Here is a 71,552-nt window from a genome sequence, read left to right as displayed (position 1 = left end):
AGTCACCAGGTTTCTCTTCCTAGAGCCAGATCCAATACCCACTGAAGTCCATGGAAAAAATATCAGGATCCTACACCCTGCTGTGCTATATGAGCCAAAGCATGAGTTTGAGAGTCCACTATATCTGGTTCATTAGGTGCTGAAATGAGTTTTGCCAGAAAATAATGATTCCTTCCTATGGGCAGTGCATTGCAGTTGTACGAGAGGCACAGCCAGTGAACTAACCCCAACCTCCTGTTCTGTGCACTCAGTCATTAAGGGCTGGATTCCTTGCTGATATACATCAGCACTGTTGAAAGATTTACCCTACCACAAAATGTCCTGAGATGTGTAGGGTGTGGTTTGTTCATTAAAAAAAACCCCAAAAAACCAAAAAAACTTTTATTAATGACTAAGTACAAGAAAGAATCTTATAACATGAGTCTTAGTGTAAGTAGGTAGGCACTATGGGAGGGAAGAGTATAACCTGAAGCTATGTCTCTGCAGTGAATGTGATTCTAGTATTTTAAAGTTCTGTGCAGTTTACTAAAGCCAGTAGATCTACACTATTTGTGCAGCTCATATTCACTAATTGTCTGACTGACTCAGCTGCTTATCTTTGAGCCATTGTACTTAGGATGAACAGTGGTGCCATATTATTGGTATTACACGTCAGGCATTAAAGACAATTAATGGGTTTTAACTTCCCAAATTACTTAAGAGCCTTCCGAAGAAATCTGGAGAATGGATTTCATTTATTGGAATGAAATGTCACAGTTTTGTGCTTTGGTAAATAACCTGTTCACAGAGATGTCTTACTTATCACTGTGGTATGCTTATTCATTAAGGGCTAATTGCAGAGGTCTCTAAATGAAACACTGCAAACCACATTCCACTCCAGTGCCAGTTTGTTTAAAGTCTGCAAAGCTTTATTATTAGCACAATTTAATTATGAAAATGGCAACCATGGAGAATTCTGAACACATTCTTTCCCTTGATCATTAGTTACAGGGCAAAAATGAAACACTTCCAACAATGAAGGGTTCATATTTCAAGCTTATACAGTAGCTGCTAAAAGGCTATACTCAGAAAATCAATTTTATTAAAGTCCTTCAAGCACTAAAGGGACTTCCATGCAACTAAGCAATTTTAAAAACATGTCCACAAGCAGTGACTTTTTGATTCATGTTTTTAACAGGGTTATATTTTCACTGTTTTCAATATTGTCCCCCAAAGCAGGGTCAGAAATGGTTTGAGGGGGGGAGAAGAGGCGAGCAGAGCATGTTCTGACATAGCTGTGACTTGCATCCTTTACCTTAAGGTACTTAAAAGAGGACTATGAGCTGGATCTGAGAAGCCTGTTGTGCTCTTGGCAAAACAGATCAAAAGTCAATGGTTTTTTCACCTTTTTCCGCTTTCTTTTGCAGCCCAGGAAATTAAGTTTGGGGGACTACTAAGAAACTGTAGATTTTATTTTTTTTTTTTTAATGAGGCTGTGATTTGAGCTAAAAATAACAGGAAACTATTTTCCTAGAAAGACAAGGGAATGACATGTGTGGTGAAAGCATAAAAAGAGTTCATGCATTGCTCTGCTCCTAAAGAATAGAAAGAGAGTTGAGAGCTAGGTCTGTATTTCAGGGTCTAAAATCACTGGACCAACAGAAAATTGAGTGCAAATCCACCAAAGTCACTGAGTTGTACAGAATATTATTGTCCTGATCCAAAATCCTTTGATTTCAGTTAATCATAACTTCCCAAAGAAGTGGATAACCCTACACAAGGGTAAGAGTGTGAAAGTCTTACAGAATATCCCGAAATTTTAGAGGATAAAAAATCTAAGTCTATATATGCATGTCTATATGTATATCTGGATTAAAGCTTTCAAGAAAATATAGCCATTCACATGATAATGCACAATGTTTGGGCTAATGATTTTCCCATTTCATACAGTTATGAGCCTTGCATCAATTTAGTGGAGACTGAAGCAGACTTGCAACAAGTTAGAAAAGTTAACAAGTGCATGCTTGTGTATACATCCAGTATTCCAAATATTCCACAGTGCAGCCACTGAGGTCAGTCCAACACATTTTATCAATTGTAATGTGTGAATTAGTCTGAATTCTCCATGTACTTCAGATTTAGCAGCAACGGATCAGTGAAGTCATTACATTCATTTTTTAAACTTATTTTTATAAGATGGGATTTTTCGACCTTAAGTCTCTGATGACAGCAATAAATATCCATCATTAGGTATGAGTGATTATGCCAGGATGTTCCAGTTCTACCTATGAAAGATTGTTTCTTTCTGGGAGCCGTAAGGAACTGAATTGATGAGGGGAAAAAACCCTCTTTTTGGTAAACTTAAAATGCATAAATCAAATTTTTGATCCTAATGTTGGTAATTTTAAATCACATGAGATCAGGCAGTGATAGTGTCTGTTTCAACAGATTTTGAAAATCCTACAGCAGCAGCAGCTCTGCTCAGGCCCCAGCTTTCCTTGGAGCTTGGCTGCAGCCCCAGGAGTGATTCCCTTCTCCAGCTCTCATCCCTTCCAGCTGCCAGGGGAAAACCCAAATAAATGCTGCAGTCAGGGACAAACCTTGAGCCCAGGAGTGTCAGGTCTCTGCACAGCCCAGCTTCTCCTTGCACCCTGAGCTGCTGGGCACAGTCTCAGTACAGAACCCCACCTCAAGGCGAAATGGAGGGAGATGATACAAATAGTAAAGAAAAAGCAGGCAGGTGTCACAGCCTATGTTGGAAAAGGGCAGCACAGTCTGAATTGTGACACACTGCTGCTGCTGGCTGGAAACAGGGTTTGTCTGGCTCAGCACAGTCTAAAGAATTGTGCAGTTCTGGTTCACAGTGAAAAACCCCTGGGTTTGAAAAAGGTGAAGTGGGTTATGGGGGGAAATTATTTTTGACCTATGAATATATCACATTAAAACAAAAGTTTCATCTCTGAAGTGTCAAGATCTGTATTCCTTTATAGAAAACACTTGTCAAGAAAAGTAAAAGAAAAATGAAATCTCTACAAAATGGTTGTTTTAGACTTGTTAGACTACAGAAGGATCATTACCAAAATAACATATATTCACGAAAGGCTTTGATGTTCCAAAGGAGCACTCCCTCCAGCCACATCTGCAAAATCAAATGGAAAAATATCTTCCAGCTACACCAAGTTCATTTTACTCAAGCAAAGAAGAGTATAGCCTACCGAGGCTATGGCAGGAGGCTAAGGAGAAAAAGCAGTGTTTGTTCCCTCCTGCTAATGCAGAACAGGACCCTGGGAGATGCCATTTGAGAGCTGAAGTGAATGCAGCATTTCAGGACACACAAATCTCTGGCCACCTCTTGACTTCCTCCCCACTCACTCCACTGTTGCCTCTATCTTCATATGTGCTTTTTTCCTCAGTTAATTTATGTAGGCTTAGCTTGGCTTTTGCTACATTCTGTTTTCTGTTGTTGACATTATTGACCATTTTGGGTGGTGACAAACAACTGAACAATATCAATAACAATTTATTAGGTACTCTAATTAATGAATTTAGCCTGTGACCCAGCTGCAATCACAGCTGTGCTCAGTGTAAACCTGCAGACTGAGGAGTAGTACTCACAAATTCAGGTGCTGTGTTCAGACTAAGCAGCCTATGAATTCTTGTATTTCAAAAGACCAAGGGACACAAAAACCTCAGAAATTATAACAGTTTTATTGATTTAATAAAAGTTGCAAATATTTAAATTTGGAACAAACCTTTCAAATAATCGAGTTTTCTAAAAATCATTAAAACCTATAAAAGCATCTTTGTCATATTTGACTACTACATACTTTTTATTTCAGTCGAGGAACAAGTAGCTGACTTGATAGGAATATTAAAATGTTGTGTTTAAAGTAAAATATTCTAGCTGAGAGACAAGTTTCATATGAAATGGGCAAAAAAAAAAAATCCTGATGAGTTGCAATAAACTTTTGCACTGGAGCAGAGGCAACTCAGAGCTGCAAGGGGCCATCCCCATCAGCCATCCCCAAGTGCCCCTGCATGCTCTTCCTGCCTTCACCTGCCCCAGGTAAGGCTTTGCAGACCTGTTAAAAATCTTAATTTCTACACAAGTCCATTCTCAGAGATGCTTATGCTTCTTTGTGCTTCTGTCATGGTGGGGATAAAGCCACCTGGGAGGGGAAAATGAGGGCAGCTCCTTTCAGGGCTGGTGTGGCAGAGCCTTTGGCTGAGCTGCTGACTGGGGGGACCTCAATGGCTGATACTAGAGATGATCATGTGCCTGTTTCCATAGGGGTTTAGTGCATTAATAAAGTTTCTTACGAGGTGCTCTGGTCCCCCTTGGAGGGCTCTCGAGTGTGGGCTCTGGTCAGGACCTCTAATCAAAGCTGCATGATTGCTGTTTGTTGTAAAAACTAAGGTAGGAATAGGTACAGCTACTTAGTTTCTTCCTTTACTTTCACCTGCCTTGCACCCTGATGCCTGTGAGGGAATCCCCAGAGTAGGGCAGAGCTGCCCTGTCCTTCACCAATGCATTGCTCCTTTTCTGGAAGGGCAGCTGTAACAGCAGAGAATTATTGGTACCATGGCAGAGAGATGGCAGAGAAGGACCCTGCTGACAGTTCTGTGTAGGTCAAAGGCATTTCACACACGTGTGTGTGACTGGACATGGAGACACATGCTCTGGTTAAGGGGGAAATGTAGAAGAGGGTCAATTTGTACTTTTTCATTCTCAGGAGCAGCACCTCCATTTCTGGGTCCTATTACATATTTCATCATATTCTCCCTGAACACATTTTTCATCTTCTGCGTTGCTATTTCATTGTCTAAGTGAAAAGGAAATTCAATAAGGTTTGATTATTTTTTTTTGTTAGATTTTGTTTTTATCTGAACTTTCAAACTCACGATACTCAAGTGGATTAGAAATTCAGTGAAATGAGTTCACCTGGTGACTGGCTGCACGCATTCTACACAGATGAAAGCCCTGACCCTGCAAACTCACTCCTGTCAGGAGTCCTTGATCTCATGGTAGTCCTTAGGACTGCCTGGATTAGGAAAGAATTGCAGGATTAAGTCTTAGCAATTCATTTGAAATATAAGACATTTGTTTCTTAATCTTGCAAAACAAGGCTCTCAAGTTTTCTTTTTCTCTGAAACAATATAAATATTCATTGAATTATGAAACTCAATGGTCTCTTTCAGGAGATTGCTTTAACCATGTGCAATGGAGGCAGCTGCAATAAAAACTTGTATTATATTGTCTCTTCCCAGCAATACAGTAAAGGAATTTATTTGCTAAGTAATGAATATATGATCCAAATCGTTTTTAAATGCCCAGAAGCTACCTCTGGAAAATGAAATAACAAATTCAGCTGTAGGGATCTGTGCTGCATTTTCAGAGATGTTTGAGGATGTGGTTTTGGGTGGTACTGCTACCTGAACACAATGAGCTGGAAACAGTGAGAGCTCTCACCTCTGGTGGCATTGCTGCAGGGAGCACAGAGAGCCAGAGCTGGGCTGGGGTTCTGTGTGTGCAGAGCTGCTGCTCTTGTGCAGGCAATTAATAAGGGATCTGACTCTAAACTCAGGGATCTCAGCCAGGCTTTCCGCCTGATCCCAGTGCAGTAATTCAATCCTAAACCCCTGATCCACTACCCCCTTCTCAGAGCAGCAGTCAGGGAAGTGTTTTCTGCAGGCAGGTTCATCAGGCTGGGTGGCAGGACCAGGGAGAGCCCTGTGTGCCTGCTGAGACCATTTGTCACTGCTGCTCATTTCAGTGTTTAAAGAGCCAGCCTTTCTCTGCCATGGTGCTTGTACACAATGGGTCTTGGTCTTCTTTTTGTGACAGCTGTTACTGTTTGGTTATACTTGTGAAATGCCCTGTGTGCTGTTGGTATTTGTTTTTCTTGCTGTACTTGCAGCCAGGTAATGCAGAACTGGAAGGGAGGACTGATCTGTCCCTGAAAGCAGCACAGTTTGGGGGTTGTCATGCACTCAGGGAAATGCCTTATGTACAGAATGCAATGAACTAATTTTTTAAATGGCTAAATTACCAAGATACTGATTTCAGAGCTGTGGGCCTCTCTCATTTGTAAATATTTAGAAAACAATGTTTCTTCCCTTTTGTTTTCTGTGTAATATGAGAAATTTGTGGGTAGTCATTGTAAGGGCTTGACTTAAATTGATAAAAACCGAGTACTTTACAGCCTGACACTTCATCCTTCATTCATGTCACTGCTCTACTTTTGTTTCCCAGATCAGTCAGAGTTAAATTCAGACTGTCAGCTATAACTTTGAACTTCCTGGCTTTTCTTACATGAGTACATGTCTCTTTTTTTCTTGTTTATATTGATCTTAGGATCTGACCTGTGAAAGAGTGACTGGGAGGTTACAGAGGCAAATTGTCACACTGCCATGATGGGATGCAGCAAGTAGAGGGAGCTGCAGAATAAAGCACCTGCTCTGCTTTAGCTCAAGCCTCCTTCGTGGGCTCTGTTACTCCTCTGAGGTCTGCACTCCTCCTTTGCTGCTGGCCCCAAGCTTAGCCCCGCTCTGCTTAATAAATAAAACTGGAGAAATCTTCATTATAAACAGCAGGCAAAGATACTCCTGAGACTGTAGAGGCTGAGCAGGCTTGAGACAAGGCTTGTAGGGCACAGAGCTGGTCAGAGTATGCAAGTCAGAAGGCACACGGCAGTAGGAATTAATGATAAAAGTGAATTAATGATAAAAGCTGCACAGTGCTAATTGATTTGAGAAAAATAATCAGCATATGCCAGGTACCCAGCAAAATGAGTAGGCAGCAATTGCTCTTGGTTGTTTAACTTTTCCAATACTGCCATCAAAGTAGTATATATACATAAGGCTGGTTTTGGCCTTCCCTACCTGAAAGCAAACCTGGGGGGTTTCAGACACTGTATGTGAGGCTTTCTTAAAACCATGGCTGCTGCCAGAGTTTGACCTGCTTGTTAGGGCTGAGCTGTTGTGAAGACAGCATTTTGGGAAATTCAAAAAAAGCTTAATACATTCACTATTAGTCTAAATGTACATTAGTAAATAAAATAGTATTCAAGAAGGAGTTAATTCTCTTTAATTTACACCAGTAAATTGTTTTCAAGCAGCAGATTGTGAATGTTTTCTCCTGCTAATTGAAGATGGTTTTAATAAACACATTAGGTTTATGCTGCAGCATTCTGCTTGATCCTAGCCTGGTCTCACTTTCCACACAGAGAGATTATTTTGAAAATTCTCAGAACTACAGGTTCAGAGTTCACTGACATCAATAAGGTTTATCCAGTGCCAGAGAAATCAAAATAACGCTCCATAAGTCTAGCAGTAAAACAAACAAAACAAGACGCTTCTGCTTATAAAACTCGAATTTTTGGTTATGAAAAGTATGTAAAATGTGCCCAGAGAGCAGAGCTGGAGTGAGGCAGGGTATTACCCAGCACAGCCAGAGGCTGAGCAACTGTAAACATGATGACAGCAGAGGCTGTTTTGCCTGCATGGTTTTAAGTCTGTGTGGGTTTCAGCACTCTTTAAAATAACTTAAACTTATTAACAAGAGAAATTAATTTAAGGTAAACCAGATAATTTTAATGTGTGTACTTGATCACCCGTTGTCAATAAAAAATTGATGAGATTAAGAAAAATGGTATATGTGTATATTGTGACAGTTGTTACTGCAGAGCAAAATTATTTTAGATTATTCTGGCTAGCAAACTGGCTGTGAATATTTCCCTGTGTATAGATAGTGGCTGCACTTAATCAAAACTAGTATCTTCAATATCTGTAGTTCTAACATCATATTGTTCTCATCACCAAGATTAGTAGATTTTTTCATAAAATCTTCAAATTTTAATTTCACAAGTTCAGAGTTCATTCTGAATGAGTGCTGTTTAATACCTACCTAAGATTTCCTTTTTCTGTGAAATGTTCTTCCCAGCACACTGATTTATTGCTGTAGTTGTAGAAAGCACATAAACACCACCAAAGTGAATTAGATATTTTCTGAAGCAAATATTAATGAAAGAATTCATCCATTTTCAGCAGCTGTGCATATATAGTGGAAAGCTTCCTAAGACTGAGTTGATTTTAGGTATACACTGGATATTAGCTGAATATTTGATTACATCTAATGAAACCCATGTAGTTGTAGCTGTTTCCTCTGCAATACCAGCTGGAATGTACTTGACAGTTCCATTCTCCAAGAGGAGACTGGTGTTTGAGCACCTCTGCACTGGGAATCAACTGGCCAGAAACTTTATATTTAAGAAGGGTCTGAGAAATGCTGCTCACAGAAGCACCACGGGTTGTAGATGTTCTGGAGGGCATCCTAGGCAGGAGATGAACTCCCTGCTCTCTCAGTGGGCTTTTCTGGCCTGAAACCCACACCCATATCTTTGCCTCAAGCTGATAAATGCTTTTTCTAGAGGCATGATGATTTTTTTTTTAAAGGCTGCTATTGATTGTATTCAAAAAAAGACATTTCAGAGTGAACCAGTGAAATAAATTTCAAAGAGACTGAAGTGCTCTTCTGATGCAGTCTTGTTCCCTAACCTGCAAGCCTGCAGAGAATACAGTGTATTACTGAGACTGTGCTGAAGTCTTGGACAGGGAGTTTTAGTGTCAGCAAACAGGAGTAGCTCCACTTGCATTTCTCCTGATTTACATTGTGTAACAGCTCAGTATCTTTTTCAGAGATTAGCTGTGCCTTGAAAGTGCTTTCTCTACCAAAGCATAGTGTGTAACATGCTGTCTTTTCCCTCTAAGTTTCTGTAGGAGATGGCACCTTCTGTGCTGCTGTAACAGCTCCACTGCCGGTGTTCGGATTTTCTTGGAATCCCTTGGCATGGAGTGCGATCATCTCCCTTTTCATCCTCTGCATGAGTAACAAGGCTGGAGAGCACAGAGGGGCTGTGTTGGAGGAGCTGAGAAGGGTTGAGCACAGCCTTGGGCTCTGCCATGCCCAGCAAACCCGGCTGCCTGCTGTGCCTGTGCCCTGCTTCAGCCCCAGAAATTGCTGCTGAAAGGACTGGTTTCCTTTCTCGGTGCCTTTGTGAGGGAATTCGGTCGGTTTGTTTTTAGACCATGACACCTCTGTTAATTGTATGGGGCTGCAAATGAGGTCTGAATTTGTAAGGCAGAGAGAGCAGGAGCAATTCTGACTTTACTTCCGTTCCTGGCATGTTTTCCCACCTCAGTTCCTGACAGCAACATGGAAGAAATTTGTGCACTAGTGACTTGCCCAGAAGCAAAAATTCTTATTTTTTCACTAATGCTTTATTTGAATGTAAGGGATTGGTTATGTTCTGCAATGGCATAAATGCCACATCAATAGTGTTCATTGAGAGAGATTATTATTGAGTGGATCAGATAAATATGGCCTACAAATGTGCTGATTTACTCCAGCTTGTAAAACAAAACAGTTTACGTATACAATTTAAACATTCTTTCTCCTTCTTTTTTTTCCCCTAACCACATCCCTTGTGTGCATAATTGAGATTTCCTTACCACCCAGAAGATAGCAAGGAAACTCCTCGGGGTTTGGGCTGTGCTGTAAGCGGGTGCAGCTGGGAGCGTGGCCGGATGCTGCACACCTCCAGCAACACTAGAGAGCAGGCTGACACTGCTTACTGCTCTACAGCCCTGCAATCGGCTGGAAATGTAATAATTGCTCTTTTATTCTTTAATAAACACACGCCACATCATACAGAGAAACAAGGTGAGAGAATGAGAGAGAGGATATTGCATTCTTCCACAAAGGGTGGCTCAGTTTTATTTTATACGCTGTTTTTTTTTTTTTTTAAACCAGCAGAACAGTTCCTGCTATTCTAAATTACTCTTCCATCTTTCCTCTTGTTCCCCTCCTTTTAGTTAAATTAATGTATTGATTAGAGCCCATTAGTGTGTAATCGATTGTTAATTTGACTCATCTTACAAATCATGTTTATCTTTATCAATAAAAAATATATATATTTCACATCTCACTCCTGCAATAAACTGATAAAAAGCTGGGAATCCAGAATTCAGGCTGGAGCTCCAGCTGCAAATGTAAAAGTACATACTAGAATAACTTACATGCTATTAAATATATATATATATTTAATTATTTTATATATATATATATATATATATATATATATATATATATATATATAATTTGTAAGAAAATTGGTAGGAAAGCAATGGCAGAAGTAGGATGAGTAGAAAAGTATGGGGGAAAATGTGTGACTTGTTCGTTTGGGGTTCTTTTACTTGTTTTTTTCCGAACAGACAGGACTGGACATTGTGACAAATGTGACTGAAATATAGTGACCAGTGTGCTTTGTATGCTGGTGTGCTGGCACTGATCACTTGAGACATGAAGCAACTCTTGTACCTCATAGTGAGTGTCCTTAGGATGCTGCCTCCTGCCCTGCAAACTCCCCAGCTGTCTGTAGGTTTCTGATGTAGCAAAACCTGAAATATTTTAAATACTGAAGGCATTTTTTAATTTTGAGGCCAGAAGGCACATGATACTTCTCAAGGCCAGGGGAGCAGATACTGCCATTCAGGCAATAATCATTGTGCTTTATACGGGCAGGATCCATGTAGATACCAACTAATCCCCTCCACTGAGGCAAGTATAGCCAGCATTATTATCCCTGTGTTATGAATAAGAAATTGAGATGAATACTTAGCAGAGGGGCATATAATTATATCAAAGTTAGGATAAAAAGTTTAAACCAGTGAACCTTTGAATGTGGGTAGTTACTATTAAAAATTAAGTCTTGTTATTCACATCTTTTTAGAAATTGTCATTTGGAGACTAGAGCTAGACCTGGTTGTGGGTTTTGGGGGGTTTTTTCCACTGGTATTTATAGTAAACAGTGTGTAAACTAACTGAAAATGCTGAAGGTGGCTGAAGGAAAAGAGAGAAATGCTTCTAGTGAAATGTATTGAACTGTTTCAAGCAAAAAATTTCCTTTTCCCAAAAGTCTGAATTATTTTCAAAACAAGAAATTTTGAAATAACATTTTCACTTCTGTATCTTTCATCATTTCATCATCAATGAAAATGTTTTAAAAGGGATATAAACCCAGAAAGAGTGAATGTGTAGGGTCAGCTTATTAGAACACAAACTCTTTTCAATTTTTTCCCTTTTAATATTTTTTACTCCAGACGGGAGAACCCCCATTCATGTACGAAAATTGAATCTTCTCAGAGTTCTACTATAGATGGCTTTATTTTTCTCCAAGTAAATTTCAGCAGTAGACTCTGTGATCATCTTGTGCTGGATAGATACAAAACATGTGTCTCCTTTTAGGAAGTATGACTCTTCTAACAGCTAAAAAGTAAAGGCCAGGACGATTTGCAGAACCATTCAGTTTATTAGTCCATAATCCATATTGGAACAGACGTTAGTACAGTGCAGATAGGCTGTGCCTGTGTGGACAGTCAGATTAGTCACTAGCAAGCCTGCAGGGCTGAAATTTCTCACCAAGAGTGATCACTGGGGAAGTTAGAACATGAAGGATCAAACACAACTGAAAAAAATGGGTTTTCACTTCAGCCCTGTAAAATTTCTCTAATGCAATCCACAAAGCAGCACACTCTTCAGACCTGGTCCTAAATGGGGATGTTGGATCACATAGAGTGTTGTCCAGGGAAATGTTGTGGGAATGCCAGAAGTTTTAAATGAGAATCATGCACAGGTTCATTAATTTTATGTAGTTCAGGCTAAGTTTTGCCCAGCATGTTTTAGTGGAAGGAACTGAGTCTAACTTTGTGCTATGAGTTTTATTGATCAGGAGGTGAGAACTGCTGAGACTGTCATCCATAAGCATCCCTGTTCTCCCTGTAGGGTGCTGCTCCAACTCCCTAAAGCACAGCCAGTGCCTGAGCTCTGCCAGAGCAGCTCTGGGGCTCTCCATCAGGAGCTGAATCTTTGTTTCAAGTGAAAAGTTCTGCAGGTGGGGCAATGCAAGAGTCCCCTCTGTGGTCTGTAGGAAGTGCTGGGATATCTGTGCAGTTTCATTTAATCTGATAGACCCAGCCTGCAGAGCTGGATCCAGCTCTGAAACGTTCTCTCAGGTTCCTTATGGCAAGGTCTTTAATTAGCACTTGCAGAGCATTAAAATACCATGACACTGTGCTGCTGCTAATGAAAATAAACCTGAACTTGTGTCCCTTGGTCTGTTGACATTTGCAGTCATCAAGTCTGAGCCAGACTGGGAGCTGCTGCTAATGTGGAGGTGAAACTGCATTGCCTCAGACAGAGCAGTGTGAGCCACCAGAGCCCAGCCTGAGCCTCTAGCCTGGGGCAGAAATCCATGGGGCAGTGTCTGTGGTGCTGCCCATCCCTGACAGACCCTGCCAGAGGGCCTTGCTGACCCTTTGTGGGTCAGTATTTGTGCTGGGGTGCTGCCCTTACTTCCTTGGAGGTTACTGCAGGACTTGCCCTGCATGATTACAAAGTTGAGGATAATTTAGCTAGAATATTATTTAGAAAACTGTGATGATGAGAAGAAAATGGCAGCAATGAAGCTGTGATCAGTCTTTGAGTTTAAACTGATTTTGGAGCACCAGGATTTTGGCCAGTGGCTTGAAATATTCAGTGTTTCTGTTGCATGGTGGGGATGGAGCCATTCTCCACATGCCCCTGCCTGAAGGTGTTTCTAGCTATCTCCTTATGTATGGGACTTGCAGAAGAGGAAAAATTGAAGTGTTGCTTCTCATCTTCTTGTATTGTAGTGATTTTTTGTAAAGACAAACAGATAAATACATAATACCAAAACGCTTAACTTGGGTGAAACGTGGGAGGAAGTGGGGGAAAAGGTTTCATGAGCCAAAAGAAGTGCAAAAATATTTGTGCTGTATTTTAGTCCTTTTTTATGTCATTTTGGCTTGTTTGTCTTGTGGTGTTAGCAGGATAGGCTCTACCAGTTTTGCTGGCGTGTATTTGTAACCCAGGAATGTTTTTTGGCAGATGTAAAATTAGAAACAAATTTCATGTGTTCTGCAGTGCCCTCCAGTGCTATAAAGGACAGGAACAGAAGATGTGGCTTTGTCAGGATGACTCCAGGAAACCACAAAGAAACAGAGATTAGAAACAAAACTGGGGAAATAAATAAATAAAAAAGGAAATAAGTCCCCCGGCAGATGTTGCACAGCTTGGGAGGGGAGAGCAGGGCAAAGCCCCTGCCGTGAATGGGAGCAAACAATGGAGCCCTTGGTGAGACGGGAAATGAGGACGCGTGATTTGGGGTTGTTTTCAAATAAGTGGTTCCAGGATTTTAAGGTCTGGTGATGCTCCAAAATTTACCTGTGTGTTTTCAGATGTGAATAAATAAATGCTGCTCCCCCTCCCCCCGGCAGGATGGGAATGCTGAATGCTCAGCCCATCAAATTAAACACAGGCAGGTTTTCATTTCCAAGCCTGTGCGTTTGGAGATGATGGATGGTGAGATATATGTCTCTATAATGAAGGTTTCATTACGAATTTTTTTAAAAGTGCAACATGGCTCTTCATTTCCAAACAAGATGTGCCATCCCCTTTCTTGTAGCTCTTCGATCGAATATGTGTGATATTGCCAAAGGAAATGATCAAATAACTACTGAATATATTGATTTAATATGAAGTTATATTTGCTTCATTTTTACTGCAAAGATTCAGAAAACCAGAATGAAATAATAAACTACATAAATAAAAATAGGAAGGGATAGTGTCAGGGTGATTAGAGGTAAATGATCAGTGGGATAATTTGGTTGCAACTATTCAAGAAAATATAACTGGCTTGTCTCTGTCTTGTTTGTGCCTTGCTGTCCACTGCCTGCAAACAGCCAGGTGATCAAATTGTCCCAACTGAGCACTTACAAAAAGTTTGAGTAACGAATGTTTAAAAGCCACTCATAATTAAGCAAGCAAAGAAACCAAAACGCACCTACAAACAGAATACCTTGAGGTGTTTATGCACTGCATAACAGTGAGTTTCCCAATTGCAGTAAAAATACTGTGGAGTGTTTGAGTTGATGGGGAGTCACAAAAACTCTATCAAGGGTCGTAAGCAAAAACGTTCAGCCAGAAGACCTGGAGCATCTGTAGAACTGGTCCTGTGTGGAAAAGTTTAATCTTTATTTGAGGGAAGCAGGGCACTGTGGAAATACCTGCAGTCCAAGAGATGGGCTATTGCCCCTGAGTGCTACCTGGCTGTGACAGGGATGCTGAGGGGGCAGTGCAGTGTTAGGTGTCATCCAGGGCAGGGGCACTGGCACAGATGTGAATGTGTGAAAACGGAGCCTCTGTAAAATCATCCAGTGATTTTCCTGCAGTTACCAACTTGATTTCATGTTAACTGCTTTTCACCTCTCCTTCCCTCAATACTTTCCCAAGGGATTTTTTTGTACTTCACTTTGTACATGTGTGTGCAGTATCAAAATGTCCTCATGCCCTTAAACCTCTCTCTCTGTCACTATAGATGTTGCCCTCTGAATGCAAGAAGTACTTTGGTGACCCTGTTTTGCATGACATCAAAATGTGAAAGTTCAAATAGCATTTTGGGATTTTTTTCTGGTAATACCATGCACAGTGCCCTTACCTTGGAGCTAGAGGAGTTCTAGGAAAGAGGAAGAGTTCTAGGAAAAACCTGGTGGCACCACTTTCCTCTGCCCCTGCAGCACTGCCCCCCATTAAAAATGCATTATGCACTAACACTGAGAGGATATATTAAAACTACCCAGACAGCTTTAGGTTCTACATTTGAGTGTCAAAGTGGAGAGCTGGGCTTTTACTGGGGCTGGGCATGCTCGTGATCATGTGTTGAGATCCCTGTCCTAGTGCCCTTAGCCACAGGCACTAATAATTTTTCCTTTTGCTCTTTAGTGGAGTCTCAGTTCTACCTATCTGAACTAGATCCTGTGCTTCAATGTGGACTTTTCCTCTCTACCCATCAGTGGATGCAGTGATGGATTTTTGTCTCAGCAAGAGTTCTCTCTGCTGTTTCCTGCAAAGGCCAGTGAAGGAACTGGCTCCTCTGAAGGAATCTGGCAGGAGCCCCTGTCTGAGCTGCACACAAACCTTCCATGGACCCAGCCCACTCCCTCCTTAAGCCCTATATTGACAGAATACCTTAAAATTAATCATCTGATTTTGCCTCCAAATTTTCTGTTTTTCTCTAGGAGATTTTCTCCACTGGACACTTTCTCACCCTAGGAGGAAAGGATCCAAGTATTTGATACTATTCTTAAAGAAATTTGATTTTTGGCTTTCTTTGGAAGTTGATTAAATGCAGCTTGTCATCCCACTCCTTTTTCAAGAAGCAATAAACTGCAGTGCTATCACTAGGACAACATATTTCAGACCTTCTTCCACTGCTCTGGCATACCCAAACTCTAATTCTACCTAAGGTGTGCAAGAACTAGTGGGGAAAAAAGTCTAAAAAGAATTAGAAGCCTATGGAATTCTAGTCTTGAGTATATGTATATGTATATGTATATGTATATGTATATGTATATGTATATGTATATGTATATGTATATGTATATGTATATGTATATGTATATGTATGATAATAATTAATCTATAATAATTAGAAGCTTGAAAAAGAGATCTGGGTTAATCAGTACTGGATCAGAGGGAATATAAAGAATTGGGGAACATAAGTAGCAGACAAGACTTTTGACTGACAATTTGCCTATCTCTTAGAGCAGTGTCCCTCACCAGGCCATTCACTCTCACTGGTAAAATTAAAAAGTTTATATGAAGAAGTTCTTTTACCATGTTGTCAATAAAGAGCTGTAAATCCTTTATGTGGATGGAGTTGGATCATAGAAATAGTATTTAAGGGAGGAAGAACAAATGAAAATATCATGAAGCTATTTTATACCTTTATTTCTGTGACTGGAGGGCAGCTTCAGAAAAGGGTTTTGAAAAAAAAACCTTACTGAAAGTTTGGAGTCCTGACAAAATAGGTAACACAATCCATAGTGGACTATTATAAAGATACCATTATGGTCATTTTAGGGAATGCATATTTTTGAGTTCTTTGAAATGTATATTCTGTACTTAGGTTCTGATAAAGCTAATTATTGACAGGTAAAGTTATAGTCTGCTTCCAAGTCAGTAGTTACTTGTTTTTCTTGTACTAATAAGCATCCAGTAAGTTTCTAAAAAGGAAAATTTATCCTCTCATGTGAAGTACCGATGGGTGGAAAACTGTACCTGAGACCACAATTCTCAGAAGTCAGTAGGAATTAGAGCTCTTTGAAAAATGAAACCTCACTTTCCCTTCCAAATGACTTGGAGATGATTACTTCTGTACCTAAATGAGTGTAATAGACCTGTTCTATTTTACTTTTTTTCAAAACATGTCTGCATGTTGAATGAAAATGCAAAATTAAATTACTGGAACTTCTTGAATTTATTCTCATGGTGCTCTGTTCCCTTCTGGTCACTGTGATGCTGGTGGTGTTGCCACTACCACCTATGGCTGTCCATTGAGCCCAAAATGTTATTTATTTTTTTAACATACTTTGAGTCTTTTTGTTCTTCCGAAGAAAGCAGCCAGGTTAGAAATGCTGTGGTGCTCCAGCAGGGAGGTATTGCATGTTTGTAACACAAAACTTGGATTAAGTCATTTTGAGGGGGTAGCATTCCCATTAAGGGTGGTTGGTAGAACTTGGCTGTGTGTCCAGCACACACCTGGAATTTGGCTGTTGCCTGAAACTCCCCGTGTGCCTCTTGGGCTGAGCTGCCAGAGACAGCAATTGAGAGCTGCAGAGCAGGCAGCTCCTTACCTGCCACCACGCAGGATTCAGGCAAGTGGCAAATGCTTTTCTTTTTGGTCCCCAATCAGTTCTGCTCGTCTGCCAGTCTGTCCTGAAAGAACTGACTGAAGAGCTGTGGTGCTTTCACCCAAAAGAGTTTTGGTTGTTTATGGACTGTCTTCTAAGAATGGCTTTACACACCAACATTCTTATTAACTTTACTATTATTATTGTTGTTGTTATTAGTATTATTACTTTCAGAAGAACTTCCCCTGGATGATCTTTTGCATTCCAGAAGAATTTTAGAAATGGGTTTGGCTACAACTGGAATCGTCTGCCTCAAATAGAAACAGCAGCACTTGGTCCTGTTAGTGAGAGTTTTGTAATCGTGTGTATGCAGAAGCTGTTGGCACTGCTTCCTATTCGGACATTCCCATTTCATGCCCCAAATTCAGTTGTTGATAACACAGATGAACAATAGTTGTGTATTTGTAGTTAGAGGGCTGTGGGCAGCGCTCTCCTGCCATGCTAGCGATTGCGATCTTTGCTGTTCAAAATATGTCTGTGCAGAAAATCCAAGGGCACTTGTAACACAGGATGGCTGCTGGGGATGAAGGGTGCCTGCTCCTGCTGCAGATGTGGCAATGTGGGGAAAAGGGAGAAAGGTTGTTAGCTCTGAAGGCTTGGAGCCATGGGCCACCGACGGGGTGGATTAGAGCCAGCATGAACGTGCCCAGCTGGGCCACAGCCTGGCAGCAGTGTCCTGTGGGGACACCTTCCAGCACAGTGAGCTCTCTGGGACAAGAGACTTCATCTTAACTAACACAGGTGCTAGGCTGAAAGTGCAGAGGGTGTTCTAGAGGAAAAAAAGGAGATTTTTAATCAACTATGAGAGTCACAGATGACATGAGTCACAAATGTCACGTCATGCACAGCCTCTGTCTGAAGTTTTAACAGAGAAGTGTCACTGTTGGCCATAGACTTGTGTGTGTTTTGAACTCACAGAGGCTTTAAAAATGTGCATATTCATCTTGTACAAGTTCTTCCAGCTCTACTGCTTATGTGATGCAATATGACCCTGTGGTGGAGCCCAGTGAAAAATGCCCTCTCTGCTGCAGGGGAGTTCGTGTGATGCTGCAGGAGCTGCAGAGAGCTGCTGGCAGGAGCTGCTCCTCCCCAGGGGACAGAGCTGGCAGGACCTGCTGAGCCTTGCCAAAAATGCAGTTTTCTTCAGCAGCTTTCCTCTGTGTGTGTTGTAGGTGAGAGCTGTTTGAGTGCAGGGAAGAGAGGCAGCTGGTCACATGCAGACCCAGCTTTGGTCACACCCAGCTCCTCTGGACAGAATTATCTTCTGCCTTGAACAGCTTAAACTGCTCTGCTCAGCTGCTACTTCTAAATAAAGTTTGTACGTGACTGTTACAGGCGCTATTGCAAACTGTTTTCCCTTGCAAGGAGATTTTTGTCTTGGAATTCTTTAAAATCTTTCAAAAGCCTTTGTTGGTGACTGAACCAATTATTGCTTTCATTTGGTTAATTTTACTGTATACCAGAATTACTGTTTTTTCAGTGTTTGCTCTCGTAAATAATGTTTTTAATCGTCCTGTGTTTTCTTTGGGAGTTTTTTTTGGTTTCAAATCATAAACGTATGTATTTATTTGACTGAAGAGGAAGTACAAATTTTATTAGCTTGTAGCAGAATATTGTCGTGTCACAGGAATTCCTTGGTCCGGAATTTTTAGCAAGACAGGAGGAGAAGGGAGAGTAGGGCAGGAAGAAGACACCTGACAATCCCCTACCTTTGGTAGGTGGAAAAAGAGCTCTGGGATGACAGTCCCTGTGGCAGCTTTTTGAGGAGGGCTTTAGCTCAACATGACATCTTTTCCACTTCAAGTAGCCCGGAGACAGCAAATTTAAGATTACCTTGTTTATTTTACAGCTCCCTGAGTTTTGATATTTCCTTCCAGTGTCTCTTTGCTTTCCTTTTTCATCTTGCTCCTCCTGGGATATGCTGGAGGTGGCAGAGCAGGGTAGAGACAGGCCAGGAGTGTTTCTGGATGGGGCCATGGATGGAGTGTGCTGGGCAGGCTGCCACTGTCTGTGTGCTCACTGCACAGCACAGGGGGGTCCGAGCTCTGCTGGTCACTGCACTGACCCCCGGGGAGCTGGGACACCTGGCCCTGCTCAGGGTGTAAATCAGGGACCCAGAGCTGCTCTGGATTAATGCCCATGGGCAGTGTCCACCCTCATCTCCCAGGGAGTGGAGAACCCTCGGGCTTTGCTCACTGCCTTGCTCCCTAATATTGTGCTTTCATTTCCTGCTCTTGCACGGCTTACAGAATCAATTAAAATTGGCTGACATCTGGAGCCTTTAAAAGAAAAAAAAAAAAAAATTAGTGGTATTCCTGAACTCCTTATTCAGAAAAACCTTGCAAGGATTTCAAAGGCATGTTCCACAAGGGCTGCTGGATTGGTCCCTATAGGACATTGGCTGGTGCCTGAGAAATAAAGAAAAGCCCTTGACTATTAGCGGGTTCTGCTGTAATTCAGAATAATACCAGATGTTTCATTATGTATCAGCCAGCAATAAAACTGCTTCTTTGAGCTATTGAACAAAGACAGTTCGACAAAAGAAAAATTAATGTTGCGTCTTTGATCTCATGTTTTAAATTTGTCTTTTATAAATAGTGATGGGTTCTGGTTAAAAACACTCTAACAATTTGTTAAATATGCAAATGTCTGAAGTTTCTTAGCAACAGAACAAATAAGTGTTTTTCTTCTAATATAATATGTATGCTAGTTTAGTAAGCACACAATAAGTTAATTAGGCTGCGGTTAGGTATTATTTGTAAATGTCATATTAGCATGCTGTTTTGTTTCTTTGTTGCAACCAAAAGCCTCAAACTCACTGATGTCACTTATTGCATGTTGTTTTTTCCTCTAGTTTTGAAATGAGTTTATTTTTTTAACATACTTGTGGGCAGAGTAATGATTTATTGAGTTGTGTGTTTATTATTGTTTTGCTTGGTTGTAATGTCTCATTGTCTTTACGTTGTTAGCAATGTTAGAGATTTTACAGGGAAATTCTAGGAAAGTACACATTACATGTGTAATAAAGCTGCTGCAGTTTACTGTGATTAATGTCATTACAATGAATACCAAATGAATTAATAATGATGGGGCCATTTAATTTTAAAATGTTGGCATTTGTCTAAGTGCTGCTCTGAGAGAGGGTGGAGGAGCTTGGCACAGTAGGAATTGGATAAAGCAGGATTTTTGCTGCCAGCATCCAAGCAGCTTTTTTCTCTCCAAGCAGTTACGGTCAACTGTTAACATATTCACTGCCAAGCACATTTATCTAAATACAGAGAACCTTTTCCTATGACTGTCAAATTTCACTTTACAGTCTAGTGTTTTCCCCCTCTTTCTTCCAATAGCTCTGCTACTTCCATGGTCTTGCTGTAGCAGGTGAGGGGACATCCCAGGCCAGAGCACTTCTGGGTCGCTGGCAAAGGTCAGGGTTGAGCAAACATATTCCTACAAACAACCGAGCAAGAAGTAGCTGTCTTGTGAACATTTTTAAAGTTTGAAGCATTCAGATCAAAGCACATTTCTAATCCAGGAATGCTTCCCTGACAATTTTGAAGCACATTTTGCAATGTCTTAATCTGCACCGCAGTGGTCCTGTAGCACTTTGTCAGTAGGGAGTAGGTTTAGATGAGGGTTTTTTCCCCGTGATAAAATACCTGGAAGAGCAGAATCATGAATTTAAGTACTTGGAGAACAATGGCTAATCATAGAGGGCAGCTTGTGCAAGTTGATGTGTCTAGCCAGATGAGGCCAGATGTCCCTGGAATGGGACAAGAGGTGCCTGAGGAGAAACAGCTTTGGCTCTGGCTGTGGTAACATTTCCATCCACATCTAGAGAGTTATTTTTGCCATGTCTGAGCATTTGGAGATGTATTTTTATGCTCTGTGCATGGACACTCATGCATGCTCATAACTTCATCAAGTGGTCAGTGGAAGCTATCCAGTAGATCCTTGCTGCTTGCCAGAGGATGAAGGGATGAAAGCAACCTCAGTTTTTAATTGCCTTCTTTATCACTGGATCATCTCATTTTGCATTAGTTTATATTGTGTTTTAGTCACCTATGCACTGGAAAATGATTTGCAAGACAGTTCTTATTATCTGCATAGACCAAGTGCTATAAAGTTGAGCAGACAGTTCCATAAAGGAAGGTGAAAGGAGAAATCCAGCAGAAGTGGGATATGAATGTCATATTGATGGGAATAGAGAAAGTGGTTGGAAATGAATTGCCTCTCTAAGGTGTTGAGGTTGCAGGAGTATTTGACAGAGGTTTTCCTAATAGTCTTCATTGTGCACACGAGAAAATGCTGCCAGGAAATGCCTGTAATGGTACAATTCTTTTAAAAAGAGGCTGGGAGAGGGGAATGGATGCACCACTACAGTTTACCAGTGCTGATTAGGTGTGATGGAGTTCTTGGGTACAGCTGTAGCAGCAGTATAAGATTTGTCACAACAGTATAACATTTGAATCCCTATCAGCTTGTTGCAATCTTCTTACTGCAACATCCCTGGGAGCTGAAGGTCATTGGATTTCTGTTCCTTACAAAAATTTCATCCCACCAGCAAACTTTATTATACTGGGAGAAAATGTTATCAGCATCTAGATTAGCCCCCTGTGTAATGCAGGACATAGATTTTGGTTTTATGTTTTCACTGTGGTACCCACAGGCTCTCAGTTGAATTAAAACATGCTGGGTGGTTCATTTCCTAGGAATCCCAGAGTACATTGAATGATGGAACCTCCTTACGAGTCATCTGTTCACTGTATTAATTATCTTAACCAGTAATTTTATCCAAAGCTTTTTATTTTGGATGAATCTGAAGCCTGTGTTGCAGGCTGGCTGATTTTCTTTCCCTAGGGATCATGGAAGGGCCCTCCACAGCAGTCTGCATGTGTTTGTGTTTGCAGATCAGATACCTGCCCTGTGAGGATGGAGGCACAGACAGCTGTGGAACCTGCCAGCTTTGAAATTGTGTTTATGACAGGAGTGCAGAGGGAAGCTCTAGAATGAAGAGTTATCGTGGGGCCTGGAAAAAGTAAATGTCCTGAAGAAGTGAGCAATGACCCCCCTGTTGTGTGGCTGTTTCCAGCTGCCTCCAGTCCCCGTAAGAGGGAGAAGGATGGGATGTGCCTCTGGCTTGTGAACAGCCCTCTGGCTCTGCATACAGATGAGCAGGACAGAATTGTACATGCACATTTAGTTAATATCCTAAAATCCAGCTTAATGAAAAATCAAAGTTCCATAATAAACCATCCTCGTTCTGATTTAATCAGAGATAACGTGGGTGTCCCCGTCTGCTTGAATCCCTTTATAGTGGTTTGGGTGGTTCTGTCATTTTGGCCAGTATAATTTTATTCCTTCCTTATTAGGGCTGATGTCTGTCCCTCTGTCAGTCTCTCGTTTTTTCATTCTTGGGCTGGAGTGCCCTTGGCTGTAGGATCATCTCTGCCCTGTGCTGAGGTGACACAGAATGTGATACAACTGTGACTCCTGGCAAGGGCTCCTAATGCTGACAAAGGGAAGATCAAATAGGTGGAGTTTTCCAAAGTTCATGGGAACAGTTTGCACAGGGAGTCTTTAAATAGAAAAGACTTTGCTTTCCTCAAGTCTGCACAAAGCAAATCTAACTTTCTACTGAAGCATGTTGGTCACAGAGGAAAGGGAGTTTTACAGCGTGCGCTCATTGAATTCCGATAAACACCCAGCAAGCGCTATATATGCTAATTAAGAGATAATGTTAATGGGCTGGAATGTTGTCACAGGATTAGGCGCTCCTGCTGCCACCAAAAAAGCCGGGGCACTTATCAAAACCACAGTTATGGATGTGGAACGGCAGCTGGTTCCCAAAGCAGGTGCCAGGGACGGCGGGATTGGAGGGAGATGCCTTTGGCTGAGCTGCACGGAGGATGGAGAGGGAGCCGGGTGCCCGATGGACGGACAGACGGACAGACGGACGGACGGACGGACGCTGGTGTGACAGACCGGGCTGTTGTTGTGCTGCCCTGTTCCCAGGAGCCTTTGTCTGCCGCAGCCAGGCGGGAGGGGGCTCGCCACAAAAGAACAGTTTGGTTAAAGCGTTCCGGTGTTTTATGAATAAATTGGATTCTACTTACAGCATTATTAACCTGCTGTATTCTGACGGGCTTAGGGGGAGATTATCGTGCGCTTGAACAAATCAGTATCTACAGATCCACACAAATACTGGGTTTTAACAAAAATATACTGTGATTAAGGCACACAGCGGATCAAATTCAGCCCCGACTTACACCAGGTGCAATCTCATTGATATCCGTGGGTTAAAAAGCAATTTTTACAACTTAAAGCAATCAGAAATCAGCTTAGTGTACAGACTTACTAGACCAAAATAAGGCCCAAGAGACAGTACGCTAAGCTGATTTCTGATTGCTTTAATTTTTTTAAACTTTTATCAAAGATTAATGGTCAATTATCTGGCAATCTGATTTTCTGGTACAGATTCCATTTGCATAATTTCATAGACACTTAAAATATGACCAAACTCTAATCAGTATGAAATGGGTTGAAGCATGGCTTGGTATGGCTGATCAAAATCAGCCACAATCCCTGTAAATATGTACTATTGCTGTAGTAAGAAGGGCGATTTTAATAGGCTGTCGTCTGAGCAGTAAACAATTGGTTTAGATTTTTTTTTTTTTTTTTTTTTTTTTTTTTTTTTTTTTTTTCTTCTCTGCATGGCTAAATATAACTCCAGGGCAAATAGGCAAAACTATGCAGTTGGAACTTGCTTTCCTTCAGGTTTTTCATTTTGTGCTTGAGCACCACTCTTTCCACAGATATTCCTGCCATTTATTTGCTTGTGCTACAATACTTGCAAAACTATCCATCAAACTGCATGCACAGGTTACAGTGGAAAATACTCTGCAATAATTGCCCCTAGAGTAGTCTTTACTGAACTCAAATGAGTGTGGGGTGATGCTTTTTTGTAATACACATGTAGGTCCTTGACTGAGACATAAACCCTACCAAAACCAGAGAAACAAAAAAAGTCCAGAAAAATCCCTAAACCCTGGAATGATGGAAAGTTAATTTCCTAAAGAGTGTGGTTTATGGACATTTCAAGGCAAGGAAGGACAGTCAGATTCTGTGCTTTTCCTCCCTGTATACATTGTGGGCTAGATGATGCTCTCACAGCTGAATAGAACTGCCGGAATGTGTACTCTAGAAAGACACACAGATTTGTTTTGGAGCTGTTGAGAAATGCAGAATTTACTATCTCTTGATCATCTGATCTAGTCCTTAATTACTCTTCTGTTCCAATATATTATTAGTCCTTATATTCCTATTTTCCTTACCTCCAGCCTGTCCAGATTTTCTCTGGTACCTGGCTGGGCTGCACTGTGCTTCCTCTGTCTCCTTTGGCTTTAGCTGAAGTGATCAAGCCCTTCAAGGAGCCGTCAGTGTGGCACTGAGTGGAGTGCAGTGCATCTGTGTTGGCTTTAATCCAGCTCACATAGCAACAAAGGCAATGGAGACAGCAAAAGGACAACTACAGGATGGAGCTGTGCACGTGGTGGGCAGGCTTATGACATCTCTCTAGGTGTTACCAAGCCAAAGTAGACACAATCCTGCCTCCCTGCTGCAGGGCAGACTGAAGTGAGACACAGCCTCCTGCTGGTTTTTTGCTCGGGTTCTTTGGAGAGGGTGGTGCTCTTTAATCTTTCAAAAATTAATTCAAAAAAAAGGAGCCAGGGATTCTCCTGGTTTCCTATGAACCCAGTCTGATGCTCTGCTGTTGAGTGGCTGCTCTTTCTCAGTTGAAGATTAATTAGGAGGGATTTTAGGCCAGAGAGACTGAGAGCTGATGGGTTGCACGTAGTTTAGTGCCTGGGACAATCTGCTGCTCTGGAGGACAGACTGTCTGACTGGCAGGTTCTGAGACCTGTGAGCCCAGAGGGCTCTGCTCCCCAGGAAAATGCAGTTAGTGAGGGTTCAGCTGTGTGTCAGCTGCCTGGTGGGGGTGAAATATATTCCATGTCAGCCAGTGGTTTCTGGGGGTTTGGCTTTTTTTAAAAGGAGAAAAGAAAAAAGTGGGTGCCAGCAATAGTCCACTGGTTCTGTTCTTTTTGGTAAATCAGTGTCTGTGGGGTTTGGTGTCTCCAAAAAGGATCAAGCAAACTGCTGGAGAATATTAAAATTATCTGGTCATCTTGCTATCCTGTCACCATCCATGAGACAGCTTCTGCTTGTACAGTGAACTGGCTGGGGAGGATGCTCAGGTCTTCCAAACCTTTTTAACCTCTTTGCAAACTTTTCAAAGATGGGAGCTAGAAACAGCCAAAACTTCCATATTGGCCCAGTCCCTTCCATTTTGGTTTATCCATAAATACTAATATTTTATAAATCTGAAAGTAAATTCTGAGGTTTCTTTTCCTTCCTGTCTTCTGCTATTTTTAAGGTTCACAATGCTCATTACTCATGTGTTCCATAAGTACGTGACACACATACACAGAAAAATGGGTCAGGAAAAAAAGTTTATTTCCTTGGAAGACATGCACAAACTTTGGGGTTTATTTTCTTTGGTGGTTTTTGTTTGTTTGTTTTTGTTTGTTTGTTTTCAAATCCTGGGTCTGATTTTGAATTTGGAACACAAGGAGTGCAGGACTAGCAATGCAGTATTGTGTCCCTGAATCCTACTCTTACAGCTGGCAAAGAGAAACAACAAGCTTGCTTCAAATGCTGGCATAAAACAAAAAGAGGATTCCTAGATGAGAGGACTCAAATTGAAAGAAACAGTAAAAGTTAGGATTTCTGGTTATTAAAAAATATAAGAGTTTTTCTATGTAAAACCCCATTTACTTCTTTCCACCAGGGACCCCCTTGCAGAATTTTCTCCTCCTGGTTGTGTTTATTTCTTTTGTTGTTTTACAGGATCTCTTTTAGGGTAGGTTTTTCTGTGCAGCACCATTTTTTTGTACTACTGATGTTTCCTTCCAAAACATAAACAAAAGGAAAAGAAATGCCTTATGGGAAAAAAAATGTATGAATTATAAAGACACTTGTAATGTCTTTTAAGACTTTGAAGCTGTCTGATAAAATTACACAGAAGTGTATATATTTAACAATCCTGTGCAGTGCAAAGAATAGGAAAATATCAGTCTCAATGATTAAGAGAATAAATTTGTATTCTTCATCCTCTATTTAATTCCATAATGCAGAGATGTGAGTGGGTACTAGGGATCTGAATCTGAAGTGGTTTAAATTCTGGAGTATTAAGGGTAATTTACCAGAATTTTATGGTGGTGACTGGGTTTCTGAGACAGACTGAAGTTTTTGCTTTGACCCTGTCAAAAAAACCCTCCTGGTATAAGTCTCACTTACATGAAGGTGATGTTAATATATTCACTGGTATTTTTCCTTGAGGGATTAAGCAACAAAAATTGGTCCTTAGCTTTGGTTTGGTTTTAACTATTATTTTATTTTAAAGTACGGTAAAGTGAAACGCAGCTGTAGAATATTGTTTTAATCTTTGCAAGAGTGAGACAAAACCCCAAGCTGCAACCCTGTGATATTTGAGTGCTTGCAGTCTTTCTGTTTTTTCTTTCAGAAAAAAACATTTTCTTGCCTCTTCTATCATAAGAAAGAATCACATTTTAGTTTATAAAAATGCCCATTTATAAGCACAGATATATATTTAGGTTTGCAGTTATATATTTATAGATCCCATACTTTTTTTAACAGTTAATTACAAAAATTATGGTTTAACGTTCTCTCACTTGTTCCTGCCCACACACTTCACGTGTTAAAGTGTCAAACCTGTGGCTGAGCAAACACTGCTGGCCTGTCAGCTCTGCCTTGGCTGAGCACGGGGCGAGGGGTCACTGAGAGGGGGCTGTGGGAGTGTGAGGACAAAAGTTGTTACTGGTTTGATACCTGGGGAGATGTGTGTCTGCAACATCCATCAGCCTTCCTCAGGGAATCCCGTGTGATTCTGTTAAAGAATAACGGTCCCTTTCTGTTTCTCATTTATGCAAATAAAAGGCGAACCAGAAAAGACATCAATAAGAGTTAAGTGGCAATATCAAGTCAGTTTTACTGCCAGGTCACTCAGTCCCCAACAAATCAAGTCGGAAAAATGTGTCATTTATCAATATAATAAACAGGTATATCACTCCTAAACCCAAGCAGCTCTCTTGAAACCATACCTCAGAGCAAACAAGCCATATCGTTTGCAATGCCCTAAGCAGGACCTCTCTGTAGTGCTTCTTTCTTTAGCTGCCAGGGTGCAATTAACCTGCTGTGAGCCACGGTGGGAGCTGGCAGCTTGGGCTAACTTCTCTTGACATCTTATGGAGGAAAATGTCTCAGTTTTCTCTAAGCTTTAATCGGGTAAAATTGTGTCCCAGGCTTTGGACTAATTGCCATCACTAGCAGAGCTTTATGGACACGTTGGTATACCTGGCTAGAAGGCTGAAAGAACACGAGTGAGCTCTAGCAGAGATTTCATTGTACCTTCTGGTTTTGGGGAACTCCGTTTCTTGTTCTCCTCTGTCTTTCTCCTACTTTCTATCTCAAATATTTCTTGTTGAAAAATCATTTTAGTCCTCTGAAATATACTTTTATCCTGGTATTAACCCACCACAAGTTTGTATAAAAATGTCTTTTGGGTTCTGTTTTCAATTGTGCACATCGCTGCTGGTTTGCATGATCACTCACAGCAATTGTTTCTAGGGGGAAAAAGAAACAAACATTTATTTCTAACCAGCTTGGGTGACCACAGAGGACAAGTACAACCTCAAGGCTGGAATAAATCCCTCTGGGCCTAAGGCATTTGAGCCTGACTTGGGAGCACAGGTGCTCTGGGTTTCTCTAGAGAGGAAGAGAGCTCTGAAACTGTTCTGGTTGTCAATGGGAGAAACTTTCTTCTCCATTTATTTGAGATGGAGGCCAGAGTGCACACATCCTTGTGCCAGGGATTGCTGGGATATACTGGTTAATTTAAGAAATTATGCAATGGCAGGCAGATGTTTGTGTTCTCCCACAGTGATTACAGGAGTTTTGTTTCCATAAGAAATCAGGCCAAAAGTTTTATTCTGAACAAAACCCAGTGTGTTCTGAAAACAAATAGCGTGCACAGAGTTTTCTCTGGGGAGAGGCTGAGGGAACTAACCATGCGACAGATGATGTTCAAGATCCCTTCACAGACTGCTGCTCTCATGACCAGGCTGTTTGGGCTGCCATAAGAAAAAAAAAAAAAAACAAAACAAAACAAAAAAAACAGACCTGAATTTAGGTCTATGCAGTGTAACTGCAGTGACATCCCTACAGCACTCAAGGAAAAGCCCACCAGATATCATCAGGGTTCTCTCAGCAGGGAAAAGCACAGCATCTGTGAAGCTTAGAAAACTATAGTGCATGAAACATTATAGTGCATTGAATTTCCATACCAGTAATTAGGGTGTGCTAATCACTCCTACAGGAGGTAAGAGGTTTGACCTGAGGGCCAAAGTAGTGAAGGGGGCAGTGAGAGGCACGCACTGCATCATGCTCCTGAGAGCCCTTGGATTCAGATTTGGGCATCTTTGTGCAAAGAGAGCATGCAGTTCTGCAGAGAAGTGGGGATCACTAGGTCAGTGATGCCTCCTGGCTCTCCTCAGCCCTTAAAATGTCACTTTGGAGCCTTTGCAAGTTAAACTGATTTCAATGGCATGTTGAGTGGAGCTAGAGGTGGTGCAGCCCACAATGAGCCTTGTGATTTGGGGTGAAAAGTGACTCAGAGAACATCTTTGTAATTAACTTTTGGAATTGTATAAATAAAATTGTCCCTGAGATTACACTCCCACACTGTAATTACATCTACTCCATTTACGAAATACCTTGAATTGTATTTGTAGCCTGATTTTTAAATGTGTATGAAGAGCAAATGAGGTTATATTATTGCTGTAATTGAGAGCAACTAGGACAAGTTTTATTAATTTCCTGCCACAGAATACTGAGTAAGCTGATATTTTATGGGAAAGTTCAGGAAGAAGAGTAATACGTGTTACATTTCTGAATTCTGGATAATACTTGAAGAGTTTTACTGGCAATTGATTTTTCTACAGGTAAATTGTAATTCTTGAAAGGCAGATGTGCTCCTGAATGTAGTGAGATGCACTCACTAAGGGTATAATGAAATAGAAGCAGAAGGTGTATGTATCAGCTCTGCTCTGACAGATGGTGAGAAGTTGGAAATCAGAATTCTTGCCTGTAGAAGCTCCGCTTCCCTCAGCTAAGGCAGCTATTGCTGCATTATCTCCATTATTTAGATTTCTCTGAATGTTGAAGGTTCACAGAAGTATTTAACATGCATTTATGTGTTCAAGAAGTCAGTAATGCGCATTTGAAGAACTTAGTTTGACATGCTGCTGAGGATGTGTGTGCTGCAGGGTGCCCCTGCACATGTGGCCATGGAGGTTATGGCATGTTGGGGTTGGGTGCAAAAACCCCTGTTTAACAGGAACCTGCTGGTGTGCCTGGCACAACCGGGTCATGTATCCCTTTTCTGCTCTTATATTGTAACACCACACAAACACTTGCTTATACTGAAGTTCCTGAAGTCAAACTAGTAATGGCAAGGTAAGAGAGCTAAGAATATATGAGTTGGTGGAACCACCTTTCCCCCTGACAGCAAGGCTACTGTACAGTGGTTTTAGCCTTCTTTGTGAGGGAACAGGCAAATAAATGGCCAAAGGATGACTGGACAGCTGCTGCCTGACGAGAGTTCTGACATGTCAATTTTTACCATTGTGGGCTGTCCAGGTTTTGGGGTTTCAGAGATTCCTTTGTTCATCTCCTCACTCCCCAGATGGCTGTGGGCCATTTTAGAGTTGTCTCTCCATACATGCAAAGGAAAGATCTTGTAAATACAAAACAGTACCCTGGAATAATGGTGCCTCGGGTGTTGGTTAGGTAATGCTCAAGCTTGGTACTCAGCCAGGACTGGAACCACATGTCTCACAGGAGCAGTTGTTTCTGCTTCTGTTCCTCTTGGTTACTTGTTATTCAAAGCAAAATCAGCTGTCCTGCCTTATCACTGCTGGGTTTGGATCGTGGGCTAGAAACTGGTTTGTTACTGATAAAATGCTGCAGCAAATGGTCCACTCTCAGCTCTCATGGCAGTAACGTCTGAGAAGAGCTTTGTTTCTCCTGTGGGTCTAATAAATGACCCATTTCTCAGTCTGGGGAGCTGCTCTGCAGCTGCTGTGTCAGGAACACTCGTGCTCCACATGCGGTGCTGATCTCCAGGAGAGGGCAGCTACTCTGAGCACTGCAAAGAGCATTGGCAGGTCTGAGTGCACCGAGTTACCCACCTGCAGAACATGCAGCACTTATTCTTGTGCCAGCTGGGCCTGGTGACCAGGCTGTCAGAGCTCCCCAGAGGAAACTGCAGATGGTGGTTTTGGAGCTGTGAAGCACGTGGTCAGATAAACAGGATTGAACTCTGTCACATGAATCCCTGGCAGGCTGCTGAGTCAGAGCTCCTTGTTGCTCATTTCCTTGTGCACCTAATCCATTTACTTTCCCTGTGCCTCGTGTGGTATGTGTAGAGAAAACCTGAGCATGGCAATATGGATGCTGGATATTTCTGTTAGTGACCAACAGTGGGATTGGTTTGGAATTCCCATTGCTGTTTGTTTCTTAGCTGTTCAATAAATCTAAGGTGTTCCACTAAGCAGATGGCTGTGGAGGCCATCTTTTAGATCTTGAACATTGATGATGTTGTGTATTTGAAATTAAGAAGTGAATCCACTTGAATCAATCATCCTAGTCAAGTGGAGGTGATATTTTTGTTTAAAAACTGCAGTTAGCTTTTGTATGTGCCATGTTTACCCTGGAGGCCAGTTCATGTGGGCCAGGTTTTCTGCAGGGCCTGTGTGGCTCAGAGTACCCTCACTGGGAGGACTGGCAGGTTCACCAACCTGCCAGAAATTCTTCAAAACATACCTCACCATGAGTGAGCTGGTGCCATAACACAAACTCAGGACTTGACTAGTAGCAAACTCAGACTTTGAGCTGTGCTGAATTAAAAAAAAAAAAAAAAAAAAAAAAAAAAGTCTGGAACAAAACAACAAAAAATGAATGGTTTTACTGGTGCCCATACTGAGTCTGATGGGATAAAGCAAATTTAAGGCCTAAATGTAATCCATTAAACTAAAATGAACAGGCACATGAGGTGGCAATATCCTGCTGGAAGTGGTACTTAAAATCCCTTTAATATCCTGTAACCTTCTCCATATCTAAAAGCATTTTGCCAGCTCTTGTCCCCCTCTACACATCTGCATTACTATCCAGTGGGACTAGAGTACCAAACAGCCATCCAGGGAGTTAAGCCATGAACTTCAGCATTTTATAGGTCCTGAGAGTATCTTCCCCATAAAACATCTTCTTCCAGCTCAAACCAAACATCAGAAATTCACATTTGAGTAAGTGGGCAATGGTTTGGCTAATCCCTTCTTAGCAAAATCATGGCATCTCAGGAAGGAAGGCTTCACCTAGGATTTGCTCACCAAGGAACAGGATACAAGCCTTGTGTGAATGTGCCTGAAGGAATTGCTCCTGGCCTCGTTGGTATCAGTGGATCCAAAGGTGCTTGGAGCACAAGATTCCTGTGTGTCCATTCCAGCTCCACTCCCAATCAGTGCTACACAAAGCTCTCTTAACAAGAGGGGAAAGTCAGAGAGCTGTCATCTTAGTGCTTAAACCCACACATTTTAAGATTTAAGGGGTAGTGATTGAACACTACAATCAGTTCTTTTATTAGCCAAACACTGCCCAGGAAGGGAAATAATATCTGAAGCACAAGGAAGATGGCAAGGAACAAAAAAATATTTAAATCTGCTTGGTTTACTTGAGGCACAGCAGACATTACCACTGGTTTAGTAACAGCAGTGGAGAGTACACCTTGACATCAGTAGAGCAGTGTTTTAATGCTTTAGGGTATTTTCTCTTCTTTAGATGAAAAGACAGGCTTTTGGATTCAGGCTAAAAAAAAAAAGTATTCATCCTGCTAAGTAGATTGAAAGAGAATCCAGATTAAATAAATCATTAAATCATTCCAGAATGTTATCCACCTGTTCTGGCCTGTAATTTATTTTCAGATGAACAGTAGGTAAAAAAAAAAAAAAACCAAAAAAAAACAAAAAAAAAAAAACCCAAAAACAAACCAACAAAAAAAGCCACAATACAAACAATGGCAAAAATAATTTTCCTCTAACTGATGCTTTGATCCTGAAATGACACCTGGTCTGGGGAGCTGCTTGTGCAGTTTTTGAGATAATTTTGAACTAATTGCTCCAACCCACTGCTCCATAACCTCAATAGCCACATCAAGCTAAATCTTCTGTGGTAGCCACCTTTGAAAAGGGATCTTCAAGGGGTTTCTTGCTGCAAAGCCAGTAAAATTCGTCCCTTTATTGTAGGATGGGAAACCTGTAGGGGAACAGGACAACAAGCAAATACCAGCCAGCTGGGGATGAGTGGTCTAGACCATTTCAGTGCCAGGGCTGTTCTCCTCATGTGCTTGTGCAGCAGTAAAAGATTTATTCTCTCTTATGTTCCTAAAAGGACGGTGCTTTAAATGTTGGGAAGCAATAATCTGGTTGGTGACTTTGTATTGTCCAGACTTTCTCACGACTCAGAAATTGTTCTTCATCCTCTCTAGGAGAGTGCCAGTGTGTTTTGTGCTGCCCATGTTGGCTGGGGATGGCAGGGAGGTGACCAAGGACCAGAGAAGGACAGCAGCCAGTGCTGGGAGTTTGGGGAAGGTGCTGAAAGTTGAAGGTTATTGTCCCGCTCTTCCAAACCTCCTCTGGCTCAGATGCAGCTGAAGGCTGCGGCAGTCCCAGACCCCAATTTCACGTCTCTCCAGTGTATATTTAAACACTTAGCCAGTTTGGTAGTTTTTGGACGAATTCTCCCAGTTGCCGAATGCAACAGGGCTGAATCAGGAATCCGCTGCAGCAGCCCCTGTGTGAGGAGGGAGAGGGGCAGAACCCCTCACCAGGGGTGTGTGGAGGAGGCAGGGGCTGCCCGATGCCTCAGCCTTCACTTTTGAGGGCTTGCTTCCCTCGTCGGTGGATCGGGCTGATAAACTGCAGCTCTGGGAGACCCAGCGCCGGCACGGAGCCGTCTGTGCGCTTACCTGGGGCCGGGCACCGGGGCCGCTGTCCCCGCGGGGAGCGGGGCCGGGCGCGGGGGTCACCGCGGGGGCGCAGGAAGGGCCGGGGGTGGCCGGGGAGCCGCGCCGTCTCGGCCGCACAAAGCCGCCTTTTCATCGCGGCCTCCTGCCCCCGCCGGGCCCGTAATTGTCTTTGACAAAACTTCATTAGCGAGCGCGGCGGAGGCGGCGGCGGCCCCGCGGTCGCGCTGGCTTTGAGCGGGCGCAGTGGAGTGTGCGCGGCCCCGCCGCTCCCGCCCGGGGCCATTAGCCCGGCGACTTTGTTTTAGAAACTTCCCACCCCAGCGGGGGACGCGTCAACGAGCCGCCCCCGGGCCGCTAATTGGGGGGCGATGCGGGGCTGCGGCAGCCGGTGCCAGCGCGTCCCCGAGGGCTGCGGAAAGGGGGACACCCGGCCCTTCAGAGCCAACTGGGATGCCGGGAGGGGGTGGCGGGTGTGTGCGAGAGCTGCGCTGCGCTACGGCGGTCCCCCGGCTCCGCGGGGTTACACCTTCCTCAGGGCACCCCGCACCGGCCCCATCTCCCCGAGCTGCGGGCTCCGAGTGCCCGCCTGGCAGAGCCCGACCGCCCCCGCTCCGCTGGACAACCCGAGTTCACTTCTCAGAGAAGTGGCATTAAAAAGCCCATCTCGTAGCAAAGCTCAGACAAGACGGTTTAAATACGTTTATTATGGCATTGGAGGCGCTGAATCTGTTCGTGCGAGCACGTTATTTTACTTTTGTGCCTGGGCGCACGCAGTCTCCGTTCCTGGTATTAGTTCTCCATCAATCCCCGCTCTGGTTTTTAATCAAAACAGTATTCGGAATATGATTCCCGGAGATTATATTTTGAGAGATTTGCGATACATATCTTGCCGGAGTGACAGATTGCAGGGGAGTCCTGGGCGGACGGGATAATCTGCATCTCGCTCACTTGACCTTTAACAAAAGGGGAGTAAAAGTAACAAATAAAAAATAAAAGTCTTAAGACTCCTGCAGGTTACATCCATGCTTACCTAACAGAGAGCCCCGAGGCCTGCACCCCCCTAATTAACTGGGGGTTCGCGGCTCTTTGGCGGAGGGGGAATCTAGGGCCGGGGGCAGAGCCGGCAGCTCAGGGGGGCTCCTGGCTGCCCCTGGGCCGTGGGGCCGTGCAGGTTTCGTCTTCCGTGAGCAGCTCAGGCGGGGGATGTGACGCGGAGCTGCCTCCCCGGGGAACCCCTTCCAAAGCCACCGGGAAACGGGACCGGAGGAAGCCGGGTCGGTCCCTGCAGGACGGGCCAAGGCGGCTGGGACACAGCTGGGAGGGAGGCCCGGCCTGGCTCTGTCGTGCGGACACGCCTGGGAAACCTGCACGTGTTCCCAAGGCAGATAATACCTGTCCTCTCCGGTGGGAAAGGCGAGGCGGAAAAGTCGCCTTGCAAGAACCCTTCGAAAGGGCCTAATACTCTTTATTACAAGCCCTAATCCTTCAAATCCGACTTGAAATAATGTTTATCTTTTCGCAGCTTAATTTCCCCTTCTCTAAGCTTCGGGTCACTGAAATAGACTGCTGCTGCTGCGCTGCTCCTTGTCCAGGGCTGCTCCGGAGTGCGGGAAAGCCCCGTGGCCGAGCATCTGCTGCGGGACTCCCGACGGGCCCAGCCCCGCTCCCGGCCCCGCCATCACCTGCTGCTCTCGTGTGCACTGACCTCCCCCTCCCTTCCCCCCCGCATCCTCCAAAGCCCGACAAAGTTTGCTTTCTTTCACAGTGCCCCCGCAACCGGGACTGCTCCGCTCCCGGGAAGGGCCGCGGCTGTTATCGGGGCCGAAGCCGGGGCAGCCCCTTCACATCTCCCGGCGTTGACCTGCAGCTCCTCCTTTCCCCTACGAATTGTTTCTCCGGTCGCAAACCCAGAGGGCTCCCAGTTATGCAGCCCCACTCGTCTTGAGTAGCCTTTAGTAAACATATAGAAGTCTACTCGATATTCAAGATTGATTTCCCTGATTTATTAAGGCAGAATTCATTGGACTCTATTGACCACAAATGACTTAATGTAAATGCTGACCCCGGTGAACTTGGAAATAGCAGGTATCGGGTTGATCTATAGATGACCTCTTAATTACCACAGTTATTAATTTAAATTATTGCCACTGCTTCTAGAGACAGGAACAAAGAAACATTCTTTCCTCATCCCTGCTTGGTTTATTAGTCTGAACACAAAGTGTTTGATGACACTTTTAATTAAACAGAAATAATGCAGAGATACGGTTTCCCTTTCTCGTCTGTCCTGTAAAGTGCAGCACTGCTCTTTTGACTGACTGACGGCGATGACCCACTAACAACGTCCTACTTCGCCGCCCGGTCGCCACCCGCTGCCCGGGGGTGCCCCGGCCGTGCCCCAGGCCGGGTGGCGGGTGCCCGGGGCCGCTCATCCCGGGCTGTGCCGGCTCCTGGCTGGAGAGCTCCGAGCTCACTGACGGCTTCGTGGCGTTCAGCTCATCCGTGTTAATTAGAGACTCTGAAAAATACTTTCAGTGGTATCTATGTACAGAGACGGGAAAGTAACAGTCCGGCGTAACCTGCGCCGCTTCTCCTCCTTCTCCTCCCCGGGATGGCGCGGAGCAGCCGCAAACTGGTGCCCCTTGGCAGAGCAGGGCGCTGAGCAGCGAGCGCAGGTTTGGGAGCAAAAGGAGAAACGAACCACGACGTGGGGGGGAAAGAGAAAAGATTAGGGTGGGGGGTTTTCTTCCTTTTTGCAAAGGCGTCAATGGGCAATACTGAACACATGGCAGGCGAGCGGCGGGGAGGCGCCGGTCCTGCGGCCGCTCCGCCCGCCGTGCCGCTCGGCCCCATGTGCGCAGCACGTTGTGTCGCGGCGGCCCTTCCCCGGCGAGGGCAGGGCAGGCGGAGCCGCGAGGCCATCCCGGCCCGGGGAGAGCTTTTCCTTCGTTGCGTCAAGCCGAGTGCTTCGTTACAGCCGGAGCCCCGTCGCCAGCGCCCAGGATGGGGCGGGCGGCCCTGCGGGACGGAGAAGCGGCGATAAGCCGAGGCTGAGTGGCCGCGGGTTGCTGCCCCGCCCGGACGGGAGCTCCGGGAGCGGGGCAAAGCGGCGGCCGTGGCGCAGCCCTCGCAGGCCGGAGCCGCTCCGGTGTCCCAGGGCCAGGCGGGCTGGCGTGCGCTTCGTGCGAGGTGGAGCCCCGGCAGCCGGCCCGTCACCTACCTCACCTCCGCAGCACGGGCCGGAACGCCGTCCGCAGCCTGTCCAGGCAGGTCCCACCCAGCTCGGTGCCTCCCGGGCCGCCCTTGGCGCCCCGCCCGAAGCCTGCACAGACACAAGCGGCTCGCGGTGGGCACGGCCCGGTCCCGCCGCCCTCCCCTTGCCCGCTCGCCTCGAGCGGGGAAGCCTCGGCGTCTGCACCTGACACCTGGGCACGGCCGCACACCGGGGGTGTCACTGCGCGGGCGGGCTCACGCCGCGCCCTGTGTCCCGGCCCGGCCCGCGGTCCCGCCCGTCCCCGCGGCCCCGCCGCCGCGGGTACCTTCGCCCGCCGCCGCGAACTGGCACGGCTCCCCCAGGCCGCGGTGGGACGCGCAGCTTCGCGGGAGCGGCTGCAGGTTGAACGGGGAGCTCCGGAAGGCCTTGGCGGGCAGGGGTGGCTCCCCCGCCGCGCCGCCGCCTCCCTCCGCGCCGCGGCCCTCGGGGCTGCCCCTGCGCGCCGCGCTGGCCCCGGCGGTGCGCGCCAGCGACCAGATGCGCGGCTTCTCCGCGGGCGCGTAGGGCGGCGGCGGGCCGGCCGAGGAGGCGGGGGCGAAGTCCGCGGCGGGGGCCTTGGCACAAGGAAAGGCGTGAAAGGGGCCGGGCAGGCTGCAGTCGCTCCTCGGAGCCTCGGGCAGCGCCGCGCCCAGGCTGGGGGCTTCCTGCAGGGAGCTGGTCCGGCCCTTCTCCGGCTTCCCCGCCTCCTCCTCCTCCTCCTCTTCCTCCTCCTCCAGGTCGCTGAACCGCAGGTCCTTGTCCTCCTTGTAGCTCTTCTGCTCTGCTTGGACACACACGGGGAAGAAAGGGGTCGCAGGGCGTTAGTGCGGGTGCGGGGAAGTTGGGGTGTCACTTCGAGCCTACTTGCAGGCGCCCCTCTGCCTCTCCCGCCTACCTCTGCCTTCACCCTCCGCACTGTATTCATCCTCTTCCCTCGGAGTTTCTTCTTTCCTCTCTTCCCCCGCTTTGTTCTTGGGAGACCAGGTCATTTTGTTTTCTTTCTTCAGCCTCCGTCTGGCGTTAGCAAACCAAGTGGACACTTGCGTCAGGGTCATTTTAGTGATGATAGCCAGCATGATTTTCTCTCCTTTGGTGGGGTAGGGGTTTTTGCGGTGCTCATACAGCCAGGTCTTGAGAGTGCTCGTCGTCTCTCGCGTTGCATTTTTGCGTCTGGCTGAACCACCGAAATCCACCGTCCCGTACCTGTTGGGAGATGATTAGGGAGGGGGGGCCGGCGGGAGTCCGGCAAGAACCCCCCCGGCCCGGCCCAGGCGCTCCGCAGGCCGGTGTGGCCCCTGCCCATCTGCCTTCCTGCCCCTGCCCTCCTGACATCGCCGCCCAACTTTGGTTTCCGCTGTCTGCTACTCCCGGGCGCCTCGTTTCTTTTGTACAACCTTTGTCAGGTCGGAGCCCCCCCGTCCCCCTCGTTTGATGTCGGCCGCCGCCTCGCAGGGGGATGCTAATGCTGCCGGGCGCTGATCAAAGGGGTTTTACCTGTCGTACTGGTACTGCCCCAAGGAATGATCATAGGAGTAGTAGGTAGCGGGCTGCGCGATCCCCGAGTGCAACGTGCCGGCGCCGTCTTTGATTTCATACTGGGGGTTCTGCAAGGGAAGCGGCAGCGTTTGGCGTCGAGCAGGACGGGAACCCCGCCGCGCCCCGCAGCCCCGGATCCCCGCGGCAGCCGAGTCCCTTCGCGTCCCCCACCCCCGACGGGCCGGCTCCGCTCAAGCTCCCACGTCCCTCGGCGGTCCCGCGCCCCGACCCCGACTGCGAAACACGAAGTTTGTCCCGCCTGTTGCACCCCCTCCCCTCCGGAGCGCTGCCGGGCGGGCGGGCACTCACCAGCGCGGTGTAGAGCGCGGCGGGCTCGGCGCCGTAGGGCAAGTAGTTGCCGTAGCCCTGGCCGGCGGCGTACGGGGCGCTGTACATGCCCAGCGCGGCATTGAGCTCGGCGCGGCCGGGCGCCAGCAGCCGGCTCTCGTACGGGGCGCAGCACAGGGAGGCGGCGGCCGGCGCCGAGGAGGCATCCGGCCCGGAGCGGGGGGCGGCCTCGCAGCAGGTCGTGCTGGGGCTGGCGGGCACGAAGAACTGCGGAGAGGAGAGAGCGGGACGGCGCCGAGTGACTGTCGAGGCAGCCCCATCGGGGGGAATTTAGGAGCGTGTGCGCGCCTGTGTGTGTGCGGAGGGGGGGGGGGGCGGCGATGAGGAGGGGGATAGGAAACGCGGGCTGAAGCAACTAATTATAGAAACCGGGAAATAAACCGGATGGGAAGCAGGAGCTCTTGTGAAGGGGGCACGATTAATCAAGCAGGCAAAACTTTAAGGAAATAATTGCTCTCGAAAAAGGTATAAGATCCGTAAGGCTCCATCCTTCCCGCCCCCGCTCGGTCCATCTGCATTGATTTAAAGGCAAAAAGTTGCGATTACAGTTAATTTGACAATAGACACAGCAGTAAATATGTCAGCCAACGCAATCGAAGGCATTTGATTTCAATAACTTCAAGGGGACAGCTAACTTCCCAAGCGAGGGAAGCACATCTTGCAGTGATTACCGTGTATAAATAATTCTACCCAAATAAATCGTGACTGGAAGTACGATATAGCTACGACTTAGTTAATACAGGGTACCTTGGTGTGAGTGGGGGATGTCCTTCGTAAATCGCATGGGGGGGAAAAAAAAAACCTCTCGACAGATCCTAATAAAACACAGGCAAAGGACCGACCCGTGGAGGAAGGAAGGAGGAAGCGGCACAGCTCGGTTCCGCAGAAACGCGAGTGAAAGCCCGAGCCTGCCGAGCGCCGGTTCCCGCTGCCCGCACGCCCTCCGCGGTGCCCGGTGCGGCGGGGGCTGCGCCCGCCTCAGCGCGGCCGCTCCGCGGGCTCGGAAAGCGGTCGTAGCTGGGATTTATGTTTTTATTTGTTTGTTGCACTTAAAACTGAACGGTGAAGGGTGGGGAGGAGGGGGAATTACCGGTTTCCTACACGCCTTTGCTGTGCACACTGCGAGTTATTTGTTTAAGCCTAACACAACACAAACGAGACATAAACACACACGCACATTTTTTAAAAAAAGGCTCCAGATGTGCCCTTTTAAAAAAATATTCTAAGTAAGGGAAAGGGAAGAAAAAAAAGGAGGGGGGACAAGACATCTGGACAGCAGCAGCAGAATCTAAACAAAAGTGAGTGCTGCTCACTCGCCTTACCTGTGAAGTGGTGCTGTAGGGGTATCCGAACTGAGAGAAGGACATAGTTGCTCCTTATTTTTGGACCATAGGCAATATTTTCCCCCCAAGATCGATTGTAACTAAACCCTGCTTCAAGATGCACCTTCTCACACACACATTTCCACGTATGGCTTTTTTTTTTTTTTCTCAATTATAGATGATTGCACTTAAGAAAAGCAGCCAGACATCTGAGGCGGGGGGGGGGGGGAGGTTGGTGCCTGGATTAAAAAAATAGGCTACCCCCCACTTCCCATCGCTCTTAATAAATATGTTTGTATAGAGGGAGTTTAAAAAGCCACCCCACATGTATAGAGAGTTTAAGTGCAAAGGGGCTTTTTCAAAGAGGGGGGGAAAATCACGTAGGGCTTGCAAGATACGGAGCTTGCTTGTATTATTTTCTGCTCTATAGGTCTTTAGCGTTCATCGGTGGGCGAGGAGCGGGGTGACGTCACGGCCCTGCCGGCAGCAGCAGCGGCGGCGGGCAGGAGCAGGCAGCGCCCCGCGCCCGCTCCCAGCACTTGTTTCATGTTGGCTTCATGTTGTGCTGTGATGCACGTCAAAGGCGGGACTGGGGGTGCCTTGCGGTTGGTCTCTTTTCCCTTTATTTTTAAACACGATCAAGATTTGTCTTAGGGGAATAAATATCAAGTGGGGACATCGCGGCACCCGCCAGCCCCGGCGTGCCCCCTGCCACGGGCCCGCCGCGGGGAGGACGAGCGCCGGGCAGGAGCTGCGGTGGCAGTGGCGGTGCCGGCGCACCCGGGGAAGCAGCTCTCGAGGCGGTCCCGGCCGACGCAGCCCCCCGGCCCTTCTCGCTGACCTTGCCCCTATCCCCAGGGCCGGGCGCTCCTGTACAGCTCGGCCCCGGTTCTGCACCGGAGCCTGTGGGCCGTGCTCCCCGCCTCGGCGTCGCTGCCCGTCGCGGCGGCCCGGAGCCGCGGGAGCGGGGTCAGATCTCGCCCCGCACAGCGTGCGCTGCCTGCCTGGGCAGTGCAGGGCCGGGGCCGGACAGAACACGGGCCGCAGAGCAGCTCGAAGCCCATTCTCTAAGGAGTGCTGAGCCCCTTGTTCCCCCTTAGCCCCGTGATGGTCCCTCCGGGAGCGGGGGCACCGGGGCCGTGGCAGGTCAGCAGGGCGGTGATGTATGGATGGCTGCCTGCAGCCCGGCCGGCCCGCTATCGCCGCGGCGTAATTGCCTCAATTAACAAATGGAAATGCCCTTGTTTAACCAGCGACTTACATATTGCGAATTTGCCTTTGAGGCGAGATCACCGAGAGGTAAACCGGGATTTTCCCCCCTCCCGAGCCTGGAGCTACCGCGGCGCTCCCGGGTCGGACAGGGCGCGATGTCCTGCCAGTGGCAACTCATAAGGGAAAAGAAAACCAAATAAAAACGCGGCCGGGGGCGGCTCGGTGGCGCTTGTCCCGAACACACGGGGCCCGTGTCCCGCGGAGGCGCTGGGCAGCCCTGGAGCCGTGCCCGTGCCCGCCCCGCCGGAGCCTCTCCGCTCCGCTCCGCCGCCGCTGCGCTCCCCGACGGGTGGCGCTGCCGATCCGCGAGCGATGCGCGCCGGCCCGGCCCGGCCCGGCCCGGGGGCCGCTCCCCTGCGCACCCCAAGCCGGACGGCCCCTGCCCTGCCCTGCCCTGCCCGTGCGGGCGGCGCTCCGCCGGCAGCCAGCGGGCACAGCCCGGGTGGAGCTGCGCGCTCCCGGGGCGGCTCCGCGGTCAACACGGGCACGGAGCGGGCTGCCCGCGCCGTCGGGGCCGCAGCGAGCCCGGCCGGTGCCTGCTGGGCCGGAGCCACACGAGGGGAACGGGGAGCCCAGACCGCGTCCGCCCCGCCGGGGTGAGCGGAGGGGCCCGGAGCTCAGGGCCGGCTGTCATAGCCCTGTGTCCGCCCATAGCCTGGCGAGACGAGCGCCGTAAACCTGAGCCGTGTCAATTGTCGTTAACAGGGGCAATAACTTAAAATTCATTAAAGAACACCTTTGGGTAACATTACTGCTAATTATTTAATTGCAAGAATCCCTATGGGGAAAATTATGCTAATTATAAAGTAATAAAACCACTTGTTCTAAAGCACTTAATTCAGCAAAATTTAGTCTTTTCACCAGAACATTTCGTATGTTATTTGATGCAGGAAACAACATCAGTAGCTGTGTGCTCATCCTGCCCGCGGCTCAGAGCCCAAAGGAGCTGTCGCTGGCACTGCGTTTGTGCTGGCAGGTTGCATGCAGGGCTCTTGTCCTCCTTGCCGAAGTGACGAGCGCAGCGGCCACCAAAACTGGGGCAGAATTCACTGTGCAAAAAAGCGTTTTTATAACAGGCATCACGCAGAGCAACACAAACATTGCGTTTCCCAATCTTTATCATGCACAATCAACGTGAAAGCAATTCTGTTACCTGTCATGTACGTTGTAGCTGAGCTAAGTTTTGGGAGGTGGCCTTTCCCAACCCAGTTAAAGCACTCTGCCCTACGGAGAGGTTTCAGCAGCGTACTTTTTTCTAGACATGCTCAAGAGCCATCCAGATGACCCCTTTAATTGCCCTTACAACCTGAGAGAGTGAATGGCATTCCTATTAACAAACACAAGTTCTGCTGTGCTCCCCAGCTCTTTAGGAGGACACAAACTGTCTCTTTGTGTTCTGAGCACTGCCACCATTCACTCTGCCTGTCCATCACTGAGCAACTGTACTCTGCATGTCAAAGCTGCCAAAATATCTTTCTGTGATTTGTAAATATCGGCATAAACCTTCTGTTAACAAGTTCTTGAACCCGGCTTGGCGGAGGGTAGCAATTTGCCGTTTTTCTCATTGCAGGAAATCAGCTTCAACAGCCCGATTTCCATTCTGCACATACACCATGTCTCGGAGAAGCGCAACTGATGCTGTACATGGTCACTGCAGATCTTTCTTTCTCTGAATCTGTGTCATCTCTCTCCCTGCATACAAGCATATCATCCCACCCACCCCCACAACGTGCACTCCCTTCGTCCTAGCGAGGAGTGTGTGACTACAAACACGAGCAAAAGCAGAAAATGATCTCTCTTGATTCACAAACTTTTGTTCTTGAAAGAGAGGACCGTGAGGCTTAACTGTAAACATTTCTGCAAGGAGTTCTTCTTGAAGCGAGGCAGGAGTTCAAATGCAGCCAACAATGCGATTTTTGATGCTTTTAAAATCAGCATCATTTGGTTTAGCTCTGATATTGCTTTGCTCGGGAGGTAATTGCAAGGGGTGAAAGTAACAGTATGTGCTTCCTACCGATGCAAATGCAGCTGCTGATAACTGCAAATGAAATAATAGGTTAATTGAAATAAGCGGGGGAAGAAGAAAGCAGCTTCAAAAACATGTAGCAGAAATGTGGCTGAGAAGAAAGTGTCTTTATATTTTAGAATACAGGGGGATTTTTTTGGCTGTTGCTTTTTTGTACTGAGAAAATGAAAATTCTTCAAGTCCATGCATGAATAAACAAGTACAGCTGGGCAGCCTAATATATAATTCATACTGATCAGTCACTGCAGATTTAACTGAATAAAGCCAAAATGAACACTAATTGTTTTGACAAACTAAAATAGTGTATATGATGGTTTATTGTGAAGCTTGCTGGTACTGTCCTTATCTCAGTGGCTATTTTCAGGACTGATTTCTGCATGAGAGGCAGGAACATATTAGGACAATATAAAGATTAATATCTTGATGAAGATAAAACCTTTTACTTGCTTAACATACAGTCAGAAAATGGAAAGAACTGTCTTCAGGAGAGATGGGAGAACTGACACAGTGAAGTTTGGGACAAGAGCTGATTTAGGGAGTGAGGTATTGCTGAGGTAATGGATGGTACCTTGTTGGCTGAAGGCTAAGCCTGAAAGGAGCATTTTGGTTTTGTCACATTTGAAATACATTGCGAATAAATTTGCCTTTGTATCCTTGTCTTCTGAAAGGGGACATCCAAAAAGTTGTCAGTGAATTTCTGGAGTTATGTATGCAGGCTCGTTAATCTAAGAAAGTACACAATTTTGCTCTGGTTTTGGTACGTGCAAAGTGAAAGAAATACATGGCTGGGCCTTTGCTTTGCTTCTCCAAACCCTCTCATTGAGATGGATGGCTAAATGAGAGCAATTTAAGATATAATTTGAAAATTAAGTAAGAGACAGACAAAGGACCACTAAGCACCACTTCTGCGTGGGCTCCTTTGTGTGGCAGCGAGTGACTCTTCTTCCTAAGAGTCCTCTGCAGTGGCCTCCCCCTGCCCCCTCGCCCTCCTGCCTCTTCTCCAAGGACTGGCAGCTCCACTTGGCTCCCAGCATCGCTTACCTGATGATCGATGGATTTGCTGGATCTCAGATCATCACTGTGTTTGCTGGGATGAAGTTTTGGGATATGTCTGTAAAATTGGCAGCAGGGCTTGAGTGTAAGCAGACTTGGAGGATGTTTGGACCCAGGGCTTTATTCTGGACCATTCTGTGCCCAGAGGCAGCCAAGTGGAAGCTGGGTATGAATTTTTCCCAGGCTCTGGGGTGGAATTTTCCTTATATCTGGGGCCATCACTAACTTGTGATCACTTGTGAAAACACACTTTGCTGATGAGAGAACACTTCTTTTGTAAGAGAGCTCGGCCTCAGGGTAGTCAAGCACTTCTGTACTGGCTTTCTTCAGGTTATCTGAGGATTATTCCATAAAGTATGGATTCATCTCGTGAAGATACATCCACACAAAACCTGTGAGAACTTCACCTCTGAGAACCTGTTTTTGTGGGTTAATTTATGCCAGGAGACTTAGGACAGCTCTCATTCAGTCTGACCCCTCTGTGGATTTGGTTTCCAGTAAAATTAATAAAAATAATTTTTAATTTTTTTTTTTTGTGACAAAATGATTGCTGGTCTGACACATCTTGAGCAGGTTCATCATTAACCATCCTGCTGTGTCTGTGCTTTCATGGCTTTTGCATCAGCTCGTGTGCAGTTGGTATGAAGGAGTCATGTGGCTGCTAAACTAAAGGGTTTTAATTTAATATCACCTTAGGTATAGTTTGCCATTTTTGTTCTGTGGTAGTGAATGGCAGTTTTATTCCATTACCTACTCTGCCTTGCTATAATTTCCAGGGTTTATTTTAAAATTAGTATGCTGGCTACATGCAACTGTCCCTTCTCAGAAGCTGGTGTTCTTCACCAACTTACGTGCACTATTAAATGTGAATATCAGAACTGCTTCCTTATTTACTTTTATTTGTAATTTACAAAACCCCAGTTGTGTTTGTTGTACATTGGAAACATAGAGATCTTATAATTTGTTCCAAACCCAGAAAATACTTAACCCAAGACAGTCCCACCCCATCCAATCTCTTGGCCTTGAGCCTCTTCGTTAGTTAACATCTGAGTAAAGAAAGGGCTCAGCTGCACTCCCCCTCCAAATCCTCCAAATGAATGAACTCCATTTTGCATTTGCAGAAAGGAGTGCAGAATGGGACCCTCTGGGTAGTTCACTGAGGACTCTTCTGCCAGTCTCCTTCAGGTAATTCAGGTTTTTCTCTGGTCTTTCAGCAGTATTTCAGGCTGTGCTGGGGGCTGTGGGCACTGGGGAGGAGTGGCTCCAGCCCTGGGCCATCTGCAGCCCTCTACTCTGGGGAAGCTGGGACCACTTGCAATTTCACACACAAGCAGCACTAATCTACAATAAATCTTATGAAATCAATAAAAATATGGAAAGTATATCATTTTTAAAGAAAAAACACATGAGATGACCATTAAGGGCACAGCCATTCTAATACCTGTGTCTGGTTGAAACTGCAATTAAAAACATTCCAATAATAAATCTACTTCCAGTCTCGTTTAATGCTTTTAACTTGCTTGAAAGTTCAAACTGGTATCCCAAAAATGTGCCAGGACTTTCACAATGTATTTTATAGACTCATAAATAAATATGGCAATTAATCTAAGCTATATTTCTTTCATATTTGATGACAATTTATTATGACTCTCACTCATTCAGTGCACAAAAACTCTAATGCACTTAAAATCGGATTTCAAACCAAACGTTTTATGGGAAAATATAGTATTGATCATCCATTTAAAGATATCATGTGATGATTCATAACCTGCTATAAAAAAGGATCTTATGAGGACATGCAGAACGAGTTTTGTGGACCATTCTCGCCACAAAATCCAACGTACAAGATCTGTAGTTCTCAGTGATGTTTTCTATTTCTGTTTGGAGTCTTCACCTATAATGTTTTGGTGGTTTATGATAGATAGCAGCTTTAAGATAAAACGTTTTTCATATTTAAGTTAAATTAAATAAATACTATCTAATTTACTAAACATATACTGTTCTGTGCACTTTTATACTGTACATTTACACAAATTCATGCACAAAATTTGTTCTTTTCAAGGATAATTTTCACCATTTTGGTTATGTTAATCGGGCTGTTTCAGCAATACACATTCTGCTATTTTGTCCTTTATAAAAACGTGACCCAGGAGTCACAGGGCTTCAGGTGCTGCTCATTGCTGGTGGTGTGATGCACCCTGTGCAGCTCTGAAAGCTGCAGTGGCTTGGGCTCTGATGTGCCAGCAGCAGTGATCTGCAGTCAGCTGTCCTGGTCCTGTGGGGCATTACTGGAACTCTTTTCAAAGCTGAAAAACTCCAGAAGATACATCCCGAAAATGCAGGCTCCTGGGGTCATTTATGTCAGCTTGGGATGTGGTGCAGCAGGAAGGAAGGGCTTGCAGCATGCTGGCTGCTGTGTGTGGCTTCTGAGATTCTTAATAGAATGATGTCTTCCAGTTTGAGCAGCCCGTAGTTGTTGCCAGCCTAATTATTTTCTGGATATCTTTCCTTAATGCCATAAGTTTTGAGTGGTGGCACCAATGCTTGGAGAGATAGCAGAAGGAAATAAGTAGTGAAGGCTAAAGCACGTGGTTAAAGAAGAGTCTCATTTATAAATCAATTTTAATAACATATTTAAAAGCTCTCACATTTGCCTTTAATGTGTTTCCATTTCCCCCTTGGTCATTAATATTTAAAATATTTTTCTTTACTGATCTTTTTTTTCTATTGTGTCCTTTCTAACTTCCCTTTCTCTCTTTAATCAGTAATGAGTGAGTTTTTGAAAAATGCATAATCCATGAGAAATCCAGATAATTTGATACAGGAAAAACCTTCAATCCCTTGAAAGAAATTTCAGAGGAGTTGAGTAATTGTTTAAAAGTTATTCCAAACAGTTTAACTCATAAAAGGGTATATGTTTTCACTGATAGACTTTCACAATGAGAAAGCACCATTATTTCTACTAGGGAGTAATAATAAGCAATGAAATATTAAAAATAAAGATAATATTATTAATTTTTTTTAAAGAAAGTTAAAACCAAGCTGTGGATAACATTCTTCAGGAATCCAGTTGTCGGCATGACTTCATTCCATGAGTGACTTAAGGGCATGAGATTTGCTGGAAGTCCTTTCAGCTTGTATGCCAGAACCCTACTTTACTTTTGAAAATGTAAATTGGGTTGCATGGTTGTACTCATCTTTCAGGTAGAGATTGTCACTTCAAATGGAAGAAGAGGAAAGGCCTGAAGGAGGAGGGTCAGTGACCAGTCTCCTAGTTGGGCAAAAATCTCAGATATATGCTTTGAAGGAATCATCACTTATTATAAATAATGTGGATTTTAGAAATGATGTCAAAGTGCAGCTGGGATGTGGGTGATTGCAGCCACAGGTGGGGCTGAGTCCTGGCCCTGCTTCCCCACACTTAAACTGGAGATTGCTCAGGGCTGAGATTATTTGCAGCTCCACTTTAGGACAGGGAAGAAGCAGACCTGTGGGGTCTTTGTTAAACAGGTTTGTTACACCTGGAGCAGGAGGGAGGAGCTGGGCTGTGGTTTGGGATGAAGAGTGGTTGGCAGCAGGAGCACGAGGCACAGGGCTGCAGGACTGGGGCTGCCAAGGTGGGTGACAAGTGTGGTGGTGTCCCCACTGTGCTGGCTCTGGGACCGGCAGCACTTCCCAGGAGTCTTCTGCACGTGGGGAGAGAGGGGTGACAAAGGGGCTGCAAAGAGGGGAGGGGGTTTCCTGGGGTTGGAGGTACCTCTATCTGGAGTAGCATACCATCTTGAAGGAGACACGAGAGCTGAATTTAATGTGTTGTAAATTCTCTAGAGACAATGGGGAAACCTCCAGAAAATAATTCATTTATATATTGTGGGGAGGCTCTGTGGACAATGAAGTGACATGCTTTATTGTGGAATAGAATAATGACTGCTTATCAGAGCTACTGGAAAGGATTTTAGACACTTAACAACATTGGTTTGATTTTTTAATTTAAATTTTATTGCTTTAGTCTTTAATTTACTGTGCTTAGGAAGAGCTTATCCTCTTCTTGGCTTGTGGTGGGTTTTATATTTTTATATATATATATACATACATGGATATTATTCTCAGTCCATTATTCATCTACGAATTCTTCATGATTTGTAAATGGGCAATGAAGCAAAGAATACTAAAATGTAGCAAAGATGGAACAGGGATCTGCAGTGTTTATTATTTTTGTGGAAGAGCATAATATGATGTTGTGTAATCTTTGAATGTCTACCCAGGCGGTGCTACAGCTCCCATGGCCATTTTGTTTTGTCTTCTCATCTTTGTAAAATTTGTGCTGGTCTTTGAGTGGCTGGGTTTAGCACCAGAGATCTGTACTGGTGGTAGTGGTGGAGGAGATCTATAAATATCTTCCTTTGGCTGCTGTTGGGAGTAAAGGGTGAATTAATTATACCAAATACGGATGCAGTGAGTGGTGGGTGTGTCTGCCTGGGCACCTGGCTGGGGGCAGTGAGGTGACTGTGGGACTCTGCAAAGGTGACTTTGCTTCTCCAAAGTTTCACTTACACGTCACAGCACAAGTTTCCAAATCTGAACCCTAAAAGATGGACAAAGACTTGTTCCTCTGCTTGGTTTGTTCCTCATGCATCAGCTTTCAGTGCCTCTTTGATTATGCAGAGCTAGCAAAGCCTGAGCAAATGTGCAGTGGGCAGTCAGCAGTGTTGGAATTGCCTTATGAAGTCCTTGCCTGGCTTGCTTGCCCTCGTTGCTTTCTGTGTCATTTATCAGTCAGTGAAAATATTGCCCCATAGATTGTTTTACCTGTACTTTTCTGTTGAGCCTAAATATTTATCCATCCTCCTTCTACTGCTGGTAGCCTCTTATGGGGTTTGGCTGTGGAAATGGCTGTTTGCCTCCCTGTGTGCTGTGCTGGGCAGGGATGGAGCAGGCAGGGCTGCAGAGGGCCCTGGGCATTGCAGCTGTGGGCACAGGTGGCAAACAGCCCCATTCCATCTGCCCCACCTCTCTGGCCAGGTGGCTCCTGTGTGCAGGGCTGTGTGTGCTGGTCTCCCAGGTTCCATTTGGGGCTGGCTAGCACCATGACTGCTGTGGCTGTCTTTTGTCATCTCCGTGCCTTTCATTTGGTCATGTGTGACAAGTAAGCTTTGGACAGTAGCAAGTGCAGTTAAATCTTTGAAAAAAACATAATAGAAAACAATATGAATAATGCTATGTTTAGTGTCAGATTAATTCCTTTATGAATGGCTAAATGCCACATATAGACTGTACACAATCAGTCTCTAGTGTTAATAAATACATGTATAGAAGCAGTGTTCAAAGTAGTAAAAACCCGTGTTTGTAGACATAGTGAGTGAACTCCACAGAGAATGGTTCAAATTGGTGTGGGAAGAATGTTCTTGCTCTACCCAAGGATTTATTTATTTATTTATTTATTTATTTTAAGATAGCATCAGTGTAGTCTGCACTTGCACTCCTTTTTGCCATTAATTTTCCCATAATTGTCCTTTGAGCCTACCTTGTGTGGCAAAGTGATGAAGTGCAGCTGTTTTATTGGAGCATGGAGAATGAGGGGTAAGAGTGAGAGCCATCTGGCAGATCTCTGACCTCAAGGAAATGCAGAAAACTTAAACCCCAGTGTCCTTCATAAGCCAGACTTGGTCACTAATGCCCAATGTTCCTGGAGCCCCAGCAGTGGTGCTGGTGCTCTACTGGATTTTTAATGATGCTGAAGAGTTCTGTTAGTGTTTGATACGAGTTGTGACTGCCCCAGATCTCATCTCCTGAGAGTCTCCCTGCAAATATTACCTGTCCTCAGTAAACTCCAGTCAGCCTAGTTTGTTTTCAGAGTCTTCAAGAAAGATGTTGGTACATTTAATTATTAAACTAGAAAACAAAGAATGTTTTGAGACAGGTAGAGGGGACCAGAACAGGTGACTTGGATTAATTGGTTTAGCATTAGCCTAAAACTGCTTCTGTTAATGGAAAGCTTTGCATTAATTTGGGGGTAGAGTGTGTGACTATTAAACAGGGCTGGTAAATCTCTGGGCTTCTCAGGCAGTGTAGTGAAAGAGCCCTCTGGGAGAAACACCAGCAAAAGAATGGCCCAAACTTCAATCCTTGCATGATGAGAATTATGACCATGTAAAAAGATAAAAATACTTGATGGTGTTGGCTTCTGCCTTCCCTGGCTGTTCTCTGCTGTGTGGATCTGAGTGATGTGCTCTTTCTTCATAGTGAATTGCTTTCCTCTGGTTTGGGCCTTTGCTCTTCTTTTCAGCTTGCTTAGAAGAATTGAACCTATTTCTGCTGACACTTGGTAGTGTTGTAAGAAGGGTTAAAATTTAGGTCTCATAGGTGAGTTTGGCGCAGTAGAATGTGTCTAAAGCTGCAGTGGCCTCACTGAGTTCAAGCACTGCAATTTTAATTTTAATCTTGTAACTCTTTCTGTGTGTACATCAGATTGACTTGGGTGTACTCACTATTGGACTTTAACAAGAGCTAATCAGTTTCAATACATCTGCAGTTGTTTTTTTGCATCAGCTCAATGAGTTCAATTTAAAATTGAATTCCTAAAGCTATCGCAGGGATTCACATATTGACAGGTCAAAGAATTATTGAACACCAAGTTAGTAACAATCCTTAATACCTGTTTACATCCCAATGTAAAGTCACTGTCAGTGCAGACTTCAGGAGCCCCCATTGGAGTCTATAGATCATAAGGGAGAAATAAATAAAAGCAGAGAGTGATGTGAGTAATAATCCCTTTCATGAATCCAGGCCATTGTTGAAAGCACATCAAGCTGTTGGTAGATAAATATTTTTCTGGAGTCAAGAACAGAGAAGCATGTGACATTTCAATTACTACTGTTCATATTTAAATGTAAATAAGTGGCTTCTTTACTCTATAATTCAACGAACCATATAATTATGATCTTATGATATTTTCATAGCACTTGCAGAAACATATGGCACTTCAATAAGCAAACAAGGCAAGAAATGGAATTAAGGATTTCTATGATGTTTGTTTGTGTCTTTGTGGCTGTGTTTTAACCTCTTTGTTTTAAATACCTCATTTCTTAATTTAGCAGTTTATATAGTAGGAATGAATTTACATGAAACAAAACTGAGCCTTGCGGTTGGGTTACTGCTTATGTCTTTAATCTGATTTAGAAGTTTTCTGCTGAAAAAACCCCACAACTCCCAAGCAGCTCAATAGTGGTTAGATGTATTTCCAAAGCTAGATGATTATTAAAGACTGCATGGGTCAGTGCCTTATTAGTGTAAATTATTTTAGCTCCTGCAAATCCTTCTGTTCAGAGCACCGTGCTGATAGAGTTTCAGACTCATGGTCTGTGAAAAGGCTATAAAATATTGATTTGACTTGCAATGTTTCATGATATCTATGACTCAATTCACAAGACCTGTGCAATATCAAGGCTTGAACTGGGGGAATCACTCAGCCCTGACCTGGTTCAGTAAAATGTCTCTTAACTGAATTTTAATAATAATATACAGTAAGGCACTTAGCGCTTGTAGGCTTACTGATCAATAAGGAAAGTGCAGTAATATTATACCAAAAGATTTTGTTTATGATCTCCTTCCCCAGGCTGTGACCCTTGTTCTGCTTTATGTACAAGTTGTTGTTTTCCATGTAGCAAAATACAGAGAAGGGAAATGGAGCTGTGAACTCCTTATGCACAAGTTTGTTGCAGTCTGTCTGTACAGCACCATGGTATTTTCTGCTGGCATCCCAGGAAGGCACCACTGGCTCTGCTGGAGATGGCCATTGCTTGGAGTCACCTTGGAGAGTTTGTGGTGTTTCCTGCCTGTGTCACTGTGTGCAGCCCTTGCTTTAGTGGGGGAATCCAGAGCCAGCTGGAATGTGGGAAGTGAGGTGGCCCTGAAAATCCACGCTCCAGTTTGCAGAGGTGGCTGCTGGTTTTCTGCCAGGTGAAAGCATCAGAAATGGCTTACTGTGTGCCAGAGTGTCCGTAGAGGATCTCAGAAAAATAGATGTTAGCTTTTCCAGCAGCAGAGCTGTAGGAACCCCATCCTGCTGCAACACTCACATTTTAAAAAACTGTGTGTTTTCTTTAAATGCTGCTGGGTGATATTTCACAACAGCAGGGCTAGGGGAGAGCGTGCTCCCTTGGTCACTGGAGTGTGATTTCAGCTTCTGAGATACCCGAGGAGGTTTGTCTTTTCTGGCCACAGAAGTACTTCCCAAGTTTTCAAGGTTTCTTAACTCTGCCCAATTTGATTGCTGATGAGCAAAGGAATGGTAATTCAACTCAGTTGTGATTTAAATAAATGAAAAGACAGGGAGGAAATCAAACTGTACCTTAAAAGGGAGTGCAACTACAATGAGATGTATATCACACAGTCTAAATGATTGGGATGATATAGTAAAATATTCACAGAGCCTCTTGAAGTACATGTTCTATAATATACATTTTAAAATAATGTTGGGTGTTATTGGCTGAAAGCAATTTATCATTCACAGTGAATTTTAGATGTAGGTAGGCTCTTACACTGAGCTAATGCTCAACTTATTCCTTTTATACTCCATGTTTTGCAATAGTCTCCAGAATTAAATTAACATTGCTGTTTGAGAGTTTGAAGCCAGTTCGTGTCTATGTGGCTTTTGTTTTTATTTTTATCTTTATTTTTTTTTAAATTTTCTTTTGTTGGGGGAGGAAGGATGAGAGTTGAGGCTCTGAATGGGTCATTCCCTGCAAAGCAATCTGTTATTCTGGAGCACTGGCTCAAGTAAACTGGCTTTGCAGTTGCTGCTGTTCATGTCAAGGCAAGTGTTGTACACAATATATGAAGTGTAGCGTAAATAATTTAACTAGCTTTTGAACATGGAAATAGCAACATGATAAAGTAGCAAAACATAACAGGTTTCCAGCCAAACACAGCACTGATTAGTTAGCCTAGCTAAAACAAAGAGATTTTTTTTTTCTCAAGTGAAACTGATTTAAATGCAAGGGAAAGGCTGCAGAAAGCCCTTTGCAGATTAACAGCACCCTGGTTATTTGCAGCTGCAATAACTTCTGGAAGGACAGCTGAGCTGGGACTGTGCACTTGTGTTGCAGTTGTGTGTGTGAGGAGGGAGGGTTGCTGGCATCTCTGGCAACATCTCTTTGACCAAGGTGTGATATTTCAGTGACTGCACAAGTCACAGGTCTTGGAAGCTCCTGGGCAAACTTTCAACTGGAATTGTCACACTGACCTCGAGGCATTTCAGATCTGCTCATTCACCTGCAACATTTAATGATAATAGTTTTTCCCGAAATATACAAAAGTAACTTTTATATCCCTGCCAATTAATCTCGCTCCAGATGAATGAGTTGTTTGTGCTATAGGCTCTCTGTACTCTATACCTCTATTTCCAACAGCATGCAGACAGTCAAATTTTAAAAGTCATGGTGCTGTCAGAACAATTATTTTCTTCGATTAAAACCTAGTTTCTGACTGAACCTGCAGGACTGACACTCGTGTGAGTCTGTGCCTGCCTGCTGGGGAGGCTGATGGCAGCACATGTGCAGAAATGCTGAGCTCCTGTTCTGAGCCACAAAGGCAAGGGGCAGCCCTTGCACAGTGGGGCTCTGCTCAAGAGCTCCTGCTTGAGTTGTTGTGTATTAGCCTACAAAAGCCTTAGGCACAAGATTCTCTTCTTGCACATCTTATTTTAGGCATCAGCAGGAGTATGTACGGAAGGCAAATTTACTATTGGAACTATGAATAAAATATAGTTTGTCTGTTAAATTAGTAATTGTGATAAAAGCTCCCAAGGTTTTTATCCTCCCCCTTTTTTTTCTCTTAATAATTACAAAGCCAGTTTTAAATCTTGCTGCAGGTGGAAATGTGCCCTTGTAAGTCGTGTTGATGCTTAAAAATCTGCAGGGTACCTGGAGGCCTTCTTGTTGGCCAATGATGTCAAGTGAGGTCTGAACTAAAACCTAAAAATGATGAAGTTAAATAGCTTCAGATGCTATTTTGGGCTTTTTCAGTGGCAGATGCCCTTTGGGGCTGAGGAAGCCAGCTGAGGAGCAGTGAGTGTCAGAGGATTGGGAGGTACAAAAGTGGGAAGTGAGGATGTTTTAATCTCTGTTTTTTGTTCACTATTGTGATGATAGAAATGGAAGGAACTTTATGCTGTGCTGGCTTATGCAATTCTGTGATTTAAGGCTGAAACGCCTTTTACAATGCTCATTTTCAATGTGATTTCTTTTTTATTTGGGAAAAAAGGTAAAACCCTTTTTCTTCTTGAAACAGCAGCTTCTGGGACATTGGTTAAGAATTAGGGAGTTTTAAAAATGATAATACTTTAAAAATGTTTTCAGATTTTTTTTTGTTCTTTTTGAAGTTTATTTTAATACTCTGGGGCTTATTTTTAACTCCTGGAAAGCTTGGTCTAGAGACTTGATTTGTTTTGTTTGGCTCAGCTTACTGAGAATAAGGATGTCTGGGTGTACTTTGGAGGGAAATAGGAGAATTAAAGACCTGTTTTGGTGTGTAAAAATTATTGTTTATAATTTAAATGGTTAGAAATGGAAATAGGGGTTGTTTCTGGCTCAGTTTGCTGGAGAAAAATGAGCTGAGGGAAAAGGAAGTATGCAGGAGAGGAAGGGAAGAAAATGAAGTATGGAAGGGCTGTAGGAGGTGATTCAGGAGTGGCATCATTGAAATGTGGGCCTTGGGAAGCTAAAGGGTGATGTGTTACCCTCCCCTTCATGGTAAGCAATGCTTGATTAAATTCTCTTCATTGAAACTCATGGCTATGAAGCACAGCAGAAAGGAACAGCCCAGCAGGGAGTGGCCCTGCTCATCTCACAGTCACATCTCAGACCTGGCTCAGTGGGGAGGGATTTTGGAATCCTGCTGCAGTCAGTGCCCCCTGGGACTGCTGAAAGCCTCGGGGCCAGGTTTGCATGGTGCCCTCCAACCTGCTCTTGCCAGAAGGGGTTTGGGGTGGGGTGAGAGGTGAGATGTCACACTGCTCTGATCCAGCATGAACCTCAGCTCTGGGTGGTTATTTGGGAATGCACTGGATATCCTGTAGATATGCTGCAGTTAGGCTACCATAAGTGTTTCAAGGAAATTATTGCTTCTCATCAACAGGAGTTTTTGGATAACTGGAGGAGTAAAAGTGCATTATTCCATGACAATTCTGAGTCTAATCAGATGCACATCTTCAGTAGCAGATGCATTTGTTGCAGGTGCATCTTTCTCATCTTCAGGTGCATCTTGTATCCTCTCTGTTGTCCAATGCATTGGAAACACTGAGAAGAGACTGGCTCTTGGATAAGGGTTTAGTGATTTCTTTCCCTCTTCACACTGCCTTAGGTACTGGGAAAACATTGTGGTTTTGGTGGAGTTTAAAGTTAGTGAGACTGTGGAAACCACTGAAGGGACACAGAGTGAGCCCAATGGAATGGAGCTGCTCCCTCAGTTTGGCAGCTCCCCCGGGCACCACCTGGCCCAAGGCAGGCTCAGGCACTCCCTGGCTCGCTGGCTGCTCTGTCTGCAGCAGCTTTCAGTGCAGTGGGAACGAGCAGCTCACCAGCTACTCAGCTCATCTACCTTTTTCCTCACCAGCATGAGCTTGTTATAACTAGTCCCCCAGGACTCAGCCAATATTGGGTTGACTTTCTGCTACAGAGGAAATTTCAGGCATCATATTGATTTGGCCCAATATATTATATGTGTATTTATTTGCTAGCAAAGACCTAGAGAAATACTACTGCTATGTTTTAATACAAACTCAGCTGTTTGCTGATCAGCAATGACTATTCAAATTGACCAGTCTACCTCACCCTGGCTGGAGATCAAGGGATCAGCACTTAATTTCATTCGTTGAATAAAGATTTTTTTATATATATATATTTATATATATATCTCCACATGGAAATATCAGAACATGAAAGGTTAAATCAATATGGAGTTTTACATTGCTTAAAGGGCATTTGCATCAAAGCAGCCATGAATGCAATTCACTTGTTTAATGAATTTTTTATGCTTATTTAATGAATTTCACAAAGGTGTTTTTCATAAAATGGATAAGGACTTCCAGTTTTATGAAATAATAAAAATGGAACTGAAGTTATGAAATGAGCAATCTCATTAGTTAGGCATGATATATTCATATGAAAGTGTACATGTTTCTGAATTATTGCAAGCAGCTCTATTGCTTGAACTGTAACTCGTTATAATAGTATTGCAAATATGCCTTTAGTTAAGATATCAGAAAGTGACAGAAAGAAATTAGATTTAGATTGTTAATAATGATATAATTAATACTTATTGTATTTAGCATACTATGGATGTGTCTGTCTTTTGAAAATATGTGGTTGCATTCTTCATTGATAGATAGTTAGTGAGATGAACACTATTCCTATCCCCATCCCGTTTTTGCTAGAATTCTGGCTTAATTTTGTGTTTGAGAAGCTTTACTCTGTTTTATTATCCTGATGAACAGAGGAAAATATTATGATGATCTGCCAATAGTATGAACGTGCCTTATTTTGCACCATGGCAACCTGTGATCTAATGTACTTTTGGAATTGCATCATCTTACTGAAAAATTCTTCCAATTTGATGGCACTTCAGGAGTGAGAGGGGATTGTGAGCATTTCTTGCTTAAATAACTTGTCTGATTGTACACTGCAGTGTTTCTGCTGGTGGGGTGTCATGACCCTTTCTGCAGCAACTGCAGCAGTTTGAACAGGACAGATGGATATAGTAATTCTCTCTTATTGTGTTTGAAATCTGTTCTGATTTTGAGCAGGTGGTGTTACCTTTAAGTTCAGTGGGATTGTTCATGGGCAACTACAAACTTGGGCCAAAGAGTTGCTGTGTGCTGAGTGATTGCTGTCAGCTTCTGTGTGTTTCCAGGCTTGCTGCCCACCTGGGTATCACTGCACCAGTTAGGAAATGTGCCCCAGCTCCATTCACCAGCCTGGGTATTTGCACTGTGCTATGGGCACAAATGATTTCCAAGAATGTTTCCATTATCCCTTTCCTCTGCTGCCTTGGCTATTGGAGCCAAACTTTCCCTCTCTTTTTTGCCATTTTGGAATGACTTACAAGTGCCTTATGCAAAAGAGCTGTGGTATAAACAGAATATTGTAATTACATGCAGTGAAGGAGCTCTGAGTGGAGTCAAGGAATCCCACTACCCAGCCCTGCTGGTTTACAGCCCTCCTGCTCTGCCAAGGCAGCAGGCAAAAATATTGCAGTAATAAGAGATAAAGTGGGACTTCAAAATTAATGTTCTTGCCTTATTAGGCATCCCTTGTGCTACACTGTTAAGTAATCTTGTTAAATACATGCATTAAGACACAACAAGGCAGGGCAAGATGGTAAGATAATGGTTTGTCATCAGTGGTTATTAGAGGAAAAAGAGAAATGAAAGGCCTTTTCACCCATGAAGTGTCATTATCCCATTCTTTGGCATGCTTTGAAGCCTTCTTGTGATTATGCAATTAGCCAAGTAAGATAGTTAGAGGAAAAAAGGTATCATTGACATCTGCTCCTGCCCTGTCACCTCCTGCAGGGTGTTGTTGTTGTGCAGGTGGAGCTGGTGCTGTGCCTGTGCTCCAGAGGGGCTCCAGCCTGCCTGGCCCTGCCCTGGGGACATCACCTCTGCTGGAGCCCCCAGAGCAGAGTTTGCCCTTGGGAGCCTTTGCTGCTCTATCTGATCTGCTCTGTTGGTGTCACTTGCCCAGGCTGGGCTCAGGGTGGTTTTGCACAATGCAGGATCTGTCTCTGTTGTGCCTCAGGTGTGTAATTGTTGGCATGCTCTTAGGAGTTAAATACAACGTGCTGTGTCTTTTGCACCTTTAAGGCTTCAAAGATCACAGCCCAGTGTGCTCACACACAGATGGTGTCACCCATGGAGGGGCACACAAGATCCAGTGTCTTTGAGCTGGGGGAGCTGCTGGGCTGCCCAGAGCATGGAGGGTCCTGTCCCTTCCCTTTCCCCTGCTGGCCTCTCTCCTCTCTTTCACAGGCTCTGTGTCCTTGCAAACAGACACTAAACAGTGTTCTGGCCCTGAAGGCAAGGGCATTTTGCAAAAGCAGCAGCAATGGTTAGGGTAATTCTTCCCTGTGCCACAGAGCAAATCTGTCTTTGAGCTGGGCTCAACCAAGGACCCTTTGAGGCCATGGCAGCAGCTTGACTGAGGCTCTCTGGGTTTGGAGCTGAGGCTCAGGAGCCATCCTGCAGCTCAGCCTCATTACAGTGCACCTACTGTGGGCAACTGTGCCCAAGAGTTTCATGGCATTGCACCAGATTTAATAACTAGCTGATATTTAATTTGTGGTGTGAAATAACATCTGTTATTATATCTAACATAAATATTTACTTGAGAGATTCTACTAGAAAAACATTTGCTTGCCTTCAAAGCCTATCAATTTCTCATCTGTGGCTGACAAAGAAAGCTTTGAGTGCTTAAATTCATGTCTAGAAATTAAATTAAAATTTTCAACACTAAAGCTTCTGTGATTCCAGACACTTTCCTTTCATTTTATTGTGTTTGACAGCAACTAGACTCTCAAGGTAAGTGGTGGAGTGGAGTCCCATGTAAATGTGAAGCATAAAATGAAAACTGGGGGGAAGAAAAACATTTAAGGTAGGAAATTAGAACAGTTATTGGGTTCCACACTATGGTTAATGAGTGTGCAGAAAGAAAACATCTTCTTGGCCTAGTGAGCTGGAGCATTACAACTGTTGCAACACTTCTTCTGTTTTTAGAAGGAAATAAGTAATAACCCCGACACATGGGAAGTCTTCAGTTTGCATTTTTTAATGCCTCAGGGGAGTGCAGTGTTTCTGGTTTAGAATCTGTTAAAATTTTATTTAAAAGGCAGGTTTTGTTCTCAAAGCAAAACAAAAATTAACATATTAAGCATATCTGTAGGTCAGGAGTGTATGGGAGAGGGCTTGGCTGCTTCACCAGGACATGGCTCTTTCAGAATTGCCAGCTGAGGTTGGAGGCTGTGGAGGGAAGACTGAAAATTACTGCCCCTGACTGAAACAGGTTCAGTGTATTCAGGATTTATGCTGTGTTGCCCCGGGCATAATTAAAAGCAGCCTGTAATGGCACAGGAGCAGAGGGGGCCTAGGCACAGGTTCTCAGTTTTGGGATACTTTGGCATCCATTTGGAAGGGGAAGCTGGGATGGGACACTGCTACCCAGGTGAGCCCTCTCCTGTTCACTGACTTCAGTGGGAGGGTGTAAATGTTACCCCTCTGTCTGGGAGGAGAAGAGGTGTCCAAAGCTTGCTGAGGATGTGCTGTGGCATCCCATTCAGCCTTTCTCTGCAGGGCTGGTGAGCTCGTGCTGTCCCCACTGTTGCACTTTAAATGGGGTTTTCTTGTGTGCTGTTGGTGATAAAATATATGGACTAAACTCTCTGAGGCTGAACTGAGTCCTGAGATAAAGTAAGCAATTCAGCTTTTAAGGTATATGGCATAACGTTGAGAAGTTGAAAAAACATCTGAGACCTCTGTGAATGCATCCCTGTGGTTGCAGCTAAGGCACAGGGCTGTTTGGCCTGAATTAATAAATGTTGCTTCCCCCGGGCTGATTAGGTGTGTGGGGTGTCTGCTAGCACAGCTTTGCAGCTTCTGCAATCTTGCTGAATGCCTGAGGAGATGCAGCACATGGTTTTGCATGCTGCTGCACTGTGCAGTTTAGGAAAGCTCTTGCACGCTTCCTGTGCTATTTAAAAATCCCTTCGTTCAAAGGTTCAAGTATTTTCATCCAATACTGTTACTGAGCAAACTGTTGAAAGGTGTAAGCAAGTGGATCAATATTTTATCTTTTCTAGGCTAATAAGTTCATTATTATTGACACAGTGTAGCTGGCTGCCTTCAGCCTGACAAATAACATCCCAAACAAAAGTAATTGGAGTTCTTTTAATGATACTTTTATTGGGAAATGTCTTGGGGCCAGGCTGGAGCTTATGGTCGAATCTGGAGAGTCAATTTTTATACTTGGCTAGATATAAACAATACAGGGCAGGGACCCTCAGTCTGGTCCCTCTCCAGGGCACAAAGGAGCCAGGTTGTGAGTTCACGTGCCTAGGGAGTGATTCCTGACTCTGCCTCAGCTCCTTCACCCTTCTCTCCTCTGGCCAGGCATTGCCCTTGGGTCCTGAAGCTCAGGGCTTGGCTGACACCAAAGCATTCTGCAGCACAGCCGGGTTGTGCCCAGCTGCCATCAGACCCAGCCCTCCCTCCACCACCTCCTCTGGCAAAGTTTTCCACTCGGAGCAGGAGCAGCAGGGCTTTGTTTCTTGCTGCCCTGGATGGCTGGGAGCAATTGAGTTTGTGGCCTGAGACTTGCTACCTCTCAAATTTAAAAGCTGCTCTGAAGTTTGTATTACCTTTTTTTGTTTCTTGGAGATATGTGGAGCTTAAAATTCAATGGTTCAAATCTGGATCAAGATTAAATAATTTGGGTCATGTTCTCAGATGCCCTCCAGGAAACACAGTCAGTGGTTAACCTAATCAGCTCCTGTAATTCCACCAAGTTCAGCTGAAGCAGCATTTCTACAATAGAAGTAAATTTAAAGCTTAATAGCAAGCATTCCAATTTTTAAACTTTTCTTGAAAATAGTTTGGCTCTGGTGTTCTCAGCAAAATTCAGAGGCAGTGTCAGGGCATGGGTTAGTCAGGAGCTGGGTCCTGGTGCTTTGTATGTGCTGTGATGCCTCTTGCTTAGTATGATGGAGTAATTAAGTGTAATTTTTGGGGTTATAGTTCAGAAATCATATTTCTGACTTGAAAGTACAAGTCAGTACAAACAGACAAGTTTGCAAACTGAAAATAGAGATTAAACCAAACCAAGAATTTCAGTAGTTGTCAATGAAGTTTTTTATTTTTCTCTGTATAAATAGGATATACATATGCTTTTCAATGCTTCCAGAACTTGCAGCCTTCCCTAGAAAGGGCTCTGATCCATAAAGGCTTGTGCTCCATAAAACACAGTGGCCCTTCTGACCTCCAGCCTGTGGAGCTGCTGAGGAAACCTGTGTGAAATGACAGCTTTTTGCCTGATGGTGCCACTTTATTTTATTGACTTCAAAATCCTTAAGACACACCTTGGGGAGGTCACCAGAGTGTCTACTTCCACTCGTGCCTTTGAAATTCTGCTTTGTCTTGTGATTTGGTGGGTGCTTTTGGCATCATTCCATGTGCATCTAATGGGAAAAGTAAATGGGCCAAGGCACAGAGCAGCTGTTTTGGGAGGCTGGGGTGGCCCAGGTCGATGTGTGACTGTGCTGTGGGCAGTGAGTGTCTCTGCCCCTCCAGTGCCACGGTCCCACTGCAGCTCTTGTGGGCCCTCACTGAGAGACATTTGTAAAGAAGATTTTTCCACTTGCAGAGAGAGAACTCCTGGTTGCATCCAGTGCCTGCTAAAGTAAAAGGAGACTGGCGAGGCCCCAGATTTCCAACTCTTGGGGCTGCTACATATTTCTCTTCATGGGGGAGAGGCCAAGTGTTTGCAACTTTAGATGTGAAACGTAAAAGCACTTGGTTGTCACATGCCATTAGCTGTTTAAAGCGTGACATCTCAGGAAATGCTTCATCGTAATCCTCAAAATGAAGAAATCTGAAGTGAACTTCAAACCGTTTGCTCAGTTTGGGTATCATGTTGCAGGGTCAGATGGTGAACTCAAAGTTGTACCTACTCTCAAATTGGTTTAAACTGCAGTCAGACAGTTCAAGTCCCAAAAAATCAGCTTGTACATTTTCTTTACTTTTTTCTTTACAAGTAAAACCTAGGAGTAATGTCTGTATGGCAAAGCTTGTGCAGATACTCTTCTCCAGCTGTTTTCCCTGAGACACCTTTTGCTCAAGAGCACTGTTAGTTTAACTTTATCATCTGCTTGAGTTCGCTTTCCTGTTCCTGCTGCCAGATGAGTAATGGGAAAAGCTGCTCTGAAAGGATCTATGTTGTCTGCCTGGGCTTCTGCCTTAGCAAGCTGTATTTCATTCCCCCCAAAAAAGCTTGGATCTGTGATGCTACACAAGGAAGAAAGTGGTGCTGATGTTTTTGGTTCTGTTCCTCAGGAGTGCTTGCCTGTGCAGTGGTCCAGCAGAAGACGTGTCTGGTATGTAAGAACTGGCCATCAGAGATGGCCAAGGGGGCCAGTGAAAACAGCTTTGTAGTCATCCTGTTATGAAATTCCTTCACTAACAAGAGTATTAAACATGAAATTATAGTGTTGTGTGGAACAAAGTTTGTAGAACCGTCATGCTCAAAGGTCCTATTAAGCTGTCAGCTTGGTCTGCTGTGTCCTTGGTTTTTCTTTACTGAATTTTGACATGGTTTCACTTCTCAAAGCCAAACCTTTCCATACTGACCTCTGTCTCCACCCTGGTTAATGCCCTTCAGAAAAACTTTTTTAATTTTATTTATTTATTTTGGTTACTTCAAGATGTCATGATTGTTTCTGGTCAGAAGTCCTTCATTCCTTGTTTATTTTTCTTTTTAACATCGTGGTCCATATTCATGCCTGTGTGGCTCTAGGGTACTAATTTGCCTCCAGGAGGGTACTTTTGGCTGCTGGGCTGATAGCTATGAAAGCATGTTTGCTGTCCCTAATGTTATTCAAATTAAATCCAGGTCTGGATGAGAGTATTTGCAGATGAATTCATACGAATCTGTGAAGAAAGCACAGACAGACCTGATAGTGACTTTAGTGATGGTGGTAGTAATAGGAAGTTATGATTGCTGTGATCAGGGATAGACTTTTTTCTTTTCTAATAGGTATGGTTGAGTATTGTATTTATTTCCTGTAAGAACTTTTTCTAACTTGTGTTGATACAAGGAAAACATATTTTCATTAAAGAATGTCTTTGGAGAGATTTTTGCTTCATTTCCATTTTATTCCTTGCTGATTTACTTCAGAGTAACTCTTACTGGCATTTGTTTGTTAGATTGCCTCCCACAATGTACCAAGCAGCTGTGGCCCCCTTGTTTCTTGAGGAGCATTCTGATCCTGACCTGGGCAGACACAAAGCTTCTGCCCAGCTATGTGCTCTGGGGATGGCTCATCCTGTGCTTCTCTGCTCGTGCCAGAGCACCCTGCTCAGGCTGGGCCTCCTGCCACTCATCCTCACGAGATGAAGGTGTCCTTAGGAAAGAGGGAGACCATCCTATCATACAGGACTAGCATTGGCACTGAGTGATCTGTAATTGATGTGACTCTGTGAATCATCTGCTTTTTTTTTGTTTGTTTTAATATTGGAGACCAAGGGGTGGGCAAAGGGAGAGACACCTACGAATTGTACAACATCTGCATGTTATTTTGCTTTCTTCCCTGCTACTTTAGAGAGCCCTGAATCAGTGAGGAATAGATAGTTCAGTTCTTAAAGCAGTGCTTCTGTAACTACACACAGTTGGGGAATGTGCTTCTGGTGGATTTGTTCCATGAAATGCAAGGGAAGGATTCACGAGTACATAAAATAACAGCCTAATCAAAGAAATAAACAAGAACAAGTCTGTAATCTTCACAAAATTGGGGGAAAAAAGTGCTTCTGATGGACTTGCTCCTACTGTTTTCTTTGTAGCTGCTTCCAGAGCTCAGACCATCTGTTCCTTGTTGTAGGTTGTTAAGTGAAATGTGCTGCCAATACAAATAGCTCTGCTTGATGTTTGTTTGCATAAATTGTTTTGAAAGCTTCATGACGAATTTTAAGGATTACTTACAGGGGTAGGACTCTGTGGAGGAGGAAATATAAATTTGATGATGAATGTTGGAATCCATTAATTTGTTTGGAATTTATAATAAAAGCGAACATTCTATGTGTTTGTTGGAGGGAAAGGAAAGAATTTTATCTTGATCCCAGAAGGTAATGGTGACAATATTCTAATTTGTCCACATTGCAGTAAATGTGATCAGTCTGCCTTCACATCTAAGTATAGTTGCCTTCACTTGCCCAAATAAATTATTCAGTATATCTAAATCACAAAATTTCAAAGAAATGAAGCCTGCTTGGGTTTTGTGTGCCTTGGGAATCTCACACTCAGTTTTGTCTCTCTTTGATATTGGACATTTGTGTGGGAACACTGACTTTGAAATGAGTGTCAAAGGTAAGTGAAAGAGGTGGAAGGGAGTCACACCAGTTAAATGGTGTATTGTGGGATCTGTGGTGGTGTTTTCATGTGTGCTATGGCATGTGGGGAGATAATTCCTGCTTCCCAAGACTAGTGATCCAAAGGCAAAAAGAAGAGAAAGTATGCCTAAGGAGGGAGAGAAGATTTGAGTGAAGCCCTTTAAGTCAGTGACAGAATTTGTGTAGTGGAACTTCAACAGGAGGGTGCTGCTGATAGGGAAGTGTTTGCAAATAGTGGGCTTGGGGCAGCTGATACAGAAGCAACTGTTTTTTCCTTGCAGTTGTTTTCCTCTTCTTAATAGAGATCTATTATCTGGTGGTTTATCTTTAGTCTTACGGTCTAGGAACTTCAAGTGGCTGAAAATCAAGTGGCTACCTCCCTTCTCACCAAACTGTTGGGTCTGAATTTGGAATCACTGCCCAGTCAGACGTTCCTCTTGTCTCTGTGAAGCTGTACATTAAAAACACAACCACACATACACACACACACACACACACACATGCTCCTTAGCTGCTCATCACAGCTTTGCAGCGGTAATTCTCTGGTTTTAAGTGAATTGACCTGGCTGCTTTCATCTTCAGGTAATGCAGCCCCAGTTTATAATTCAGACCAGGAGCTTATGGAGATTTAGAAAGAGGCCCAAAGCTTTGCTTTACTGTGCCAGTTAAAGCATTTATACTGATGACAGTTAAATTGTTGAGGGCTCTGTTATTCATTTACATCACAGACACTAAGGTCCTCTGACGACCTACTGCAAATGTAAGCCAGATGTACCTAAACATATCTATTGTACATTTTACTTCATTTCAAACACTTCTCCTGACTTTCAACTCAAACCTTCTGTCTGTCTTGTCATGCTACAGTATTTAATGATATTTTATTGCATTAGTTCACAAAACCCTTGAGTTTTTCAGTTGTCCTAAGCTAATGGACTGGATCTGTACCCATTTGCTAATACAAGATCTTTTTTAGTAGGTAGCAGAGCTATTAAACATAAATCAAGGTTTCCGATAAAATATTAGGTTTCTGCTGCATCTTACAAAAGGAGAGTCTGCAGTTTTACCTGATGATTATATCTTACAAGCTATAGTTAAATCTTGTTTGGGGATTTACTGCATTCCATACCCAGTAATTTCATACAAATCCATAATGATTATTTTGTATGCTCCTTTCATTTAGCTCATAAAAGAAACCACATAGCTTGCTAGCTGTAGAAATGAGAGCAATCCACTGTTACTTCCTTTGGAAGGATGCACTCATAAACTGATTTTTCAATAGAAAGGAAATTTTTTACTATTTAACTTGTGTATCAAAAATCAGACAGTAAAGAGATATCCTGCCTTGATAAGGCAGAGATAGCCAGGCTTGCTACAAGAAGAAAAACAACATGTCACAGCACTCAAAATCTTTATATGTTCTTTTGAAAAATAGGTTAAGATAGCTTTGGTAGAGACTTATGATTTTTTTAGTCATATCTTTGTGAGTAAACAGGTGTCTCCTATTCACCTTTGGAGCAGGGACTCTTCCTTTTGGAAGACAAAGGTTGGTTGTTTGGCATATTCCCTGGTCCCAGCTGTGGAAAGTGCTCAGCAGAGGCTTGGCTTAACATGGGTTTTGGTACATCCTTCTAAAGTGTCTCCACTCCCTGCTGCTATTTTTAAGTACACGCACAAATCCTTCTGAAGAAAATGTGATAGTGGTTAGGCTGTCCTGAAGTATTGTTCTTGATAGGAAAGCACTGAAGGATACCATTAGGAGCATATGCTCTCTCAGTGTGGGTTGCAGAGGATAAAACTGCACTGTTATTTGTACCATAGCAAGCCAAGAAACATGTGACACAACTTGATCTCATTTTTAGCCATGTAAATCTGAAGGATTTTTAAAACAAGTTTTGGAGTTGGTTTAAGATTACATGTTGTGAAGCAGAGCACAGTGTGGCTTGTTTCTTGGTCAGAATGTTCATACACTCAATTGGTGCTGGTTGGGAGCTCCTGATAAAAGATTTCTTTGGAAATATTGATGGAATGAAAGAAAGCTTTCCTGACAGTGGATCTGTCTGAATGCCTTGGGTCTGAAATAAGGGAGGGAGCAAAATGGGGCTGTTCACCCAAAGTAGCTGCAAGGATATCCTGGGGACAGGGGAACCCCAGGTTCAAGTTCTCTCACAGCTCAGGCTTGTGGTTAGCTTTGCGCTTATAACGGGGTGAGTCTGTCCCATTTTTGGGGTGGTAGGATGCAATGTTTGAAGCTCTGTGCTGGAGTGCAGTGCAGAAAGAGAACTAGCTTAGAAACATCAACCATTTCCTTGTGGAACAGGATTCTTGGTTGTAGCTTGCAGTGCAGCTGTCCTTTCTTCAAACTTGAGTCGACCCTGGTTTGGAGGCAATGGTACCAGCACCAAAATTTTTGTCCTCTGCTATAGCAGTATCTATCATGTTCCTCAACAATGCAGGGTATCAAAAGGAGAAGGCCAATAAATGGATCTATGGTGCTGTTGCAAAGCAAGAAGAAAATTCCACTTTTATACAGGTTTTGTGGCCCTGTTTCACAGAGTGAGTTTGGTCTGATGTTTTTATTTAGTTTTTGTCCAGTAAACTTCCAAATGCATCTGTGTTGGGGCCAGGCTAATGATATCAGATGCCTTTATTCTAGGTGATAACACCAGAGTGACCTTCTAGAGACTCTGTTTCTCCAAAGAAAAACATTGTTAACTGTTGACTATGCACTATCATTTGAAATAGAGTGCTGTTTGAACACATGGGACTTGTCATCCTGTATCACTGAAAAAACAGAAGCGAGCATGGTGGAGTTGGTGGTCAGTGGATGAAAGAGGTTTTTCTTTCAACATTTCCTCAACTGAAAAAAAACAACCACCCCAAACCCCACATTTAAGCTTTATGTGCAAACCACTAGAACTGGCAGTGCCAGGAATGTGCTCACCTTTATGAGAATTTAGGAGACAAAGGATCAGCTGAAGGTGGCTCAGGCTGTTGCTGTCTGGGGCTCGGAGTTTGTAGTTCAAGGCATCTCCTACAGCCACTGTTCTGGGGGGAGCTGCTGACTTGGGGGCCATTGCCTGGGCTCTGGGGATGACCCCAGCTCTCCACTGGATGTCAGTGTTCCCCAGGAATGCAGCTGCCAGAGCACTTATCTGGCAGTAAAAAAAAAGGGGGGAGGGGGGTAGAAAGACTAAAGAAAATTAAAGAACAAAGCAACCTTGACTCTTTAGAAAAGTCATTTAGGAACAAGTTTTGTGATTGTTCAGCCTGAATTATAAGGCAAAGCTCGACAGAAAGATCATGTTTACACTAAAACACATCTTACACAACTTCCGGGCTCACATGCCAAAAAGAGTTGGATTTAGTTTCAGAAAAAACAAATGAACATTCTTCATTCATCTCCCTACAGTTTTGATATTTTGATATGCTGCAAAGTGAGTGATTCTGTTTTTGTGTCTGACAGTTTTTCTTTTTTCACTAGCCACAAAAAAATATTTTTTCAAATCAGTGAAAGCATGAGCATGTCACTAAATGATTGATTGCTTGCTGGGTTTCAGCCTTTGATAATTAAGCTTAACACAATGTCTCCTCTTCACTAGAGAATGGTATTGTGCCAAATTCAAAAGACACATGAAAAATTGAAATCAGAAAATAAAAACCTTTTAAAAACCAACTGCTCCCATCTGTTGTGCAGTTCAGAAGGGAATGTAACAGTGGAAGAGACACAGAGCACATAAAACAGGAGGAGGAAGAATGGTGAGCTTGGAAGCTCCACCTTCCACACTCACAGAAGTGCCTTCCTGTGAAAATCTTGCTTCCTGAAGATCTCTGGTTGTTGTTTGTTTGGGTTTTTGTTTGTTTTGTTCTTTAATCCACTAAAATGGATTCACAAAGGGAATGTGAAGGAAGATTTTGCTAAACAACCGAGTGGGGTTTTGTAGCATTTGTCCAGCTGCATCTTGGCAGACTCATCGATGGTGTGTTGGGTGTGTAGTCCTGCATCTCACTTGGAGCAAGCTGTTTCTCACAAAAGGGCAGACTTCTGAATGGAAGTCCAGAAGGGAGTTCTGGCCATGATGTGGGGTATATTTGAGGGCCCTCTCACAAATTCAGAAAAAAAACCCAGCCCAAATCCTGCAGTGCTCTTTCATGATGAGTTTTCTCAGCAATATTAACAAGCCTGGTATTCGTTAGCAACTCTGACTTTACCTAGTCTGTCACAAGGTTATCTCTTTTAGTCAGGCACTAGGGTTAGGCTGGAGTATTTAAACTACAAAAAAAAAGACGTAAATGTGTGAAAGTCCTGGCTGACCTAAGAATTAGCGGGGAGTATAATGGTGAAAGTTCTGATGCTTTGAGTTGAGATCTCTTAGCCTTTAAGTTTCAGAAGAATAGCAGTACTCCAGGATCAGAGTTTGGCTTTACAAAATCTTGAAGATGGGAGTCTTCAAGAGAAAACAAGGAATCTGCTTTGAGAAATACTTTTGGTATGATTTTTAGCCCAGTTAATTCAGTCAATCCAAGCTAAGAATGCTCTTTTGCATTACAGAGCCACTTGTGAAGGAATGAGCTGTCCCCTGGGAACAGGAGTGACCAGCAGTGACAAACCAAGCCATGAACTGACCTTGCTGCTTATGAGAGGGGTGATGGTGTGCAGAGAGAGGCACTGAGCAGCTCTGAAAGGTGAGTAAAGCTTGGAGTGACTGCCCTAGGTGTCTATGGCGTTCCAGAGGTGTTTGTCTACCCCTGCAGGAGTTTCTTACTGTAGCAGTTATGCACAGCACAACGTTGAAGTAAAGCTCTGCTGGAGAAATGTGATGGATAGAGATTGCAAACCTTCCTCTGGAAGTGGCCTGTGCTTGATGTAAAATGGTGACCCCAGGTCTTGAATTTTCTTTGTATTTTGGGACAGAATATGTGTCTGATGTGCAAACTATATAGGGACATGAGAGAGCAAACCACCTTTGCCCAAAAGGCATCTTCATGTCTCTCTGAGATTGCTAGCCAGACCTGATTCAAGAAAGGGATTCTGGACAAAATTGGAAAAACCTGGGCAAAAATTTATTTTGGACAAAACAGGAATTTACCAATAGGGAGTGAATAAACCAGACTGAGACATATTTTCCTGTTGTAGTTGATTGAAGGATTGACTTCTATAGAAGCTCTCCAACCTCTTGAGCTCCTGTAAAGCTATGCCAGAGGGGTTGACTGATACACTTTTTAAAAATTGGGTTACTTTATACTGTTCCTCAAGGTTGCTAGTGTAGTCCAAGTTAAGCTCCTTGTCTTGCTGCTTGTTAAGCTTCTTGTCTTCTGTAAATTCTTATGAACTGTCATATAAAAAGACAAATGGAAATCTCTGCTTTGCATTTTTATCCTCCCCTTTGTTAATTTCCTTGTTTTCCAGCCTAAACTGTCATAATATAGTGGGCCAGGAGTTACAGTATTTAATGTCTCACAAATGTAGGCAAGGAAAACTGCAAGTAAATGAGTTACTGTGTTAAGTTGATTTTTGACTAGTGAATAAAAGCAACTTGTGCATGTGTGACTGATGATGAATTTCAGCTGAGACCATGGTGCTAAAAGTAGGGTCAGGCAAGACACAGTGGAGTTGGAGTCCATGCAGTCAGACCTGGTTTTGAGTTGCAGCAGGAAAGACTGAACCTTGTGACATTTAGATATGATGCAAAGTTATTTGATTTGCTCTTTTTAATCTTCTAGGTTAAGTTTACATATGCAAGTAGAAGAAAATGGCAAACAACATAAATATAAGAAATGAGATGCTTGCCTGTAGCTTTAGGAATTTATTGTCTGACTGATGCTAAAGGTGTCTTCTACTGATTATGGAAATATTTTCTGAATTAGATACAGCTGGGGAACTGTCTGGTAGGAAGCTGAAAACTGGTCTGTCCTGTAGTGCCTGTAGTCAAACATGCTGAGAATCTCTCCCCTCTTCCCCTGACTTTTTTGAGGTGTCAAATACCTGTAAAGCTCTAAGAGCAGCAGACCTGAAGGGATATAAACCTGGTGAACTCTGCTGTATTCACTGAATTCCAATAATGAGTTAAAGGGGCAGATAGAGGTGGCCTGATTGACTGCAGGGCTGGATGCAGCACTCCTCCTGCTGAGAAGCCAGGCTGCAGAAATCCCATCTAACTGACATCAATGGGAAATCGGCATCTGGGCTGCTAATTTTGTGTGTGATTCTTTGTAAAATGTAATCTTTACCATTCGTTCCTACAATGTGTTTTCTTTCCCTGTGACCACCACACAGTGTTTATTTGATCATGCTGAGAACCCACATCTTATCTGGTCTTCTAACTTTTTCCTTTTGAAAGAGATAACGAAGGAAGGGGGATCAGAGAAGTAAGGGAGAGTGGGGTACTGTGAATAAATATCCTATTTGCATCTGCACAGTTAGTCACAGTTGAATATTAAAGCTCCTGTTATTTTCAGCAGCCATTAGAAAATGAGACTTTAAATTTTGTATAACTTTAGTGGAGCTGTAGTTTTGGCTTTTTCTTTCTTTGAAGAAAGATACAGGCGTTGCTTCATACTGGGATGCTTGCGAACTTCAGGCTGTGCATGTGGGAATTAGAAACAAATAGGCTTAATTTCCTAAGGTCTTACAGGACTGTTAATGGTTAAGCATTACTCAGGAACTGTACTTTCTTCCTCTACCAATTCTCTCCCCTTCATCTAGAAGAACATTTTAACTTCATACAGTCACTAGGACAAAAAGTTACTTTGTAAGTGACCCTTGAATATTTTGGTTCTTGTGGCTGACCCTGGGTTAAAGGATACCAAGATAGCTCAAGCCTGCTTTTTGTCAGCGTTTCCACTCTACAGGAACTCCTGGAGATGCCTTGGTGGGAATCCAGTGATAAAACTGGAGCTCATTTCTCACTTACAGAAAGGAAAACAAAACTGAGGAAAGAATGCTTCCTGCTACTCTTTGGTCAGTCGATAAGCTTAATTGGCCAGGCTTGCCTGCTGTACATTGATTGTACCTACTAATAAAAGAGCTATTGATTGGCACTTTATTTAGCACTGGCTTGCATGGACTATAGTTCCTGCTAATGTTATTATTACATCAACCTTTTCCTGTTCCCCAGTTCTTTTGTGCAATAAATTATGTCAAATGCCTCTAGTGTTTTCAATATTCTTGGACAGTTTTCTTTAGGTTTCTGACCTCCTTAGTACACAGTGTGTCATCTCTAGTATGTGTGGAAATGTCTAGTGGGATGCAGGAGGAATGCAGATGCTAACCTGTTGTGGAAAAGTACTGGAATTGTTATACCTATGTTTTGGGTTTTTTTCACATTTGCCCTCAGAAATCAAAGAAACGGATATTCCTTGACATCTATTTAATGTGACTGTGATTAGTGAGCAGTGGTGGCAGGTTAATGGAGACAAATATCTCTATCTGGAAATTTGCACCGTCTTTGTAACCTTGCTACTACCAGTAGTATCTCACTTGTTACAGCCCGGAGCAGTGGTCCTGTGCCTGTCACTGGAGCAGATCTGGGACCTCTTTGGTGGGAAGTGCTGCTCTTAATCTCAACACAGGAGGATTTGGGGCTCAAAAGGTAAACTGGTGTTTCAGACCTGGTATTGGTCGGTCCCAGTCT

At 44.1% G+C, this 71,552-nt stretch overlaps 1 protein-coding gene across 1 annotated transcript; it reads right to left on the bottom strand.

The window, feature by feature from the left end:
* Window positions 1–36,186: 36,186 nt before the first annotated feature.
* Window positions 36,187–39,469, bottom strand: IRX6 (iroquois homeobox 6). Its single transcript, XM_088171787.1, has 6 exons — window positions 39,425–39,469; window positions 38,064–38,309; window positions 37,713–37,822; window positions 37,114–37,421; window positions 36,505–37,002; window positions 36,187–36,287 (listed from the first exon to the last, which is right to left on the bottom strand). The coding sequence occupies exons 1-6, from the start codon at window positions 39,467–39,469 to the stop codon at window positions 36,187–36,189; spliced, it is 1,308 nt and encodes a 435-aa protein (XP_088027913.1).
* Window positions 39,470–71,552: the final 32,083 nt, after the last annotated feature.

The sequence above is a fragment of the Sturnus vulgaris genome, chromosome 12, assembly GCF_052056855.1.
Source record: "Sturnus vulgaris isolate bStuVul1 chromosome 12, bStuVul1.hap1, whole genome shotgun sequence".
Lineage (NCBI taxonomy): Eukaryota > Metazoa > Chordata > Aves > Passeriformes > Sturnidae > Sturnus > Sturnus vulgaris.
This window is presented reverse-complemented; position numbering and strand designations above follow the sequence as displayed.

Coding starts and splice junctions, on each gene's coding strand:
- IRX6 (XM_088171787.1), bottom strand. CDS start 39,469: ATGTCCTTCTCTCAGTTCGGATACCCCTACAGCACCACTTCACAG. Junction 38,310..39,424: donor CCTACAGCACCACTTCACAG/GTAAGGCGAGTG, acceptor TCCTCTCCGCAG/TTCTTCGTGCCCGCCAGCCC. Junction 37,823..38,063: donor CCGCGCTCTACACCGCGCTG/GTGAGTGCCCGC, acceptor CTTCCCTTGCAG/AACCCCCAGTATGAAATCAA.